Here is a 72,089-nt window from a genome sequence, read left to right as displayed (position 1 = left end):
GCCAACAAAATTGCTCGTGTTATGATTTGACTTTGGAAATTTTTATCCTCACTGCTTACTCGTTGAAACTGTTTGTGGTTCTTTTATTTTCATAGATAATGTGCTCAAGGTTTTCATCCTTGGCGGGTTGAGCATTTCAGGCGATTCTGATAAGGGTTAACAAAATATTTTTAACCGCCTCAAAGACGGTATAAGGGTTTTTTTTTTTGCAGAAGATGTCATCAAAAGATAGTACTGACTATTACATGGCTCTTGGGCCAAATTCAAGGAAACCCTATTCCGCTAAGTTCTGGCGTGAGCTCTGACCAGCTTCGATTTGTAAATCGCCCAAGACCCAATTGCATCTGGACAAAGAGGCAAAATCGTCTTCATCGGTCAAGATTGATGCCAGGTCTGTTTCCCAGTCAAAGGGATTCTTGGGTCGCCGAGGGATAAGGTTGGTCACCACGAAGGTTGGCGGGCTGATTTTCTTATTCTTGTCATCGTAAGCCGCCTGATATTTTGTCAAGTCAAGGCTGGCGGCGAGTTGAGTCGCGGCCAGTCGAGAATCCTTGACAACCTTCTGGTAGTCTTCTTCCACGAACTTCGAGCCGTCATCTTTAAGCTGAGGGAAGCCGGCAGCTACTTCTTCCAAATTAATTTCTGGAGCATACGCCAGGCAGCGACTCAGAGCCGTCAGGACACCCTTCCGGGCGGCTGATCGGGTTAACTCGCCGATCTGGGGAGGCAGTGTGGATAGATATCCAAGCACCTTCTTGATAGAAGGTATGGGCTCCTTTGCACCGATCACAGCTTTGACGGTCAGCACACTGCCTGTGTACAGTTGTTCCGTCAGTGTATAGACCGCCTTCAACATCAACACGCTGTCGTCTTGCAGATTGGCGACTCTCGAGCCTGTGATTAAATAACCGGTAAGTTAAACATTAAGGAATTCGCCCAAGGACGAGGATAAGATTGGCGAGTTAGGTAAAGCTTACCAAAGATGGCTTGTGTCATGTTGGAAATATGGCGCTTTAAGCCGGATAGCTCCTGCTGCACAGTTGCCAGCTTTGCTTCTGCTTTTTCGGCTCTCGTCAAAACCGCGGTGTGGTCAGCCTGAGTTCTTTCTAACTCGACTTTGAGCTTTTCCAGTTCAACCAGAGCCAGCTTATATTTGTCTTCCGATTGAGCTCGGGCATCTTGTTGGTCAGCCAAGTTTTTCCTTAAGTCACCCAGGACCAGTTCGGTCTGGGTAAGGCTTTCCTGTTCAAAATTTAAAAACAGAGACAAGTCTCAGAATTATTGCAAGGCAATACCCCTGACACTTGGGGGCTAATGTATAATTTCTCAAGGGAAATTATACAGAAATCAAGACCCGGCTCATCATTTTACTGATGACCCGGCCCTTGGGGGTTACTGGTCGCGAAGCTTTTAAAAGACCCGGCTCATCATTTTACTGATGACCCGGCCCTTGGGGGTTGCTGAGAATAATATAGAGTATAAAATTTTACCTCATGTTTGTTATTTAACATCTTCAGCAGATTCTTTTCCATCTCGTAACTCGCTTCCACGCGACTTGCGAAGCCAGAACAGAGTTCTTTAAATTCCAGACCTGCATAGTCAGAAAGTTTCGCCTTGGAAGGCCCAGACTCGAGAATTGATGGAGAAGGGGATGCTGTATGTTTGGAGAGGATTGTCTCTGCCGGCTTGGAGAAACCAAAACCAGTAATGACCACAGCATCTGGGTCATCAGTTGTCGCCATTACGACCGGTGATCTAGGGACATCCGTTGATCCTTTGGGCGACTCAGGAGGGTTTGCTTGAATTGTCGGCTCGTTTTGACTCGGATCATCTTGAGTCGGAGTAGCTTTCCTTGGAGGTTCAGGAGTGGCGTCAGGGTTTGATCCACTGGTCTTCCTCTTTTTGGCTTGCGCCCTAATGAACCAGAGATAGGCGTGTTAAAAAAAATATATTAAAAAGAGTATTATTCTCAAGGATCAGGACAAGGAACTTACTCCGGGACTCGGATCATTGGTGGAAGGGTCGACATCACTGAGTCGCCAAAAGTGGGGGGAGAATCCTGCAGAATTGGTACATCGATAATACTGGCGGGTTAGGACTGTGATCCAAAGCAGCACGAACAATGGTTGCTCAAATAAGAAAAGGAGGTACCTCGCTTGGTTTTCTTTTGTTCCTTGTTGGCAAGCCAGGTGTCAGGTCGCCAGAATGACTTCGCGTTTTCCGTCTTGAGGCGTGCTGCGTTTTCTTCAGTAAGAAATTTGGGTCCAAATGGGCATTTGGATGTGAGAGAGGTACTTTCCCACATATTCGCCGGGCCGGCTTAGGTGGAGAAGGAGATGAATCGGAAGAGACGGAAATTACCTCGACAGAGTCTTCCTGGCTCTCGTTATCTTCATTCTGTTATAAAAGGAGCGAGAGATAAGTAAAAGTTAAAAAGGTGATGAGTGGCGAGTGAAAATGAGGACGGATTGGTACCTCTGAGAGTGCGTCGCCAGCTTGAGATTCGTCGACTTCAGATGGCTCGGCCGCAGCCGATTTGCCTTTGCCTTTGTTTTTCTTGGAAGGCGGCTTAGCACTTTTCATGGCTTGTTTCTTAGGTCTCCTAGACCAGAACTTGTCGCCTTTCTGGAAGGGGATATGGCATGAAGTCATGATGACAGTAAACCAGATGAAATAAAAGTTGAGGGCGAGTTAGCTTTGGTTACCTTGGGTGCCGGGTTAATCTTGCAGAAGGGCTTAAGGCCGATTTGGCCGCATTTCGCTGCAGGTTCGCCGGTCAGCTTCCTGATGATGGTGACTATGTCTTTTTCCGTTAATGCTGTGTGGAAGTAGCATTGGGGATGATCCAGAGTACCGTCAAAATCGCACATCAGGCCGTCTCGGCGGCTCAGAGGAAGGATCCGCCATTCGACCCAGCAGCGAATCAAGTCAACCCCGGTGAGACCGTTGTTCGTCAAGGATCTCAGTTCGGACAGAATTGGGACGAATTCCGACTCTTCTTCCTCGGTGAGCTTGTCAGGGAGCTTGAAGTTGACTAGGAGGCGGCTTGGCCTGTAACCCTGAAGTTTGTTTTCGCCGGCAGGGGATGTTTCCTTGCAGTAGAACCAAGATTCACCCCAGCCTTCGGGATGGCTAGGCATAGTGAGTGCAGGGAACGGACTATCCCTGCGACGCTGGACGTTGACCCCGCCGAGTTCCAAACTGGGGCCATTGTGGAATTCCGTCTGGCGATTCAAGTGGAAGAAGTACCAAAACAGAGGGACGGAAGGCTCGATCCGCAAATAAGCTTCGCAAAGGACTTGGAATTGACTCAGGTTGCTTATGGAATTGGGTCCCAAATCCTGGAGTCGGACGTTCATAAAATTCAGGGCGTCTCTAAGGAATTTAGATCCGGGCGGTTTAAAACACCGTTCTAAGTGTTCCACAAAAACTACTATCTCTCCTTCCTTAGGGTTGGGTAGGTCTTCTCCTAACCCGGTGCGCCATCCAATGACGTCTTGAGGATCCAAGCAGCCCGCTTTCACGTAATTCGCCAAAACAGCATCGTCAACTTTGGTGGGGAGCCAATCGCTCTTGAAAACGACGCCCATGCTACAAATAGGCAAGAAAATGGTATTACGTGTCTCGAGCATTTATTATGTGAGTCGGGACTAGCTTCTGCTTAACCCGCCGGATTGGGAGGCCGGGTTGGACTGATGTGGCGACCTATCGGAGCAGGGCTATTCTCAGGAGCGATGCTACTGTGGGTGGTAAAATTTATTCTTTCTGAAACACTAAGGGAAGGACGAGGTTTCCAAACAGCTTTTTGCAAACAGTGAAAGAGGAATGGATCTATCCAATAGATATAAAAGTTTACGGACGTGGCTAAAACATGAACGGTGTGTGATCAGGATGGTGCCTCATGTTTAAAAAGACTAGTCTGTTGCGAAAATTCGCAAGGGCACAGATGGATAGCATTGTCCGAAACACTAGGTGCCCTAAAGGCGCTCGGACTAATCAGTTCAACAGTTAAGATGGTGGCGAACATAGAGCTTCGGAGCTATGGCAATGGCGGCGGCAAGAACAAGAACTAAATCTACCCTTAAAGAAGGAAGCAGTGGCCTAACCTGAAGATCTTGGTCGAAGAAGATTGGTGACGATGGAGCCTGGCGACGGCGACGACGTGCGGGCGGCGCTGGAGTTCTTCGGACGGAGGTGGAGCTCTTCGAACGGCAGCGGCTTGCGGGTGGCGCCGGAGCTCCTCGAACGGCGACGGTTTGCGGGCGGCGCCGGAGCTTCTCGGACGGCAACAGCCTGCGGGCAGCCCTGGAGTTTTTCGGACGGAGGTGGAGTTTGCGGCCGGCGGCGAAGCCTTCGGGATGCGGAGCGTTTTCTTCTCGTTGAGATGATGGTGGAGATATTGACGGGACTGGTAGGTGGCCGGTGTCAGCCCTGTCCTTTCCGCCTATTTATCAGGACGGGCGCAGGGATCAAGGCGCTATGAGCGGGAACCGTCGAGGAAGGAAAGATTCGCCATGATGGCGCCCGAAAATTTCGGGATAATGACGCACCAAAAGATCCGTTGGGATTGCGTTGGAGTTCCCGAGAATCAAGGGCTAAGGAAAGTACTGATGGGAAATGCGTTGGCGACTCAGAGACTTTGTCCGGTACCAGCTGGCGAGTTAAGATTTCTGGTGTACGGAGGAACACAGAGGAGTGAATTTCCTTCGACTAAAATGGAAGCATTGGCATGAAGATTCAAGTCAATTTGGGGCCTAATGTTGGGGATATTGCCTGTTAAGTGACCCGCCGAATATGGGCCGGGTTACTGTTAAGGCGATTCATCCTTTATGGCTAGTTGGGCCTCAACCTGGGCGGTTCCAAGTCGCAGGTTGGTTATGATTTATGGAAGGACTCTGAGTTTTGCAAGACGGCGACTTAGAGACCGCGATGGTCACGATTTGTAAAGAGGAAGGGACTCTTGTAAACCCTAAGGCTTCGACCTATATATAAAGGCGAGTCTGGAGGGGGAGAGGTGAAGTTGGAAATCATCGAGTACTAGGTTTAGGCGAGTTACGCTTTCCTTGTAATCGAATCCACATCAATACACACAAAGCAGGACGTAGGCTATTACCTCTCCTCGAGGGGCCGAACCTGGGTAAATCGCCGTGTCTCTCCCGCTTAACCCCTTTGAGTCGCCACCAAGGTGCGATGGCTCCAGTACTAAGTCCTTTCACGAGGACATCTGCCGTGACAAAACCATGACAGTCGTTGTGTGGAGTAATAGTAGTAGATGCAGAAAGTATTGGTCTACTTGTCTCGGACGTGATGCCTATATGTATCATCATTGCCTTATATATCGTCATGACTTTGCGCGGTTCTATCAATTGCTTGACATTAATTTGTTCACCCACCGTAGTACTAGCTATTTTGAGAGAAGCCTGTAGTGAACACTATGGCCCCCGGGTCTACTACACACCATATTTTCAGCCTTACACTTTTTACTTCGTTGCACTTTCCGCCTTCAGAGCTCACTTTGCAATCAATCTTGAAGGGATTGACAACCCCTTTATAGCGTTGGGTGCAAGCTCTTTTGTGTTTGCGCACGTACTCTGGACTTGACGAGATTCTCCTACTGGATTGATACCTTGGTTCTCAAACTGAGGGAAATACTTACTGCTCCTATGCTGCATCACCCTTTCCTCTTCAAGGGAAAAACCAACGCAAGCTCAAGAGATGACAAAAGTATCTCTAGCACCATTGCCAAGGAAGGACTTTTGTTGCCGTAGCAGAAAGATTTCTGGCGCCGTTGCCGGGGAGGATCAAGTCAAGAACTCATCCAAGTAGGTGTCGCAAACTCATCTCTTGCATTTACTTTGTTTGCCAATTGCCTCTCGTGTTCCTCTCCCCCATTTCACCAATTTTCCTTTTTCGTTTGCCTTTTTCATTCGCCTTTTCGTTCGTCCTTTCTCTCACTTTCTTTCTATACGTCTGTCTGGGATAGTCTACCTGTCCTCATGGCTAGATCCACCACTTCGAATGATACTCCCGAGAGCGAATTCCTCAATTTCAAACAAATTGAGGAAGAAAACTCAAAGGACGCTTGGTATAGGATTTTCAATGCTCAGAGTAGATATACTCATAAGAATTCCACTACCGTCCTGCTTCGCAGTTTTTATGTGGGTGTTTCTCCTTGGAATAGGTATATTCTTGACACCATCGCAGGTGGAAATTTCTTGGGTAGCCATACCGTTCATTCTTACGGAGCTGTGATAAATTTGGTAGGCTCACCCCCACTCATGGTCAATGGAACTACCTTAACTCTAGAACATGTGATGCGTAGGCTGGACGTCATTGAAAATAAAGTTGCTATGATCGAACTCATTGAGAATTTGGATAAAAAGATCCACAATCAAATCACTCAGTACGGATCCAAGATGGGAATGATTTTGAAAAATTTAAAGAAGAAGGAACCCATAGTTAACGAAAAACTAGGTCATGATTCCGCTAGGATTGGCAAACTAGAGGATGTTATAACCAACTTGGGTTCCGCTTTTGCCGCTGTGCAGAATACACCAAATTTTTCCCACAAAAAAATCACCAAGTCTATTTTTGTTCCTAAAAGTAGTGGTGAATCATCCAGCAAGAAAGATGAAAACCTTAAGATGATAAGTGATCACGCTACTTATGATTTGAACACCAAAGACGACGATACGTGATTCTATCGCTTTTATGCCTAGCTAAGGGCGTTAAACAATAGCGCTTGTTGGGAGGCAACCCAATGAATTTATATTTTTCTTTGTGTTTTGTTGCATCCACACCATCATTATTCTGTTGTGATTGTGTTTTGTTGTGCTTCTTCTTGTGTTTGAGCCAAGCAAAACCTTTATGATTAGTCTTGGTAATGGTTGTTTGATCCTGCTGGAAAAAGACAGAAAATTTTCGCTCACGAGATGATTTTTCATTTTTATTCGGAAAGAGTTTTTGAGTTGATTATTTTTGCTGATGGTTGATAGGCCTGTTTCCCAGGCAGTTGTAATTTATAAGAATTTTTGAGGTACCAGAAGTATACGAAGTATACAGATTGCTACAGACTGGTCTGTTTTTGACAGATTCTGTTTTTTGTTGAGTTGGTTGCTTGTTTTGATGAAACTATGGTTAGTACCGGGGGTACTAGCCATGGAAAAGTGAGAATACAGTAGCCCAACACCAATATAGATAGAATTCAAGTTTGCTACAGTACCAAAAGAGGTGGTAGTTTGTTTTCTTGTGCTAATGTTATCACGAGTTTCTGTTTAAGTTTTGTGTTGTGAAGTTTTCATGTTTTGGGTGATGTTCTCATGGACAAAGAGATAAGGAGTGGAAAGTGCTCAAGCTTGGGGATTCCCAAGGCATCCAAGACAAATTCAAGGACACCAAAAAGCCTAAGCTTGGGGATGCCCCAGGAAGTCATCCCCTCTTTCGTCTTCAATCCATCGGTAACATTACTTGGAGCTATATTTTTATTCACCACATGATATGTGTTTTGCTTGGAGCGTCTTGTATCATAGGAGTCTTTTATTTTTGTTGTGTCACAATCATCCTTGCTGCACACTTTTTTGAGAGAGAGAGACATGCACTCATCGTGATTTTGCTAGAATGCTCATAGTGATTCACTTATATCTTTTGAGCTAGATAATTTTGCTCTATGTTCTTCACTTATATCTTTTAGAGCACGGCAGTGCGTGACTTGGTAGTTGGCTTATGCTATGAAAGTAGTCCCAAAGGTGATAGGTACCCAAAGAGGATACAAAAACCTCCATTTTCATGTGCATTGAATAGAACGAGAAGTCTTGATTCCTATCAATTAGTTTTGAGACGTGGATTTGGTAATATTAAGAGTTATGTTAGTAGGGTGTTGTGAATCTAGAAATACTTGTGTTGAAGTTAGTGATTCCCGTAGCATGCACGTATGGTGAACCGCTATGTTAGGAAGTCAGAGCATAATTGATCTATTGATTGTCATCCATTGTGTTGAGGTCGGGATCGCGCGATGGTTAACACCTACCAACCCTTCCCCTAGGAATATGCGTTTAGCACTTTGTTTCGATTACTAATAAAAACTTTCGCAACAAGTATGTGAGTTCTTCATGACTAATGTGAGTCCATGGTATAGATGCACTTTCACCTTCCACTTTTGCTAGCCTCTCTAGTGCCGCGCAACTTTCGCCGGTACATAAACCCACCATATGCCTTCCTCAAAACAGCCACTATACCTACCTACTATGGCATTTTCATAGCCATTTCGAGATATATTGCCATGCAACTCCCACCGTTCCGTCTCATGAATTGTTCCGTCACTCTCATATTGCCATTGCATGATCGTAAGATAGCTAGTGAGATGTTTCGACATCATACGCCAAGCTAGATCGTTGCACATCCCGGTACACTGTCGGAGGCATTTCCTATAGAGTCATTTCTAAGCTTTGAGCTGTGAGTAAATAAAAGTGTGATGGTCATCATTATTAGAGCATTGTCCCATGTGAGGAAATTAAAAAAGAGGCCAAAGAGCCCAAAAAAAAGAGAAAAGAGAAAGAGAAAAGAAAAGAGGCCTAAGAGCCCAAATAAAAAAAGGAAGAGGGAAAAAGAGAGGAGGGACAATGCTACTATCTTTTTCCACACTTGTGCTTCATAATAGCACCATGTTCTTCATGATTGAGAGCTTCTTTCTTTGTCACTACCATATGCTAGTGGGAATCTTCATTATATAACTTGGCTTGTATATTCCAGTGATGGGCTTCCTCAAAATTGCCCTAGGTCTTCGTGAGCAAGCAAGTTGGATGCACACCCACTAGTTCTCCTTTTGAGCTTTCACATACTTATAGCTCTAGTGAATCCCTTGTATGGCCATCCCTACTCATTCACATTGATATCTATTAATGGGCATCTCCATAGCCCTTTGATACGCCGAGCCAATGTGACCATCTCCTCCTTTTTGTCTCACAACCACCACCACACTCTATTCCACCTATAGTGCTATATCCATGGCTCGCGCTCTGCTACTGCAACAAAAGACCTTCCAACAGCGCCAAAAACACGTGCTGACGGGAGACTATTCTTGTCTTGATACTCCTCAGCAACGGCACCAGGAATCCTTCTGCTACGGCTATGCCTTTAGGGACTTCCTAGGCAAATATGCAAAGGATTTCCCCCGTGGCCTTGGAGCCTTACGTTGGTGTTCCCTCGAAGCGGAAAGGGTGATGTAGCACAGCGGCGGTAAGTATTTCCCTCAGTTTTGAGAACCAAGGTATCGATCCAGTGAAGGAGTATCACAAGTACCTACACGAACACAAAAAGCTTGCTCCCAACGCTGTGAATGGGTTGTCAATCCCTTATAGATTGTTTGCCCAGTGAGAACTGAAAGCAACAAAGTAACAAAGCAAAGTAAAAGCGAAAGTGGAAATGATAGGTGTGAATAGACCCGGGGGCCGTAGTGTTCACTAGTGTCTTCTCTCATGAAAGCAAGTAGACGGTGGGTGAACAATTTACTGTCGAGCAATTAATAGAGCCGTGCAATGTCGTGACGTCATCTATGGCAATGATTATATCTATAGGCATCATGTCCAAAACAAGTAGACCGATACTTTCTGCATCTACTACTATTACTCCACACGTCGACCACTATCCAGCATGCATCTAGTGTATTAAGTCCAAAAGAATAGAGTAACACCTTAAGCAAGATGACATGATGTAGATGGACAATCTCATCTCTACGACAAAGCCCATCTCGTTACCCTTGATGGCGACAACATGATGCGTGCCTTGCTGCCCCCCCCTATCACTGGGAAAGGTCACCACATGGTATGAACCCAAAACCAAGCACTTTTCCCATTGCAAGAATCATAGATCTAGTTGGCCAAACAAAACCCAAGACTCGGAGAGACTTACAAGGATATCAAATGATGCATATAAGAAATCAGCAAAGACTCAAATATAAATCATAGATAATCTGATCACAAATCCACAATTCATCGGATCTCGACAAACACACCGCCAAAGAGGATTACATCGGATAGATCTCCATGAAGATCATGGAGAACTTTGTATTGGAGATCCAAGAGAGAGAAGAAGCCATCTAGCTACTAACTATGGACCCGTAGGTGTGAAGTGAACTACTCACGAGTCATTGGAGAGGCGATGATGTTGATGTAGAAGCCCTCCAACTCCAAAGTCCCCTCCGGCAGGGCACCGAGAAGGGTCTCCAGATGAGATCTCGCGGAAACGGAAGCTTGCGGCGGCGGAAAAGTGTTTACGTGGATTCCCCTATTTTTTCTGTATTTTAGGGAATATATAGGCGAAGGAGCTAGGTCAGGGGGCGCCAGGGAGGCCACAAGCTTGCTAGCCCCCCCCGTGGCGGCTACAGGGCTTGTGGGCCCCCTGTAGCTCTCCTGCCTTGGCCCTCAAGCCTGATGATCTTCTTCCGTTCGGGAAAATTTATTTTGTGGATTTTATTCCGTTTGGACTCCGTTCCAAAATCAGATCTGAAAAGAGCCAAAAACACAGAAAAAACAAGAACTGCCACTTGACACTGAATTAATAAGTTAGTCCCAAAAAAGATATAAAAGGTACACAAAACATCCAAAGATGCCAAGATAGCAGCGTGAAACCATCAAAAATTATAGATACGTTTGAGACGTATCAAGCATACCCAAGCTTAACTCATGCTCGTCCTCGAGTAGGGAAGTGATAAAGAATGAATTTTGGATGCTTTCATGCTACCTAGCATAGATGTCCTTTCTAACTCCTCTTATGTGACGTGAATGTTCAAATCAATTAGATTCAAAACAATAGTTTGCTATTGACATGGAAACAATAATAATTCAAGCAAACTAGCAAGGTAATCATGAACTTTCAAAATAACAAGGCCAAAAGAAAGTTATCCCTACAAAAGCATATAGTCTGGCTATGCTCTATCATCATTGCACAATGAATTTAAATCATGCACAACCCCGGTATTGGCCAAGTAATTTTTTCACACCTTTACTTTCTCAAACCTTTTCAACTCTCACGCAATACATGAGCGTGAGCCATGGTTTTAGCACTATAAGTGGTGTGGAGTGTGGTGGAGGTTGCAAGACAAACAAGGAGAAGATGATCACATTAACTAGGCATATCAATAAGCTGTGGAGATGCTCATCAATAGATATCAATGTGAATGAGTAGGGATTGCCATACAAATGACGCACTAGAGCTAAGAGTATGTGAAAGCTCTTAAAGAAAACTAGTGGGTGTGCATCCAACTTGCTTGCTCACGAAGACCTAAGGCAAATTTGAGGAAGCCTATCATTGGAATATACAAGCCAAGTTATGTAATGAATATTTCCCACTAGCTATATGGTGGTGACAAAACGAGAGACTCTCAATCATGAAGATCATGGTGCTTAATAAGCACAAGTGTGGAAGGATAGTAGCATTGTCCCTTCTCTCTTTTTCTCTCATCATTTTATTTTTTTATTTATTTTTGGTGAGCTCTTTGGCCTCTTTTTTTATTTCATTTTTTTTATTTTGGTGGGCATCTTTGGCCTCTTTTATTTCCTCACATGGGACAATGCTCCATCAATGATGATCATCACACTTTCAACTCAAAACTTAGAGCAACGATGACTCTATATGGAATGCCTTCGGTAGTGTACCGTGACAATGATCTAGCATGGCATAGACATTAATGGAAACATCATGCTAGCTATCTTACGATCATACAATGGCAATGTAGACGTGGTGGCACATGTCATGGTGGTAGTTGCATGGCAATATATCTCGGAATGACTTTGAAAAAGCCATAGCAGCTAGGTATGGTGGCTGTTTTGAGGGAGGCTAATGGTGGGTTTTGTGCACCAGCGAAAGTTGCACGGCACTAAGAAGATAGTGATGGTGGAAGGTGAAAGTGCATCTGAACCATGGACTCAACATTAGTCATGAAGAACTCATATACTTGTTGTAAAAGTTTTATTAGTAATCAAAACAAAGAATTCAATGCATACTCCTAGGGGAAGGGTTGGTAGGTATAAACGATCGTGCGATCCCAACCGCCACGCAAAGGATGACAATCAATAGACTAATCATGCTCATATTTCATCACATAGCGGTTCACCATACGTGCATGCTACGGGAATCACTAACTTCAACACAAGTATTTCTAGATCCACAACACCTTACTAGCATAACTTCAATATTACCACAACCACAACTCAAAACTAATTGAGATGAATCAAACTTCTCTAACTATTCAATGCACATGAAGGTGGAAGTTTTCGTATCCCTTTAGATAACTACCCCTTTTGAGACTACTTTCATAACATAGATAAACTACCAAGCCACGCACCGTCGTGCTCTAAAATATATAAGTGAAGCACAGAGAGCAAAATCAACTAGCTCAAAAGATATAAGTGAAGCACATGTGAGCTGAATTGTCTACCGAAGGATATAAGTGAAGCTCGACAAAATCACGGTGAGTGCATGTCTCTCTCTCTAGGTGTGCAGCAAGGATGATTGTGACACAACAAAAATAAAAGACTCCTACGATACAAGACGCTCCAAGCAAAACACATAACATGTGGTGAATAAAAATATAGCCCCAAGTAAAGTTACCGATGGATTGAAGACGAAAAGAAGGGATGCCTTCCCGGGGCATCCCCAAGCTTAGGCTTTTACGGTGATGGGGTTATAGTCCTAGGGTAGGGTCAAAGAGCTTCCCTATAGGTCCTACCCAAGGACTGCCCTTCATAAAGGATAAGGCCCTTAGTCAGTTCCGACTGAATTAAGGACTTCCCATCATCCAGTAGGCGATGATTCCTCCATCATCCAGTCGGAGATGAGCATTCGGAGCATATCAAACTTACCGACTGAATTCCACTCTGTACATCTTAAGCCCCTGGAGGGCAACGGCCATACGTTTCCATGTACCTTTATTATCATTTAAGACATACGTTACCTGTAACATAGGCATTTATTCGCCACTACTCCACCCCTGTGCACCGAACCGTTGTGAAGGGCAGCGCACTCTATATAAGCCGCCCTTCCCCACTGGTGCAGGGGTTAGCAATTCACTGTAATCCATATTCCACTCGACAACAAGCTCCCAAGAGCACTGAGATGTAGGGCTTTTACCTCCACCGTAGAGGGGCCTGAACTCATACAACCTTGCCATAGCTAAGGCTCTGCCCATCCTTTCGTACCCTACACATCTACTGTCAGACTTATACCCACGACAGTTGGCGCCCACCGTGGGGCGGGCGTCTAAGCGACTTCCGGCGAGTTTGCGACTACATCTTTTCATCATGTCATCCGGTGGAGATTTGAGCATGGGTCACGAGATCCTCTTCGGCGCTCTCTCCTTCATCGTCGATGATTCGGCATGGCTTCGGGATGCCCCTCTCGACGTCGAGGCGCTCCCCAGTCGCGGGGCTACGCACTTCTGTGTCGACACCCGCGGTATTCTTCTTCTCCAGCAGTCGGCTCCGGTGTCGACCTACGCCGCCGTCGCGCGCCGCAACAAGCGGTCCTGCCGTCCACGGCTCCAGCGTTGGGTGCAACACGCCCAGGCGCGCCAGAACGCGTCCTCACAAGTGGCGGTCCTAGAGTCGGTTGTGGTTGCGCCGCCATCCCAGCACTCGGACTCAGTTCCGACTGAGTTTCCTTCCGAGTACTTGGGTCGCGGGCCTGCAGCTGAAATGCACATGGCCAACTCCCATGAAAGTCCCCGCCAAACTGGCCGGAACGAGCACGAGGTCGGCGAAACATCCGGCGCTCGCTGTCAGCCCCGCCGTTCTGCCAGTCGGCACACTCGGCGGAGCAACGTGGAGGTGTTCCGCACACCCGTCCTCAACCTGGCTGCCGCCGCCAAAATAGCCGATTCCCTCCAGCCGACTGATTCAGAGGCTGGCAGAGGGATCGAGCAGATCCGTGCCCTGCTGCACACGGTGCAGCAGCAAAATTCAGCGGTCTCCCAGTCGCACAACAGGATCCACAATAGTTCTGTTCACGCGAACACGCATCGGTCAGTTCACAGCCCCAGTTCTCATCAGCGACACACGGGAGGCAGCCGTTCCATGAATCCCGAAGATCATCGCCGTTCACGCACCCCTCCGCGGGGTGGGCCCTACGGGCCCCGACATCATGATGATCAGCGTTCATTCGGTGACACTTATGATCCAAGGCCCGACGCAAGAGGGCATATCGCTCAGAGGAGGGTCGACAGGGGTCGGGCCCACCGCGATGGTCACGATATGGACCGTCCGAGTGGAAGCAGGACCATCGTCTCTGGTCCCGAGTGTTTCAGTCGAGCCGTCCGTTCGGCTGACATCCCTCCCAACTTCTGATTGGCGACGGGGATCAGCAAGTTTACAGGAGAATCCAAGCGAGAAACGTGGTTGGACGACTACCTAGTGGCAGTCCAGATCGGAGGAGGGGACGACCACGTCGCCATGAAACACCTCCCGCTGATGCTCGACAGCTCGGCACGAGCGTGGCTGAACCAGTTGGCTCCCTCAAGCATCTACAGCTGGGCAGATCTGGCCCGAGTCTTCATCAGGACCTTCGAAGGGACGTCCAAACGCCCTGCTGGTCTCGTGGAGCTCCAGCACTGTGTCCAGAAGCAGAATGAGCCCCTGCGCGATTTCATTCAGCGTTGGACGACCCTCTACCACACGGTGGAGAACGTCACAGAGCACCAAGTAGTCTACGCCTTCAAGGCAGGCGTGCGGTACAGAGATCTGTACCTCAAGTTTGGTCGAACAGGCGACATCTCCATGAGTAAGATGATGGAGATAGCGGCATGCTATGCAAATGGCGAAGAAGAGGACCGCATTCGTAGCGGCAAGCACAAAGGAGTCGCCCATGGAGATGGGAACAGCACTCGGAAGCAGAAGCAGAAAGCTTCGTCCACTCCGCAGGCAGAGGCCGCAGCCGTTACCAATGCCAAGTTCAAGGGCAAGGGGAAGGCTCAGTTCACCCCCAAGAAGAAGCAGTTCGGAAACCCCATCTTGGACCAGCCATGTCCAATTCACACGAAGATGGATGAAGAGGGCAACGCCATATATCCAAAGCATACCACTCGGCAATGTCGCCTCCTGATCCAGGGGTTCGGCGAAGGGCAACCGAGTGAAAAGGACAATGAACAGGATGAGGAGGACAAGGAGGGTCCGTTCCCCCAATTCCATGCAACACTGATGATTTTTGCTGACGTTGAGAGCAAGAGTCGACTGAAGCTGGTGAACAGGGAGGTGAACATGGCCACGCCGACCAACCCCACGTTCCTCAAATGGTCTCAGACTGCGATCACCTTTGACCAGTCGGATCATCCAGCACACATACCCACCCCAGGGAGGCAGGCTCTGGTCGTCGGCTCGGTGGTGGAAGGAGTCCGACTGCGCAAAGTCCTCATGGACGGCGGCAGTGGCTTGAACATCATGTACGCTGACACTCTCAAGGGGATGGGCATTCTGATGTCCAAACTTAGCGAGAGCAGCATGCAGTTCCATGGAGTCGTCCCTGGACGAAAGGCCAAGTCACTCGGCCAGATCGCGTTGGACATCGTCATCGGCTCCGACAAGAACATCCGCAAGGAAAAGCTGACGTTCGAGGTGGTGGACTTCCAGAGTGCGTACCACGCAATTCTGGGCCACCCGGCGTATGCACGTTTCATGGCCCGTCCATGTTACGTGTACCTGAAGCTGAAGATGCCAGGCCCAAAAGGTGTGATCACTATCACAGGCAATCGGCAGCGGGCCGAGGAGTGTCTGCAGCAGGGATCAAGGATCGCCGATCAGCAGATGGCTATCCTCGAGCTTGACGAGTACAAGAAAACAGCCGACCCCGCTGACTTGATGCGTTTGAAGAAGCCAGTTTCGGAGTCCGCATTCCAGTCGGCGGGAGTGACGAAGAAGGTCACCATCCACCCGACGGACGACACCGCTGCCCCGACGAACATCTCCACCACCCTCGATCCTAAATAGGAAGCCGAGCTCATCCAATTCCTCCGTGAGAACTAGGACATCTTCGCATGGAAGCCCGCTAACATGCTAGGTGTACCCAGGGAGTTGGCTGAGCACCGACTGCATGTGGATCCCGCCGCTCGGCCTGTCCGAGAATGCCTGCGTCGGTCCGCCGTGCACAGGAGGAAGGCAATCGGAGAAGAGGTGGCCAACCTCTTGGCAGCTAACTTCATTCGCGAGGTACACCACTCCGAGTGGCTCGCCAATGTTGTCATGGTGCCCAAGAAGGACAAGTCGCTCTGAATGTGCATTGACTTCAAGCATCTCAATAAGGTGTGCCCGAAAGACCATTTTCCGCTCCCCCGCATCGATCAAATTGTCGATTCGACTGCGGGTTGCGAGCGTTTGTCATTTCTTGATGCCTACTCGGGCTATCATCAGATCCGTCTGTATGGCCCCGATGAATTAAAAACAGCCTTCATCACCCCTTTCGGGTGCTTCTGCTACATCACTATGCCATTTGGTTTGAAGAATGCAGGAGCAACCTTTATGCGCATGATCCAAAAATGCCTCCTCGACCAGATCGGTCAGAATGTGGAGGCGTATATGGATGATATCGTAGTCAAGTCACGCAAAGGTTCCGACCTGCTGACTGACTTGGCAGAAACATTCGCCAACCTTCGTAGGTAGGATATCAAGCTTAACCCAGCCAAGAGTTTATTCGGCGTTCCTAGCGGAAAGTTACTCGGTTTCTTCGTTTCCGAACGAGGGATCGATGTCAACCCCGAAAAGATTGGGACCATCGTCCGAATGGAGCGGCCGGTCAGAATACACGATGTTCAAAGGCTCACAGGTTGCCTAGCGGCTTTGAGCAGGTTTATCAGTCGACTCGGCGAGAAGGCGCTTCCTCTGTACCGACTCATGAAGAAATCAGATACTTTCGAGTGGACAGACGAAGCCCAAATCGCATTCAACGACCTCAAAGTCCTACTTTCCACCCAGCCGGTTCTTACTGCTCCGCTCAGTAAAGAACCCCTTCTTCTGTACATCGTGGATACAAATCAAGTCGTCAGCACTGTTGTCACAGTCGAACGGGAAGAAGAAGGCAAAGCATACAAGGTTCAGCGGCCAGTGTATTATGTCTCCGGAGTCCTGACTCCTTCCAAGCTGAGGTATCCCCATTATCAAAAACTTATCTACGGGATTTACATGACTGCGAAGAAGGTGGCTTATTATTTTCAAGACCACTCGGTGTCTGTCGTTTCTGATGCTCCGTTGTCGGAAATCCTTCACAATCGGGACGCATCGGGCCGAGTGGCGAAGTGGGCAATGGAGATGTTATACTGCGACATCAAGTTCGAGGCCAAGAAAGCTATAAAGTCTCAAGCTCTGGCTGACTTCATAGCAAAATGGGTAGAACAAGAGCAACCGACCCACATCTACTCGGCTCATTGGACAATGTTCTTCGATGGGTCCAAGATGTTGAATGGCTCCGGCGCTGGTGTTGTGATCATATCGCCAAAAGGTGAGAAACTCAAGTATGTGTTGCAGATACACTTTGATTCCTCCAACAACGAGGCGGAGTATGAAGCTCTCCTTTATGGACTGTGCATGGCCATCGCACTCGGCGTCCGTCGCCTGATGGTCTATGGCGATTCGGATTTGGTAGTTAATCAAGTGATGAAGGAGTGGGACGTCAGGAACCCCACCATGACCACATACTGCAATGTGGTGAGGAAGCTCGAGAAAAAGTTTGAAGGTCTGGAACTCCACCATGTTCCGTGACTGAAAAACCAAGCAGCTGATGAATTGGCGAAACTCGGATCCACTCGGAGACCAGTCCCGAGTGACGTCTGCCTCGAGCACCTTCACCTTCCCTCAGTTAAAGAAGATCCTTTCACAGAGTAACCAGTACAACCAAAGAGCTCGACAGATCCGACTGAAGTCGAAGTACCTGCTGTGGTCGATTTGATCATGGAGATTCTTGCCGTCATCCCCGATTGGACTGTGCTGATCATTGCATACATCCTGAGGCAAGAATTACCAGAAGACGAAGTCCAAGCCAGACAGATCGTCCGCAGGTCAAAGTCGTTCACTGTCATTGATGGCCAGTTGTACAAGGAAAGCGTTTCAGGCGTCCTTCAACGATGCATCTCTCCTAAGGAGGGATAGTTAATCCTGGAAGAAATTCACTCAGGAACCTGCGGTCATCACGCCTCCTCAAGAGCAATCGTCGCCAAAGCATTCAGAGCTGGCTTCTTCTGGCTGCAGGCGAATGAAATGGCGAAGGATATGGTCGACCGATGCGAAGGCTGTCAGTTCTACTCTAACAAGTCCCACAAGCCAACATCTGCGTTGAAGACAATCCCTCTTGTTTGGCCGTTTGCAGTGTGGGGATTACATACAGTCGGTCCATTCAGGACAGGCCAAGGGGGATTCACACATCTCTTAGTGGTAGTCGACAAGTTCACAAAGTGGATTGAAGCCAAGCCCATCAAGAAGCTCGACGCCCTTACGGCCATCAAGTTTGTCAGGGACATCATCTCCAGATTCGGGGTACCTCATAGCATAATCACTGAAAATGGAACAAACTTTGACTCGGACAGATTCAAAGGTTTGTGTACAGGCCAAGGTATCCGAGTGGATTTTGCATCTCTGGCGCATCCCCAAACAAACGGGCAAGCAGAGCGGGCAAATTGACTTATTCTGCATGGTTTGAAGCCTCGTCTCCTGCGAGAAGTGGGACATGCAGCCGGCGCATGGGTCACCGAGCTGCCTTCGGTGCTTTGGGGTCTCCGCACAACCCCAAATAGATCTACAGGGCGATCCCCGTTCTTCCTTGTTTACGGAGCAGAGGCAGTCCTTCCGAGTGACTTGCTTCACAACGCTCCACGAGTTGAACTCTTCTCTGAAGCTGAAGCAGAGCAAGCAAGGCAAGATGGAGTGGATCTTCAAGAGGAGGAGCGCGAGATGGCACTGACTCGCTCAACCATTTATCAACAAGATCTGTGGCGCTTTCACGCGCGACACGTCAGGAGTCGTACATTGCAAGCAGGCGACCTGGTGCTCCGAGTGGATCAGCAGAGACCTCACAAGTTGGCTCCCGCCTGGGAAGGACCCTTCATCATCTCCAAGGTGCTGAACAACGGAGCATATCGACTCTACAACCTCGACACGGAAACGGATGAGCCACGAGCATGGAACGGAGATCTCCTGAAGCGCTTCTACACGTGACCGTTGACTGAAGCAATGTAAAGAACAACTATCGTTGAAGTAATACAAAGCAGATTGAGTTTTTGCAGATTCAAAATTCTTCCGCGTTCGCAGACTCCGGTCTTCAAAAAAAACTCCGAGTGTGCACTAAACGTCGCACTCGGGGACTTAGCTGTGATCAAGAATCTCCTAAGTACTAACTTTCTCCAGGTGTGCACTAAACGTCGCACTCGGGGGCTTAGCTACGATCAAGAATCGCCTAAGTACAAATTTTCTCCGACTGTGCACTAAACGTCGCACTCGGGGACTTAGCTGCGATCAAGAATCGCCTAAGTACAAACTTTCTCCGAGTGTGCACTAAACGTCGCACTCGGGGACTTAGCTGCGATCAAGAATCGCCTAAGTACAAACTTTCTTCGAGTGTGCACTAAACGTCGCACTCGGGGACTTAGGTGCGATCAAGAATCGCCTAAGTACAAATTTTCTCCGAGTGTGCACTAAACGTCGCACTCGGGGACTTAGCTGCGATCAAGAATCGCCTAAGTACAAACTTTCTCCGAGTGTGCACTAAATGTCGCACTCGGGGACTTAGCTGCGATCAAGAATCGCCTAAGTACAAACTTTCTCCGAGTGTGCACTAAACGTCGCACTCGGGGACTTAGCTGCGATCCAGAATCGCCTAAGTACTAACTTTCTCCGAGTGTGCACTAAACGTCGCACTCGGGGACTTAGCTGCGATCAAGAATCGCCTAAGTACAAATTTTCTCCGAGTGTGCACTAAACGTCGCACTCGGGGACTTAGCTGCGATCAAGAATCGCCTAATTACAAACTTTCTCCGAGTGTGCACTAAACATCGCACTCGGGGACTTAGTTGCAATCAAGAATCGCCTAAGTACAAACTTTCTCCGAGTGTGCACTAAACGTCGCACTCGGGGACTTAGACGCGATCCAGAATTGCCTAAGTACTAACTTTCTCCGAATGTGCACTAAACGTCGCACTCGGGGACTTGTCTGCGATCAAGAACCGCCTAAATAGAAAGCTTCCTTCGAGCGTATCTTACAGATCCACTCGGAGGCTTAGCAGACCCTCATTGAGGCTCGTGTAGATGTCAAGACAACTGACAATTACATGAGTAGAAGAACCTCATTGAGGCTCATGTAGATGTCAAGACAACTGACAATTACGTGAGTAATAACTCACTCTGAGTACGACCTTACAGTCGCATTCGAAGACTTAGTCGCAATCACGAATCGCCTAAGTACACAATTGCCTTCGAGTGTATCCTACAGATCCACTCGGAGACTCAGCAGACCCTCAGTGAGGCTCATGCAGATGTCAAGACAACTGATAATTACATGCTCCGCATGTTTGCCATTGGCTTCACCAAGAAACGCCAAACAAAAACCACGAGCCAAAATCGTGTCAACAACTCTTTGGCAAAGGAAGAGCAAAAGATTCGATTCAAATTCAATGTTCGTCTAAAGATAGGTTGTTCGGTGTAGATCAAGCTTATCCACACCGAACCACGAATGTGACGGCCAACAGCAGTGGCCAAAGTTTCATACAACTAACACTCGGCATACCGAGGTAAAAGTTTTCTCAAGCGTCGTCAGGACTGGCACTGGGACTGGCAGGCTCCACGGAAGTGTTGAGGTCGATCCCGTCTGCGATGCGAGTGGCGCTCTCAAGGAAGGTCTCCATGAAATCTTCGAATCGAAGCTTTTTGGTGTTGGCGACTTGCAACGCCTTCAGCTTCTCTTCACGAGCCTCCTTGCAGTGCACTCGGACCAGCGATAGCGCCACGTCCGCACCATAGCGAGCCGCAGACTTCTTCCACGCCTGCACTCGGTTCGGGACCTCCTCCAGCCAAGTCATCAACCCTTCCATCTCTTGCCGAGACTCGTCTTCGGGCCACAGCTCCTTGTCGATTCGGCCGACGACCTCTCTCAGTCGACCGGTGAAAGGTCCCACTTTGCCCAGGCGAATGTGCGCTCGGAGCATGTCTCTATTGGCGTCCTCGCCGAGTGGAACGTTCGGACGAATTGACCGCTCAACGTCAGCTGCTTCAGCCTCAGCGTCCATGCAAAAATATGCAAAGACAAGACGAGCAAAAAGTAAGCGCAGAATGAAATACACAGTCAAGAAGCACTCGGAAAAACAGAACTTACCACCGAGAAGCGCAATCATCTTCCTTGCCTAGTCACTGACGTACTTCTTCTGTGCTATGCACCGCGTGTTCATCACCTGCATCTGTCCCATCAGCTCGGTTCTTTGTTTCCCCATTTTCTCCATTTCAGCCACCAATGCCTTCTTTGCCTCACGGGACTCCTCCAAGGACTTCTCTCGTTCAGCCAGAACACCCTTCAGACCAGCCAAGGCAAGCATTGCTGCATCCAGTTCCGCAGCAAACTGAATCTTTTCAGCCTTCAGAGTGTTGTACGCTGATCCCATCTCGCAAGTCTTCTGCAAGTCAGTGCCAAGAGACGATCAGACAAATTCAACAAGTACAACAATAAAAACTCGAAGTTCTTCAGACCCCTGCCGATGCAAGCAGTCGACGGCGGTCTCGGGGACTACACCCAGTGGGTTCACTGAGAGTGACCCCACTGGCATGAACCTCAAACAGGTCCGCCCTATTGAGATACATAACAAAAAACAAGCCTATGAGGCTACTACTACCCGACCTGAGTAAAATTACTCTCGGGGACTAATCCAGTAGGTGCACTCGGAATGCCCCCACCGGTAACATTCGAACATATTAGTTTTGACCTGATCAAGTTAAAGAAAATTTATACAAAGACAACTGCCGGTGCAAGCACTCGACAGAAGTCTCGGGGACTACACCCACTGGGTTCACTAAGACTGAACCAACTGCAAACTAATCATTCTGTATCCGAGTATCTTGCTTAAACACCCAGTGGGTTACAAGGGGAAAGCAAATACTTACTAGCCCACTTACTCGGATATCGTCTCGGAGTTCCAAGCTTCGCTTGTACACAGACGCGATGGAGTCGTACGCTCTCTTGGCATCGCCCGCCATCAACTCCGCCTGCACCATGGCCCCCTTGGCAGCTCCCACCTGATCTTCCGGGAGGCGCTGGGCGTCGTACTGGACAGTCGACGGACCTGGCACCACAAGAGACTCCTTGGGCATCCCAAGTCCTGCTCCAGTCGGTTCAGCAGCGATAAGCGTCGTTTCAGTCGACAGCATCGTCTCGGTTGGCGGCGCGTCCATGGCGGGAGTAGTAACAGACGGAACAGCCTCAAGGACAGGCGCCGCAGCTTGCTCGGACCTCTTCTGGTTGTCATCCTCCACATGAATCACCTCTGAAGGAAGCCCGACCAAACAACGTGAGACCACAGAAAAAAAGGGCAAGACCAAAGACAGAATTCGTGGAACAATAATGTAAGCTCTTGAAGTCGCCACGACGTACCTTGCTGGGACGTGACAACACTGTCTGTATCCATGGGATCGTCTTCCTGGCGCGACAAAGAAGTGGCGGAGGTGGCATCTCTGTCGAGTAAAATTCACTCGACCAATAAGCATGAGTTCCATCAAATACCGGAAGAAGATAGAAGAACAATGCACTTACGCTGAGGTGACGGGAACGGTGACCCTCATCCGCGGCAAAGCCTTCCGAGGCTTAGATCCACTCGGTTTGGCCACCTTAGAGGGCTCTCCCGCGGGCTCAGCAGCAGAGTCCCTGGTCCTCTTTGTGCTCCGAGCACTCGGAACCACGGGAGTGGCTGGCAAGGCACTCGGAACCACAGGAGCAGCTGGCGAGGCACTCGAGGCCGCTGGAGGAGCCGACAGAGCCACGGGTTCGTGACGGCATTTAGTTCGAGGCTCTGGTGGTGGGGGCGGCGAGTTCTGTTCCTGATCTTCCTCCTCTTCTTCTTCGGACTCCTCCTCCGTCTCCCCACTGTCGGAGACGTACTCGACGCTCTCCACGCTGCCCTCCTGGCTACCTTCCTCTTCCTCGGCCGGATTCCCGTTCGAGACAAGAGAAAACCAGTTGGTCCACGCCTGCATGAGATACAGTCGACAACATCAGACGTCAGACAGTGATACAAGAAAAAGCGATAAATCTAAGACAATTGTGTGCACTCGACAAGTTATACTCACCTCATTCGGAGGAGGGTTGTCCGCGCGGAAGGGCTTCACTCGTCGGGCTCCTCTGGGGTTATCGCAGGCGCCTGTGATGTTGAGGACCCACGACGCAACAAGCTCCCTGGTCACGCACTCAGGGTTAGTCAGAGTGGAGTCCTCAGGCCCCGTATAGTGCCACATGGCGTGGTGTCGAGCTTGCAAAGGCTGGATACGCCGACCCAGAAAAATCTCCAGCAAATCTATGCCAGTGACCCCCTTTCGGACGACCTCTACCAGCACATCAACCAGAGGCTGGATCTGGATCTTCTCCATCTTCGTGAGCGTAAGCTGCCTAGGCGGAGCCGGTCGGTCTAGGCTAAAAGGTGGTAGTCCAGTGGCGGCATTCGGGCAAGCAACGTCCTGGCAGTAGAACCAAGTCGACTACCAGTTCCTGACGGATTCAGACAACTGAAGAGCGGGATAGCTACTTTTACTTTTCTTTTGGAAGCCTAAGCCTCCGCAGAGCTGGAGGAGGTGAGTTTTGTCCTCCGACTGGCTAAGCCTTTTGATGGTTTGAGATCTAGCAGAGAAGATGTGCTTAAAGAGCCCCCAATGGGGAGGACAGCCGATAAAACACTCGCACAGCACGACGAAGGCAGAGAGATGAGCAATTGCGTTGGGAGGAAAATGGTGGAGCTGCACCCCGAAGTGGTTCATTATACCTCTGAAGAAGGGACGAGGAGGCAGAGAGAAGCCTCAGTACACGTGACTGAGCAGCAAGACGCGCTCTCCCTCCTGGGGCGCCGGCTCCGTCTCTCCCTCCGCCAGCAGCCTCCATGTCTTGTGCTCGATCATGCCTTGCTCCACCAGCTCCAGCATGTCCGCCACCGTCACCGTGGAAGGGGGGAAATCCCCCTGAATCCAACCCGCCGGCAGTGCTCGCTGCCGCCGCTGAGCAGGAGCCGCCGCCTTCTTCTTCTTCCGCGCCTCGATCTTGCTTGTCTGTCCCTTCGTCATGGCGGAGGCTGCAGATCCGCGGAGGAGGAAGGGAAGGAAGGAGCTCAGGATGCGCAGGAGGTCACGAGAGAAGCGGGGCAAGTGCGAGATGGCAGGCGAGTGCAACGAAAAACCCTCGCTGTAGAGGTTTAAATAAGGTTCCGACTGGGTCACTAGCAGGTGGCCCCGAAATCTTATCCCCCGACCGGTCGTTGCGATATTAGTGGAGGAGATGAAGGCGCGGAAATCGAGGCGGCAGATACTACTCGATTACGATGTCGTCATCCCCGCCGAGCGCGCGGCAACCGAAATTTGAGGATCCGAGAAAATCCGCCGCTGTCAGTTGACTGGTCACGTCAAAATATTCCACGGAAGCACTCGGTCCCTGACGGTTCGTTTCACAGATACATCCACTCGGATCACTGGCCAAGAGGATAAAATGGATCGAGGCAAACAACGCCAAAGTCGCATCCATACAAGTCGGATCCGTACTCCAAGCATCGCTTCGTCGTTCCAACCCCAATCCATTCGGGGACTAATGATGGGGTTATAGTCCTAGGGTAGGGTCATAGACCTGCCCTATAGGTCCTACCCAAGGACTACCCTTCATAAAGGATAAGGCCCTTAGTCAGTTCCGACTGAATTAAGGACTTCCCATCATCCAGTCGGAGATGAGCATTCGGAGCGTATCAAACTTACCTACTGGATTCCACTCTGTACATCGTAACTCCCCTGGAGGGCAACGGCCATACGTTTCCATGTACCTTTATTAGCATTTAAGACATACGTTACCTGTAACGTAGGCATTTATTCGCCACTACTCCACCCCTGTGCACCGAACCGTTGTGAAGGGCAGCGCACTCTATATAAGCCGCCCTTCCCCACTGGTGCAGGGGTTATAAATTCACTATAATCCATATTCCACTCGACAACAAGCTCCCAAGAGCACTGAGACGTAGGGCTTTTACCTCCACCATAGAGGGGCCTGAACTCATACAACCTCGTCGTAGCTAAGGCTCTGCCCATCCTTTCGTACCCTACACATCTACTGTCAGACTTATACCCACGACATACGGCATCCTTGAATCATCTTGGGGTGCCTTGGGCATCCCCAAGGTTGAGCTCTTGCCACTCTTTATCTTTTTGTCCATAAGAACTTCACCCAAACCTTGAAAACTTCACAACACGAAACTTAAACAGAAACTCGTGATAACATTAGTATATGAAAGCAAGCCACCACTTCCTTAGGTACTGTAGCAAACTTAAATTCTACTTATATTGATGTTGGGTTACTCTATTCTCAATCTTCCATGGCTAATACCCCCCGATACTATCCATAGTTTCATCAAAATAAGAAACCAACTAAACAAAAACAGAATCTGTTAGCAGCAGACCAGTCTGTAGCAATCTGTATACTTCGTATACTTCTGGTACTTCAAAAATTCTGAAAATTACGACAGTCTATAGAATTTGCGTAGCAATAGGCAGCAAAAAGAATCAACTCAAAAGCTCTGACAGAAAAAAAAAACTAAAAATTCTTTTCGTGAGCAGAAAGTTTCTGTCTTTTCCAGCATGACCAAACGATCATCCCCAAGACTAATCATAACGGTTTTGCTAGGCACAAACGCAAAAAGAAACACAAAAAACACGATCATAACAGAATTATGAAAGTGTGGAAAACACAAAACAGAAAGAAAAAGGATAGATTCGTTGGGTTGCCTCCCAACAAGCGCGATTGTTTAATGCCCTTAGCTAGGCAAAAGGTGATGAAATCACGTATAATCATCTTTGGTACTCAAACCATAAGTAGCCCTCATAATAGCTTCATAAGGCAATCTTATTTTCTTTCTAGGAAAGTTCTCCATGCCCTTATTTAAAGGAAATTGAAATCTAATATTCCCTTCCTTCATATCGATGATAGCACCAATAGTCCTTAGGAAAGGTCTACCAAGAATAATGGGACATGAAGGATTGCAATCTATGTCAAGTACAATGAAATCCACGGGTACATAATTCTTATTTTCAACAATAAGAACATCATCGATCCTTCCCATGGGTTTCTTGATAGTAGAATCCGCAAGATGGAAATTAAGAGAACACTCTTCAATCTCATGAAAACCAAGAATATCACATAAAGACTTTGGAATTGCGGAAACACTAGCACCCAAATCACACAAAGCATTGCACTCATAGTTTTTTATCTTGATTTTGATGGTAGGTTCCCACTCATCATGAAGTTTTCTAGGTATAGAGACTTCTAGTTCGAGCTTCTCTTCAAGAGATTTCATCATAGCATCTACGATATGCGCGGTAAAGGCTTTGCTTTGGCTATAAGCATGTGGAGAGTTTGCAATGGATTGCATCAAAGAAATGCATTCAAACAAGGAGCAATTATCATAATTGAATTCCTTGAAATCTAAAGTGGGAGTTTCATTACTACCCAAAATTTTGATTTCTTCTACTCCACTCTCCACACCTTTATGATCAAGATGGGTGGACTCCGAATCATTGGGGCGTTTTTCAACCAAAGTGGATTCATATCCAGCCCCTTTATCAATAGGTTTGACACACGAAAACAAAGATTCAAGAGGAGTCACACCAAGTACTTTAATATCTTCGTGATTTGCATCACTAGAACGCACCCTTTTAAACCATTCATGCCTAGCGCGAATTTGGGCGGTTCTTTCTTTGCTCTCATTCATGGAGACACGCATAGCTTTTAAAGTTTCATCCAAGTTGACCTTGGAGGAGCACATCTAACTTTTAAAGCATCAATATCACAAGACATCCTATCAACGCTCTTAGCCAAATCGTCAATTTTGAGTAGTTTTTCCTCTATGGACGCATTGAAAATCTTTTGAGAATTGATGAACTCTTTGATATTACTCTCTAAATCAGAGGGTAATTTGTTGTGATTTCCATAAATGTTGTTGTAGGAATTGCCATAATTGTTAGAGGAGTTACTAGGAAAAGGCCTAGGAACGTAGTTTCCTCTAAAAGCATTGTTGTTGCCAAAATTGTTACTACCAACAAAATTCACGTCCAAACTAGCGTTGCTACTCTCAATCAAGGAAGATAGTGGCATATCATTAGGATCTAAAGGAGCGTTTCTACTAGCAACTAAATTCATCAACTCGTCCATCTTAGCACTAAGCGACTTAATTTCTTCTATAGCGTGTACCTTTTTGCTAGCAGGCGACCTTTCGGAGTAGTTGGTCATGATATTGTCTAGGAGTTTTGTAGCGTATCCTAATGTGATTTACATGAATGTTCCAGCTGAGGCGGAGTCAAGATATTGCAAGAGGAAAAATTCAAGCCAGCGTAAAAGATTTGTATGATCATCCACAAACTCAAGCCATGAGCGGGACAATTTCTAATCATAAGCTTCATCCTCTCCCAAGATTGTGCAACGTGTTCATGATCAAGTTGCTTGAAATTCATGATATCGTTATGTAAGGAGATGATCTTAGCCGACGGAAAATACTTGGATATTTAAGCATCTTTGCACTTATCCCAAGAACCGATACTATTTTTGGGCAAAGAAGAAAACCAAGTTTTTGCCCGATCTCGCAACGAGAAAGGGAAAAGCTTCAACTTAATCACGTCATTATCCACATCTCTTTTCTTTTGCATATCGCCAAGCTCAATGAAGGTATTGAGATGGGATGCGGCATCTTCACTAGGAAGGCCAGAGAATTGCTCTTTCATAACAAGATTCAGCAAAGCTGCGTTGATTTCATACGATTCCGCACTAGTGGCGGGAGCAATCGGAGTACTAATAAAATCATTATTATTGGTACTCGAGCAGTCGCAAAATTTGGTGTTCTCAGCCATGATGACTTCAACAAACCAACAAGCACACAAGCAAGCAAGAGAACCAGCAAGGTAAAACGGCAAAAAGATAAAAGGCAAAAGAAAACGGCAAAGGAGAAAGGCAAAAGAAAACGGCAAATGTGAAGTGGGGGAGAGAAAAACGACAGGCAACTGGCAAAAAAGTAAATGCAAGAGATGAGTTTGTGAGACCTACTTGGATAGATCTCTCCTTCCCAGCAACGGCGCTAGAAATACTTCTGCTACTGCAACAAAAGACCTTCCAATGGCGCCAGAAACACGTGCTGACGGGAGACTATTCTTGTCTTGATACTCCTCAGTAACGGCACCAGGAATCCTTCTGCTACGGCTACGCCTTTAGGGACTTCCTAGGCAAATATGCAAAGGATTTCCCCCGTGGCCTTGGAGCCTTGCGTTGGTGTTCCCTCAAAGCAAAAAGAGTGATGTAGCATAGCGGCGGTAAGTATTTCCCAAAGTTTTGAGAACCAAGGTATCGATCCAGTGAAGGAGTATCACAAGTACCTGCACAAACACAAAAGGCTTTCTCCCAACGCTATGAAGGGGTTGTCAATCCCTTATAGATTGTTTGCCAAGTGAGAACTGAAAGCAACAAAGTAACAAAGAAAAGTAAAAGCAAAAGTGGAAACGATAGGTGTGAATAGACCCGGGGGCCATAGTGTTCACTAGTGGCATCTCCCATGAAAGCAAGTAGATGGTGGGTGAAAAAATTACTGTCGAGCAATTGATAGAACCGTGCAAAGTCGTGACGTCATCTATGGCAATGATTATATCTATAGGCATCACGTCCAAAACAAGTAGACCGATACTTTCTGCATCTACTACTATTACTCCACACGTCGACCGCTATCCAGCATGCATCTAGTGTATTAAGTCCAAAAGAACATAGTAACGCCTTAAGCAAGATGACATGATGTAGATGGACAATCTCATATCTACGACAAAGCCCATATTGTTACCCTTGATGGAAACAACACGATGCGTGCCTTGCTGCCCCTTCTGTCACTGGGAAAGGTCACCACATGGTATGAACCCAAAACCAAGCACTTCTCCCAGTGCAAGAATCATAGATCTAGTTGGCCAAACAAAGCCCAAGATTCGGAGAGACTTACAAGGATATCAAATCATGCATATAAGAAATCAGCAAAGACTCAAATATAAATCATAGATAATCTGATCACAAATCCACAATTCATCGGATCTCGACAAACACACCGCCAAAGAGGATTACATCGGATAGATCTCCATGAAGATCACGGAGAACTTTGTATTGGAGATCCAAGAGAGAGAAGAAGCCATCTAGCTACTAACTACGGACCCGTAGGTGTGAAGTGAACTACTCACGAGTCATTGGAGGGGCGATGATGTTGATGTAGAAGCCCTCCAACTCCAAATTCCCCTCCGGCAGGGCACCGGGAAGGGCCTCCAGATGAGATCTCGCGGAAACGGAAGCTTGCGGCGGTGGAAAAGTGTTTTTGTGGATTCCCCTATTTTTTCAGTATTTTAGGGAATATATAGGCGAAGGAGTTAGGTCAGGGGGGCTCTAGGGAGGCCACAAGCCTGCTAACCGCCGCCCCCTCTGGTGGCGGCTACAGGGCTTGTGGGCCCCCTGTAGCTCTCCTGCCTTGGCCCTCAAGCCTGCTGATCTTCTTCCGTTCAAGAAAAGTTTATTTTGGGGATTTTATTTCGTTTGGACTCTGTTCCAAAATCAGATCTGAAAAGAGCCAAAAACATAGAAAAAACAGGAACTGGCACTTGGCACTGAATTAATAAGTTTGTCCCAAAAAAGATATAAAAGGTACACAAAATATCCAAAGATGACAAGATAGCAGCGTGAAACCATCAAAAATTATAGATACGTTTGAGACTTATCACGCTCATGTATTGCTGATAGTTATAAAAAGTTTGAGAAAGTAAGAGTGCGAAAACAATTACTTGGCCAATACCGGGGTAGTGCATTATTTACATTAGTTGTGTGAGGATGATGGAGCATAGCCAGACTATATGATTTTGTAGGGATAACTTACCTTGGCCTTGTTATTTTGAAAGTTCATGATTACCTTCCTAGTTTGCTTGAAGTATTGTTGTTTTCGTATCAATAGAAAACTACTATTTTGAATCTTACGGATCTAAGCATTCATGTCACGTGAAAGAAGTTGCAAAGGACAACTTTGCTAGGTAGCATTCCACATCAAAAATTCATTCTTTATCACTTCGCTACTCGAGGACAAGCAGGAGTTAAGCTTGGGGATGCTTGATACGTCCCCAATGTATCTATAATTTTTGATGGTTTCATGCTATTATCTTGTCAAACTTTGGATGTTTTGTATGCCTTTTATATATTTTTTGGGACTAACTTATTAACTCAGTGCCAAGTGCTAGTTCCTGTTTTTTCCATGGTTTTGACCCCTTTCAGAGGAGTATTTTGAATGGAGTGCAAACGGAGTGAAATTGCCAAAAAGATTTTTTTCGAAACAGAAAAAGATTGGAAAGCCGGAGAATCAGGGCAGGGGGGACCAGGGACCCCACAAGCCCTCATTGCGCGGCCAGGGGGCCCGCGCCCCCCTGGCTTGTGGGCTCCCTGAGGCTCCTTTGCCCTTGGTTTTGCGCCTATATATTCCCTAAAATTCCATAAAAAATCAGGAGATCATCGAAAGTTTTTTTCCGCCGCCGCAAGCTTCTGTCTCCGCAAGATCCCATCTGAGGCACGTGCTGGTGCCCTGTCGGAGGGGGGATTCGGACACGGAGGGCTTCTTCATCAACACCATGACCTCTCCGATGATGCGTGAGTAGTTCACCATAGACCTACGGGTCCATAGCTAGTAGCTAGATGGCTTCTGCTCTCTCTTGGATCTTCAATACAAAGTTCTCCACGATCTTCATGGAGATCTATCCGATGTAATCTTCTTTTGCGGTGTAATTGTCGAGATCCGATGAATTGTGGATTTATGATCAGATTATCTATGAATCTTATTTGAGTTTCTTCTGATCTCTCTTATACATGATTTCATATCCTTGTAATTCTCTTCGAGTTGTGGGTTTTGTCTGGCCAACTAGATCTATGATTCTTGCAATGGGAGAAGTGCTTGGTTTTGGGTTCATACCGTGCGGTGACCTCACCCTGTGACAAGAGGGGTAGCGAGGCATGCATCGTGTTGTTGCCATCAAGGCTAAAAAGATGAGGTTTTCATCATTGGTTTGAGATTATCCCTCTACATCATGTCATCTTGCTTAAAGTGTTACTATGTTCGTCATGAACTCAATACACTAGATGCAAGTTGGATAGTGGTCGATGTGTGGAGTAATAGTAGTAGATGCAGAAAGTATCGGTCTACTTGTCTCGGATGTGATGCCTATATGTATGATCATTACCTTAGATATCGTCATGACTTTACACGGTTCTATCAATTGCTCGACAGTAATTTGTTCACCCTCCGTAATGCTTGCTATTTTGAGAGAAGCCTCTAGTGAACACTATGGCCCCGGGTCTACTCCACACCATATTTTTAGGCTTACACTTTTTACTCTGTTGCATTTTCCGCCTTCAGATCTCACTTTGCAATCAATCTTGGAGGGATTGACAACCCCTCTATAGCATTGGGTGCAAGCTCTTTTGTGTTTGCGCACATACTCTGGACTTGACGATATTATCCTACTCGATTGATACCTTGGTTCTCAAACTGAGGGAAATACTTACTGCTCCTGATATGCATCACCCTTTCCTCTTCAAGGGAAAAGCCAACGCAAGCTCAGGAGACGACAGAAGGATCTGTGGCACCATTGCCAGGGAAGGACTTTTGTTGCCGTAGCATGTAGCATGGAAGATGGTGAGAACTCTTAGTCATTGCTTTGACAATGAAAGCATGCCACCCAAAATTATTATCTCTGTTTTCAAAGCTTGAACTCTGGCACCTCTGCAAATCAATGCTTCCCTCTGCGAAGGGCATGTCTATTTATTTTCCTATTGAGGCATCCTCCTCTTGAAAAAGCACCAATTAGAGAGCACCTCTGTCATTTTTATGCTTTGCTTTTAACTGTGTTGAGTATGACTGTGACTGGATCTTCATTGCCATGAATTACAATGTTTAGTCAGCCCTTGGTCTTTGAAGGTGCTCTACATTTATGTTTTGCGGTCTCAAAAAGAGCTAGCGAGATACCATTTGTTTGTACTGCTTCATGATTGTTTTGATTGAAGTGTTGACGTTTGAGACTTATAATTATTTGCTCGCTAGTTGATTATGCCATTGGTATGAGTTTACCGTGAGACCTAAATGTCATTTGCTTTTGTGGTTTGCTTATGATCTTGCTGAAATTCTGGATATGAGTTAGACATAGTTGCAACAACAAGATCAAACAGAGTTCGTCAAAGTTCTTATTTCGTCTCTTTCAGTTTGTCAACTGAATTGCTTGAGAACAAGCAAGGCTTTAAGCTTGGGGGAGTTGACACGTCTCCGTCGTATCTACTTTTTCAAACTCTTTTGCCCTTGTTTTGGACTCTAACTTGCATGATTTGAATGGAACTAACCCGGACTGACGTTGTTCTCAGCAGAATTGCCATGGTGTTGTTTTTGCGCAGAAATAAAAGTTCTCGGAATGACCTGGAAATCTACGGGGAATTTTTGTGGAATATATAAAAAATACTGGCTCAAGAATCAACTGGAGGGGCGGAGCCAGGAGCTCAGAAGCCCACCAGGCCTGCCCCCCCCCCTGGTCGGGGCTGGCAGGCTTGTGAGCCCCTCGGGACTCCGCCGCCCCCAATTCCAGCTCTATATAACCTCTTTTGTCCAAAAAAAATCAGGGAGAAGAGTTCATCGCATTTTACGATACGGAGGCGCCGCCACCTCCTGTTCTTCCTCTGGAGGGCAGATCTGGAGTCCGTTTTGGGCTCCGGAGAGGGGAGATCGTCGCCATCGTCATCATCAACCTTCCTTCATCGCCAGTTCCATGATGCTCTTCACCGTTCGTGAGTAATCTCATCATAGGCTTGCTGGACGGTGATGGGTTGGATGAGATCTATCATGCAATCCAGTTAGTTTTGATGGGGATTGATCCCTAGTATCCACTATGTTCTGAGATTGATGTTGCTACTACTTTGCCATGCTTAATGCTTGTCACTAGGGCCCGAGTGCCATGATTTCATATCTGAACCTATTATGTTGTCGCTAATATATGTGTGTTTTAGATCCTATCTTGCAAGTTGTAGTCACCTAATATGTGTTATGACCCGGCAACCCCGGAGTGACAATAGCCGGAACCACTCTCAAAGATGACCATAGTATGAGGAGTTCATGTATTCACCAAGTGTTATTGCGTTGGTCCGGTTCTTTATTAAAAGGAGAACCTTAATATCCCGTACTTTCCATTAGGACCCCGCTGCCACGGGAGGGATGGACAATAGATGTCATGCAAGTTCTTTTCCCTAAGCACGTATGACTACATACGGAATACATGCCTACATTAGATTGACGAACGGGATCTAGTTACATATCTCCTTGTGTTATAGTTGTTACATGATGGATCACATCTCGCATAATCATCCATCACCGATCCAATGCCTACGAGTTTTTCCTACTGGTCCTTGCAACGTCACTTTGCCGCTACTGCTGTCACTGCTGCTGCTGTTACTCTGTTGCTACTATTGTTACTTTGCCGCTACTAGTTACTATTATATTTATTTACTTTGCTGCTACTAGAACTTTTTCTATGCCATATTTATTATCCCCTTTATATTGGACGAGAATCCAGACAAGGCCTTCATACTGAGAAGGCATTCAAAAAAGATTTCCTTCTCCTCTTTGGTAAGAGCGTAGCTGGCAGGACCTTCATACTACTTTGAATGCATGCCGTCTTTTTCGTGCTCACATTGTTGGTCCTCCCGTGTCGTCGGTGTATCTTTTGTTTTCCCATACACGCCCTATAAACCTAGAAGGTTCATGCAAACATTCTTCCTCATGTGCATCATGTAGATTGCAGAGCGGACCTCTAGGTCTTCCCAATAGGGTATGTCCCAAAATATAGATTTCTTCTTCCACATGGGTGCGCGTCCCTCAGCATCATTCGGAACAGATTTTATGCAAGGACCCTTTCCAAAGATTACTTGTAAATCATTTACCATATCAAGTATGTGATCACCAGTACGGAGGGCGGGCTTCTTTAGGTGATCTGCCTCACCTTTGAAATGTTTGTCTTTCTTTCGACATTAATGGTTGGTTGGAAGAAATCGAAGATGTCCCAGGTACAAATTCTTCCTGCATTTGTCCAAATATATACTTTCAGTGTCATCTAAACAGTAAATGCATGCGTGGTATCCCTTGTTTGTCTATCCTAAAAGGTTACTGAGAGCGGGACAACCACTGATGGTTACAAACAGCAACACATGTAGGTGCAATTCCTGTTGTTTGTGCTCATCCCGCACACGTACACCTTTTCCATTCCACAGTTATAAAAGTTCTTCAACTAATGGCCTTAGGTACACATCAATGTCGTTGTCGGGTAGCTTAGGGCCTTGGATGAGCACTGGCATCGTAATAAACTTCCGCTTCATGCACAACCAAGGAGGAAGGTTATAAGTACATAGAGTCATGGGCCAGGTGCTATGATTGCTGCTCTGCTCCCAAAAGGATTAATGTCATGTGCACTTAAACCGAACCATACGTTCCTTACGCCACATGCAAAGTCCACCCACCATCTCTCAATTTTTCTCCACTCCGACCCATCAGCGGGTGCTCTCAGCTTTCCGTCTTTCTTATGGTCTTCCTTGTGTCGTTGCATCAACTTTGCATGCTCTTTGTTTCTGAACAAACGTTTCAACCATGGAATTATAGGATCATACCACATCACCTTTGCAAGAACCCTCTTCCTGGGGCGCTCGCCGTCGACATCACCAGGGTCATCTAGACTGATCTTATACCACAATGCGCCGCATACCGGGCATGCGTTCAAATCCTCGTACTCATAGCGGTAGAGGATGCAATTATTAGGCATGCATGTATCTTCTGCACATCCAATCCTAGAGGGCAGAGAACCTTCTTTGCTTCGTACATACTGTCAGGCAATTCGTTATCTTTTGGAAGCTTCATCTTCATTATTTTCAGTAGCTTCCCAAATCCCTTTTCAGATAAACCATTCTCTGCCTTCCATTGCAGCAATTCTAGTGTGGTACCGAGCTTTGTGTTGTCATTTTCGCAATTTGGCTACAACCCTTTTTCATGATCCTCTAACATGCGCTCGAACTTGAACTTCTCCCTTTCACTTTCGCACTCTTTCTGTGCATCGACAATGACCCGGCTAAGATCATCATCGGGCACATCGTCTGGTGCCTCTTGATCTTCAGCTTCCCCCGTTGCAGTATCACCGTATTCAGGGAACATAGGATCCGGATAGTTGGCATCATCCTCTTCTTCTTCGTTGTCTTCCATCATAACCCCTCTTTCTCCGTTCTTGGTCCAAACATAATAGTGGGGCACGAAACCCTTCTCACGCTGATGGATGTGAAGGGTTTTCACGGAAGAGTGATCCTTCGTATTCTCACAGTTAACACATGGACAGTACATAAACCCATTCTGCTTGGGTGCCTTGGCCACATCGATAAAATTATGCAGGCCCGTAATGTACTCCTAAGTGCGTCGGTCATCGTACATCCATTGGCGGTTCATCTATATTATGAAATTAAGTATATAAAAAAACCATTGCAAAACATCATGAATGGAGAAATGACCATATTAATACAAGTTCATCATCGCATTAAAACCAAAGTACAGTAGTGATCAAATTTTATTATTGCAAAATAAATACATAAAGTTCATATATAGTTCTCATAAAACAACATACAACTATGTAAAACATTTAAATGCAACAACAGATGTGATCAAAATCACAACTAAGGTAACAATTGACCCAACAGCATAATGATACCAAGCATCTTTATCAATGGCATATTTTCTAATATTCCTAATCTTCTAGCACACTGCATCCATCTTCAAGCGCATTGCATCCATCTTGAACCGCATTGCATCCATCTTGATCTTGCGATCATCGACGACATCGGCAACATGCAACTCCAATTCCATATTCATCTCCTCAATTATTTTCAATTTTTTCTTCAAGTAATTGTTTTCTTTTTCAACTAAATTTAACCTCTCGACAAGAGGGTCGGTTGGAATTTTTGGTTCACATACCTTCTAGATAAAAACATCCATGTCATGTTGGTCGGCATAATTGTCATAAACACTAAATGAAACAAATAGTTATAAAATAAAATATACCATGTCCGAATCATAGGCCGGATGAGGGCCAATGTGAGCGGATACCAAAACCATCGCACTATATAATAACAAACAATAATAAAAGTAAGAAATTTATACAAGTATCTATCTAAATCATACAAGTAAGAATATTTTTCTTTTAAAAAGAAGATAAGAACAAGAGGCTCACCACGGTGGTGCCGGCGACGAGATCGGCGCAAGCGATCGACGATATTGAGGACGGGGACGGGATGACACCCTACACATGTGCAGACTCAAAGAAGTTAATTTGAGCTTAGATTGTGCATCTAAATCGAAAGAACTCCCACATAAACTCCTACACTAAAACCCACAAATCACTCTACTTCTAGAGCATTTGAAATGACGTAAACTAGCAGTGAGAGATGAAAGGATGAAGTAGCTAACCTTTTAGAATACTTGTGTGGTTGGTGCACCACCAAACCTAAACAAATGTTGAGGAAAATAGAGCTTGGAGGTCGAGCTTGGAGAGAAAATAGCTTAAGTGTGGCACGGGCACTTCATCGAACACCTCATGTGCATAGGAAGGCAGAACAGAACAGCACACACACCTCCCACTTTGTACGGTAAAAGACAGAGGAAAGGGTGGGTGGGGCGAGTATATATAGGCATCTCTTTGGTCCCGGTTGGTGGCCAGAACCGAGATAGAATACTGACCTTTAGTCCCGGTTCCAGCCACCAACCGGGACTAAAGGTGTTGCACTAGGAGCGAGGACAATTGGTCATGGTTCGTGTCTTAAACCTGGACCAAAGGGGTCAGACGAATCGGGACCCTGGCCTCACGAACCGGGACTAATGCACCCATTGGTCCTGGTTCGTAACCGAACCGGGATTAAATCTCTTTCATCGCCTGGACCAAAGCCCTGTTTTCTACTAGTGAGCACTCACCGCATACATATGAGCAAAAGGTTTCAATCGAACACAAAGAAGGGTAGGGGCTTAAAGTGTCGCCTCCCAACATATTCACCTCAAGGGTGATGTAAACAATAATAACTCATGACCACCCACATTCAACTGGATATATATGGTTAGATATTTCCCCACCACATGGTGCTTGCACAGGAGAAAATAAAAAGGAGTAGAGAAGAATACTTTGACTCTTGCATAAAAGTATATACATAAAATAAAAAGATAGGCCCTTTGTGGAGGGAAGCAGAGGTTTTCATGCACCTTTTGGTTGTATGCGAAATCCCTTAGTGCAAAGAAATGTTATTTTATATTGCCACTTATGATGGCAGCCTTTATTATGAATTTTATCGCTTTTATCATCGCCATCACAAGCTAGTACAACACTTAATTTCCCTGACACTAACTGATCGAACACATTTAGAAGCAATTTTTATTTCCTTGTGCACCGATCACAACTTACTTTAAGGATCTTACTCAATCCATAGGTAGGTATGGTGGACTCTTAAAACATGGATTTGGGTTTAAGGTTTTGGATGCATAATTAGTATCTCTATTTAGTGCGGAGTTTTGTCTAGCAAAGATATTGGGCAAGCACGACATGTTAGAGGATCTGTAACAATATAACTTCTATGTGAGTGTGAACAAACATAAATCATTACGTTGTCTTCCTTGTCCAATGTCAATAGTTTTGGCACACTATAATTAATGGGACTGACAATCACAAAACATTACAAGGATAATGTATTTGCATGTAAATCTCCTATTCTCTTATTAATTCTTTCATGTGTTGCATCACTGGCCAATGCTATGTTTGTCAACCATCAACAAATTTTAGCACTTATACTTTTCCGTATGTGATGTCACTACTTACTATAAAATTAACATATGATATTTTCATTATTTTCCTTTATTTTGATTGCAACAAGAAAGTAAAGAAGCAAAACACTCAAACTATACTTTATTATATAACTCTCACTCGATTACATAGATAGACAGATCACAAAACTAGCACTCAAAAAGATGGATCGGACTAAACTTTTATTTGACTAAATAACAAAATAACTAAAGATCGAACTAAGATGGATAAAGACAGTAAGAGTGATGGCGACACGACACCGGGGCACCTCCCCCAAGCTTGGCACAAGCCAAGGGGAGTGCCCATACCCGTGTACTCAAGTCTCCTTCTTTGGTGATGAAGATGAAGGTGGTGGTGGTGTAGATGATGAAGTAGAAGCAAACTTGTCCTCCGGTTTCCATGGCAGTAGCTCACCATCATAAGAGGAGGCACGAGTCTCCAGAGCAACTGGCAGCTAAACTCATACATTTAATCCTTGCTTCATACTCAAAGATTTGGCCTTGCAGAAAATTGATTTTCTCATTGAGGCAGGATACAATATCCTTCAAGGACCTGCCATCCACCTTTTGATCATGGGTGAAGTCCGTGATCATGAGGTGATTGGCACCGAGTCTATGCTCCACCATGCATTGGCGCCTGAAGATCTCCTTCTCCACCGCCTCGAGCCTAGCCTCCACGGTTCCCGTCTTTCTAGGCCCATGAACATCCCAGATGTGGAGCACCCCCTCACGCATCTCAATGGTTTGAGGGTGCTTCATCACCTTCGGCAAGTAGGGGTTGATGACCCTCTCGAAGAACTTCTCCTTGGAGGAGCTTGATGATGCCATGGTGATCTAGATCTGTTAAAAAACAGCATCAAATAAGAATAGAGGATTTCTCCGTGATACTCGGGTCAAATAATCGGGAGATATATATAAAGAATTTTTTTTTACAGGAAAATACTTGTCCTACAAGAAAACGAAGTCAAGAAGGTGCCCGAGGGGCCCACTACCCACCAGGGCGCGCGTGGTGGGGCTGGCGCGCCCTGGTGCCTAGTGGGCACTTGGGTTTCCTTCCCGTGATTTTATCAATTTCCTATTTTTTTAATATTCCAAAACTAATAGAAAATATTTTTGCGGATTTTTTGGAGTCCGTTTACTTACCGTATCACATACCTCTTCCTTTTTAAGGGTTCTCGAGTGTTCTGAAAGGTCTCGTTTATGTGTTCCTCTGATGTCATGGTTTGAATAATATTTGTTTCAACATTAATAGGTGTACCTGAAATATAGTGCTTTATTTTTTGTCCACTCACCACCTTCGGGTTAGTGCCTTCGATATTATTGACCTTAATAGCTTTAGACCGATAAAATTCTTCGATGATATATGGTCCTTCCAATTTGGAGAGAAGTTTTCCCGCAAAAAACCTAAGACGAGAATTGTACAATAGAACATATTCACCAACTTTGAATTCTCACTTTTGGATTCTTTTTTCATGCCATCTTTTAACTTTTTCATTGAATAATTTTGCATTTTCGTAAGATTGGGTTCTCCATTCATCTAGTGAGTTAATATCAAATAACCTCTTTTCACCAGCAAGTTTGAAATCATAATCGAGTTCTTTAGTTGCCCAATAAGCTTTCTGTTCTAACTCAAGAGGTAAATGGCATGCTTTTCCATAAACCATTTTATAAGGAGACATACCCATAGGATTTTTGTAAGTTGTTTTGTAGGCCCATAATGCATCATTTAATTTCATAGACCAATCCTTTTAGGACATTGATAGTGTTTTGCAATATTAATTTTATTTCCTATTGGTTAATTCTACTTGACCACTTGATTGAGGATGATAGGGAGATCAAATTCTATGGTTAACATCATATCTAGCAAACAACTTACGAAAAACACCATGAATAAAATGTGAACCAGCATCAGCCATTAAGTATCTAGGGACTCCAAAACATGGGAAAAATAACTTCCTTAAGCATTTTAATAGAGCTTCTATGATCAACACTACTGGTTGGAATAGCTTCTACCCACTTAGTGACATAATCAACAAGAACCAAAATATGTGTATACCCATTAGAGGAAGGAAAAGGTCCCATATAGTCAAATCCCTAAACATCAAATGGTTAAATAACAAGTGAATAATTCATAGGCATTTCTTGACGTCTACTAATATTGCCAATTCTTTGACATTCATAACAATAGAGAACAAACATACAAGCATATTTGAAAAGAGTGGGCCAATAAAATCCAGACTCTAATACCTTGTGTGTAGTCCTATCTCCCGCATGGTGTCCTCCATAAGCCTCAGAGTAACACTTCTGAAGTATTTGTTCCCGTTCAGGCTCAGGTATACAACATCTAATAATACCATCTACTCCCTCTTTATAAAGATGTGGGTCATCCCAAAAGTAATGTCTTAAATGAAAGAAGAATATTTTTTTTATTTTGCTGATAGGTGAAACTAGGGGGTATGTATTTAGCAACAATGTAATTAGCATAATCAACAAACCACATTGTGTTATGAGAAACATTGACCACATCTAGTTGCTCATCACGGAAGCTATCATCAATAGGTAGTGGGTCATCAAGAACATTTTCTAACCTAGACAAGTTATTAGCAACGGGGTTCTTAGCTCCTTTCCTATCAATGATATGCAAATCAAATTTTTGTAGCAAAAGAACCCACCTAATAAGTCTAGGCTTAGCATCTTTATTTTCCATAAGATATTTTATAGCAGCACGATTAGTGTGAACAATGTCACATCCCTGATCCCCATTAGGGTTTAGCAAGTTTGAGCTCATATTTTCTTCCATTGCATCTTAAGAATTTGAATTGCACTCAAGGAAGGAAATGAAATCAAAGCAAAACCCCAACAAACTCTATATTCAAAAGAAAACCAAAGTAGTGACAATTCAATGAATCCAAAATGGCCTTCATAAAAGTTCAATATTTTAGATACATGTTGAAAACAAGATAACAGGGGTAAAATATATTTTTAAAATGCTTTTGGCATTTTAAATTTCAGTTAAAAGCTACTAAAATCAATTACATATTTGATTTCAAATATTTCAAAGTTTCCAAAAATGTTGAAAACTTTATATGTGGTTGGAAATATTCCAACTAACACTCTAGTATTTTACAAACTATTTTAGAATTAGTTTGGAGCCAAAAATAAAATGAAACAAATGTCAGAAAGAATAAAACAGAAACACAAAAGAAAAGAAATAAGAAAACCTTACCTATCGCTCACCTAAGGCCCAACCCACCTCGGCGCCTGTCGTCTTCCTTGTGCCAGTCGGCACCAGGAGGTGGCCGTCGCTCCCTCCGGCGCGACCACGCACCTGTGTGCCTGCCTGGCCACCGCATCACACTGGCGCGAAGGGGATAAGCTCCCCGAAGACCTCCCCGTGCTCATCCCCTCGCCATTCGCCCCCAGCTCATTTCTCCTCTGGCCGCCATTAGAGCCCGAGCTGAGCTCAAGCTCGCCGTCACTCCAGCCCTTCTCTCTCTCACCTGAGTTGCGCGTTAGCTTCGCCTTGATCCCCAGAAGCTCTCCAACCAGTCGCACGACACCAAGAACCCCTGAGACGCCGTGATGCCATCGTCTTCTTCCTCGGATCGCCGACGTTCGTTGTCATCGTTCTTCCTGCTCAGACCATCCCCGAGCCTGCTCTCGTCGCCTCTGCACTCCCCGTGAGCTCAGGGTTCTTTCCCCCTCATTTCCCCCTTCGATTCCGAGCTCTAGGCCCCAATTCCACATGAGCCCGACGAGATCCGCCGCGGTACCTCATCGCGGTAGCCCTCCGGTGATCGGCTGGTCATTCTAAGGCCACCAATGGCTTCAGTGTGTTGCGTAGGTGATGTAGGAGCCTAACCCCGCGCGTGTTGAGCCCCGTAGCAGTGCTCCCGATGATGCCCGAGCTTCGGTCGTCGCCGAGCTCATCACCGGCGTCATCTCCGGCCATTTCACCCCCTGCTGCATGCAAAAATGGAACCGCGGGTGAAGTGTCTTTCGTCTGGTGCCCTCCGCGTGAAGTTTGGTCGCCGGAATGGAAATCCCGAGCCCCTCCGCCGTCTCTGTGGCCGCCGAAGGCTCATCGCCGGTGAGATCCACCTCGCCGTGGGTGGATTTGACTCCCCTGAGTCACTGGCAAATGGGGCCAGCCCCCAGCCTAATTAAGATTAGCAAAATAAAAAAAAGATTATTTTAAAACCTAATCAGACACTGACATGTGGGTCCAACCCTGATAATTAGTTAATTAAGTTAAATTTAAACTAAAAACTGGCCAGTGGGTCCCACTCGTCAGGTTTGACTTTCAACGGCCAGATTGACCTGCTGATGTCATGCTGATGCAATAAAACCTTTTATGTTTAACAATAATTCCAGAATAAGTTCAAAACTTTGGAAATTCATAGGAAATTGAATATAACTCCAAATTTGACAAATAATATGTGTAAAAGGATCAGAAAAATTCAAGGAATCCAATGGTGCTATTTTCATGCATGAAAAACAAAATTATGAAATAGCATCACATCAAATCAATTAAAAGAATTTGCTAAATTATAACTCAAATGATATTTGAATTATGTTTTCAAATCAAGATCACCCAAAAGGTTCTATTAGTCATCTCAAACCATGCTACATTGCATTTCATGCATCATTTTCTTGCATATGTTTGATATTGATTGATTGTTGTTATTCCGGTAGGCTCCGTCCCTCCGGATATGACTGGTTATCCGACTAACGGATATCACCCCTCTGCTGAGCAACAAGGCAAGCAACCATTTTGATCATCCCGATAAATCCCATGTTCTCGCTCCTGCTCTTACTTATTGCATTATGTCAAAATGCTTTCAATGCTTTTACCACGTTAGTTGAACCCACTTCCTTTGCATGACCTGTCCTTGTCACAGTAAATAGCAAAACCTTGCAACCTAGCATATCTGGTAGATGCTTGAGCCATGATGTGCCTTATCCTGCTATGCATGCTATGCTTAGAGTTGTGTATGGTCTGTCATCTGGGTGATGAACAGGATCGTGAGAATGTGTTCAGTTAGTAAAGGTTGTGTGTTGAACCTGATTTGGTAAAGGTACCGGTGAAAGGCTATGTAGGAGTACATGGCGGGTTGTTTCATTAGAACCATCCTTAGGAACTGAGTTCCATGTATGTAATCCAAGACAAGATACTACCACATGTTGGGCCCTGAAATATGACCCCCCTCGACTTATTAACCGCTTAGTATTCGGTCCAGGAGTTGCAAGTAGTTTCTGGTGTTTATAGTCATGCTCGAGGCCGTGCATGGTGCTGACCTTAGAGGTGGGCTATGATGCGGTAGGCAGTGGCACGGTGTACCAAGTGGCACCCGTATGGTGGGCTTGGGAACCCTGCGCACATCGTTTGGGGTCGTGGCGGAAACCTCGGCCGGACTTCCGTGCGGGTTACCCTCAGATAGGCGATAGACCTGGACTAAGTATTAGCGTGGTTAACAGTCATGGCCGACTCCCTCGTTGGGCTTCCGCTTGAAGGTTGCCGAGGTGCATAACGTGCACATAGTGATAAGTGGTGAGAGCATGTGTGAAGAAGTACACCCCTACAGGGTTATGATCTATTCGAATAGTCGCGTCCGCGGATATGGACTACTTGGGAACATATGTTGTTCATAGACAACAATAATGGCTACTCATAAAATTGTCAAGATAAGTGTGAGTGTCGTGGATGGCATGATTCCACGATGGAGTATTGTTGTGGTGTTAATGGACTCGTGTGCAAGAAAACAAAGTTGTCAAAGCTATTTGAAAATGCAAGTTTGTCTAGCCAAGAGTCAAATGTTGGCTTTCTGCATGAAACCCCGCAACTCCTTGTTGATACATTGCATGAGTAGATAGATTATCCTAAAGACTTGTTGAGTACCTTTGTACTAATGGAGGGTTCTACCTAGACGTTGACGACGACGAGTAGCTGGTGTCCCAGCTACGATCTGGCCCTAGGTTGGGTTTGTAGATAGTCAGGCCATGTGCCTTTTACCTTTCCATCTGTCTATACTCAGACAGTTTTTTATCTTCCACTGGCTTGTAAGACTTGTTTTAATGACTTGTGATGATGGGTCGTGAGACCCCTACCTGTGTAATATTATGTGTGAGGCTCTTCCGAGCCTTCTAAATAAAGTTTGTATGTTTATGGTTATGTTGTGATGCCATCGATGTATCTATGCATATCGGGTATGCCATGCGTACGTGTGTTGTACTTGATATGTATAGGGTTCGAACACCTAGTCGTATGCCTTAGTAGCACTCCTTACGGGGAAATGCCCCTTTGTGTTTCCACCGAGCCATGGTAGTTCGCTACTGCTCCGGACACATTGGTTGATCGGCATGTGTCCTTCTTAGCTGTTGTGTCTGTCCCTCTGGGGAAATGTCACGCGGTGTAATGGAGTCCTTGTAGCTTGCTACGACTCGTCTACACTCGCTGATGACCGACACCTGCTTTGCTGGGTCATGTATGCCTGTCCTTGTATGAAACTGCCGCTTGAGTTTATGAATAGACATGTCAATCTGGGTTCTTTGACATTGGAATGCTAGCGACACAACTGTATACGCGAGTCAAAAGGCGCAAACGGTCCCGGCTAAGTTAAGGCTGCAGCCGTGGGGATAACCGTGCGTGAGACCGCAAAGAGATGTGATGTGTTACATGCTAGATTCCTATGGCTTAGGATTGGGGTCCCGACAAACAATTACTTCAGAATCAACAAATCTGAATTTATCACAAGCAAATACAACTACTAAGAATTATTTTTCAGTAGTAACATATTTTTTGTGGGCACTATCTAGAATTTTACTAGCATAATGGATAACATTTAATTTCTTACCAACTCTTTGTCCTAGAACAACAACAACGGCATGATCACTAGCATCACACATAATTTAAAAAGGCAAGTTCCAATTAGGTGGTTGAACAATAGGTGCAGAACTTAAGGCTTTCTTAAGTGTTTCAAAGGCTTCTACACAATCATCATAAAAACGAAAGGAACATCCTTCTGTAATAAATTGGTAAGAGGTCTAGAAATTTTAGAGAAGTCTTTCATAAACCTCCTATAGAAACCAGCATGACCAAGGAAACTACAGATACCTTTAATATCTTTAGGACATGGCATCTTCTCAATTGCATCAACTTTAGCATTCTCCACCTCAATACCTCATTCAGAAATTTTATGACCCAAGACAATACCTTCATTTACCATCAAGTGGCAATTCTGCCAATTCAAGACAAGGTAAGTTTGCTCGCATCTCTACAAAACTCGAACAAGGTTGCTCAAGCAATCATCAAAACAAGTTCCATAAACGGAAAAATCATCCATGAAAACCTCAACAATATTTCCACAAAAACAAGAGAATATAGCAGTCATACATCCTTGAAAAGTAGCAGGTGCATTGCGTAATCCAAAAGGCATACGTCTATAAGCATAGGTTCCAAAAGGAAAAGTAAAGATGGTTTATTCTTGATCAGGTTGTGACACAAGTATTTGAGAAAAACAAGAATAACCATCTAGAAAGAAAAAATATGTGTTATAGCATTTGGTCTATAAAAGGTAAAGGATAATGATCTTTTCTAGTAGCTTTGTTTAATTTTCTAAAATCAATTACCATTCTATAGCGAGTCACAATTATTTGTGAAATGAGTTCATTTTTATCGTTAGGAAGAATAGTAATACCTCCTTTCTTAGGAACACAATGAATGGGACTTGCCCATCTACTATAAGTTATGGGATAAATTGTACCTTCTTCTAGAAGCTTTAATATTTCATTTCTTACCACTTCTTTCATTTTGGGATTCAGTCTTCGTTGGTGGTTAACAATGGGTTTAGCATCTGGTTCCATATTAATCGTTTGCTGACATAGAGTGGGTCTAGTGCCCTTAATATTATCAAGAGTATACCCAATAGCAGCCTAGTGCTTCCTTAAAGTTTTTCACAATCTTTCTTTTTCATGCTCTGTAAGGTTAGCACTGATAATAACATGTTATATCTTCTTTTCATCAAGATGAGCATATTTCAAAGTGTCAGCTAATTGATTTAATTCAAACACGGGATCACCCTTGGGTGGAGGACCTCGTAGAGTTTCAACATGCAAGTTGTGTTTAAGGATGGGTTGTTGTTCAAATATCATTTTATCTATTTCATTTATTTCACGCATATGCATATCAATTTCATGGTCTAGCAAATATTGTTCTAATGGATAAGTAGGAGGAATGGCAATAGAAGCAAGACCAATTACTTCATCTTTACTAGGCAATTATTTATCATGGGATTGCCTACTGAACTTAGAGAAATTAAACCCATGAGACATACCACCAAAATTAACACTAACAGTTTCCTTTTTGCAATATATTTGAGCATTGATGGTGTTCAAGAAGGGTCTACCAAATATTATGGGACAAAAATCATCTTGTGGTGAGCTAAGTACTAGAAAATCGGTAGGGTATTTTACTTTTCCACACAAGACTTCAACATCTCTAACAATCCCAAGTGGTGTGATGGTGTCTCTATTAGCAAGTTCAATAGTAACATATATGTCTTCTATTTCAGCGGGTGTTATCTCATGCATAATTTCTTGATATAAGGTAAAAGGAATAGTGCTAACACTAGCATCCATATCACATAAACCATGATAACAATGATCTCCTATTTTGACTGAGACGACAGGCATGCCAACAACGGGTATATTTTTTTTATTCTTAGGTTTGTTAATTCTAGGAGCTTCACCATAGAAATAAATAACATGCCAATCAATATTATCGACAAAGAGATCTTTAACCATAGCAATACTACGTTCTACCTTGATTTGCTCGCAGGGTTTGGTTGCTCTAACATAAAAAAATTAAGCACGGTTGAAGCTTTAGCATGTTTCTTTATCCTAACAAGGAAAGGTGGTTTCTCAATATAAGCAGTAGGCACAACTGGATCAACATTGTTAATGATAGTTTTATCCTCAACTTTAATTGATTATTCAACTTTTTCTTTAATAGGTCGATGATATTTAAACCATCTTTCTTTAGGCAGATCGACATGAGTAGCAAAGGTTTCACAAAATGAGGCTACTATCTTAGAGTCAAGTCCATATTTAGTGCTAAAATCATTGAAACCGTCACTATTCATAAAAGATTCAACACAATCAAACTCAAGTTTTATACCTGACTCTTTACCTTCTCAAGTTCCCAATCTTCATAGTTGCGTTTAATTCTTTCCAAAAGATTCCACTTGATTTCAATAGTCTTCTTCGTAAAAGAACCAGAACAAGAAGTAACGAGCATGGTTTGAGCATTACGAGAAAGTCAAGCATAAAAATTCTGAATTATATTTTTTTCGGGAGCTCATGATTGGGGCATTAATATAAAATTGACTTCAGCCTCCCCGAAGCTAGAGAGATAATTTCTCCTTCACGAGGCCAAAAATTATAGATAAAATTCCGATCACGATGAACAAGATGCATAGGATAATATATTTTTTTGGTGAAACTCCAATTGCATTCGATTCCAGTTCCAAGATCTTGTATCATCACATAGCCTATACCATGTAAATGATTCCCCCCAAAAGATAAAGGTAATACCTTATTCTTAACTTCATCTCCGGATAAACCTACAAGCTTAAATAATCCACAAACTTCATCCACATAGATTAGGTGCATATCGGGATGTTTTGTTCCATCTCCTGTATAAGGATTAGCTAGCAGTTTCTCTATCATGCCTGGCGGAATTTCATAATAAAAAAATTCAGTAGGTTCAGTAGGTTGAGGGACAATGCTTGGTGTTTCCGGTTGAGGTGAAGATACCCCGAACAAACCCCACAAAGGATTACTTTCCATAGTGACAAGTGATAGTAAATTTCAGCACATAATATGAATTTACTTACCAAATTCCGCTTACCAAAGGCGCTTCACTCCCCGGCAACGGCGCCAGATAAGAGTATTGATGACCCACAAGTATAGGACATCAATTGTAGTCCTTTCGATAAGTAAGAGTGTCGAACCCAATGAGGAGCAGAAGGAAATGACAAGCGGTTTTCAGCAAGGTAATTTCTACAAGCACTGAAATAGAGGTAAAAAGTTGTTTGATAGCAAGATAATTGTAACAAGTGCGAGTAGCAATATTAACAATAAGTGCGGCAAGGTAGCCCAATCCTTTTGTGTCAAAGTACAGGCCAGAATGGTTTCTTATAATAGGCAAAGCGTTCCTGAGGGCACACGGGAATTTCATCTAGTCACTTTCGTCATGTCGGGTTAATTCGCGTTCGATACTTCGATAATTTGATATGTGGGTGGACCGGTGTATGGGTGTTGTTCTTACTTGAACAAGCCTCCCACTTATTATTAACACTCCCGCAAGCATCCGCAACTATGAGAAAAGTATTAAGAATAAATTCTAACCATAGCATTAAACATAGGGATCCAAATCAGCACCATAGGAATAGCGCATAAAGTAGGTTTAAGTTTTTGTCACTCTCGCAAACACCATCTAATAAATACTCGACAGTGCTCTCCCTTATGCCCAAAGATGGTGAAGTGTTATGTAGTCGACGTTCACATTGTTGGAAATATGCCCTAGAGGCAATAATAAAATGGTTATTATCATATTTCCTTGTTCATGATAATCGTCTATTGTTCATGCTATAATTGTATTAACAGGAAACAGTAATACATGTGTGAATAAATAGATCACAATGTGTCCCTAGAAAGCCCCTAGTTGGCTAGCTCGTTAATCAATAGATGATCATGGTTTCCTGATCATGGACATTAGATGTCATTGATAACGGGATCACATCATTGGGAGAATGATGTGATGGACAAGACCCAATCCTAAGCATAGCACTAGATCGTATTGTTTGTATGCTAAAGATTTCTAATTTCAAGTGTCTATTCCTTCGACCATGAGATTGTGCAACTTCCGGATACCGTAGGAGTGCTTTGGGTGTATCAAACGTCACAACGTAACTAGGTGACTATAAAGGTGCACTACGGGTACCTCTGGAAGTGTCTATTGGGTTGGTACGAATCGAGATCGGGATTTGTCACTCCATGTGAGGGAGAGGTATCTCTGGGCCCACTCGGTAGAACATCATCATGAGCTCAATGTGACTAAGGAGTTAGTCACACGATGACATGCTACGGAACGAGTAAAGAGACTTGCCGGTAACGAGATTGAACAAGGTATAGGTATACCGACGATCGAATCTTGGGCAAGTTCTATACCGAAAGACAAAGGGAATTGGATACAGGATTGATTGAATCCTTGACATTGTGGTTCATCCGATGAGATCATCGTGGAACGTGTGGGAGCCACCATGGGTATCCATATCCCGCTGATGGTTATTGGCCAGAGAACGTCTCGGTCGTGTATGCATGCTTCCCGAACCCGTAGGGTCTACACACTTAAGGTTCGATGACGCTAGGCTTCTAGGGAAATGTTATACGAGGTTACCAAAAGTTGTCCGGAGTCCCGGGTGAGATCCCGGACGTCACGAGGAGCTCCAGAATGGTCCGGAGGTAAAGATTGATATATAGGATGGATGGTTTTGGACGCCGGAAATATTTCGGGCGTCACCGGTAGCGTACCGGGACCACCGGAAATGGTCCCGGGGGTCCAATGGGAGGGGCCACCAGGCCCACGAGGTAGCATGGGCCAAAAGGGGGAGGGCAACCAGCCCAAAGTGGGCTGGTGCGCCTCCCACAAGAGGCCCAAGGCGCAGGAGGGAGAAAAGGGGGGGAAACCCTGGCGCTGGTGGGCCTAAGGCCCACCTAAGGGGTGTGCCACCCCCTCTTCCTGCCCTAGCCGCCACACCTCCCATCTGGGGGGCTACCGCACCAAGTAGGGGGGAAACCCTAGGGGTGGCACCCCCCTCCCCTCCTCCTATAAATAGAGAGGGGTTTGGGGCTGTTTTGGACACCGTTTCTTCTCCCCTCGGCGCAGCCCTGCTCCCCTCCTTCCTCCTCCTCCCACGGTGCTTGGCGAAGCCCTGCCGGGAGACCTCGTCTCTCCATCGACATCATGTCGTCATGCTGCCGGAGATCTTCCCCAACCTCTCCCTCCTCCTTGCTGGATCAAGGTGCGGGAAACGTCACCGGGCAGCACGTGTGTTGAATGCACAGGTGCCGTGGTTCGGCACTAGATCGGAATCACACTGCGATCTGAATCGCCGCGAGTACGACTCCATCAACCGAGTTCTAGCAACGCTTCCGCTTAGCGATCTTGAAAGGTATGAAGATGCACTCACCCCCTCTCTCATTGCTGGTCTCTCCATAGGAAGATCTGAATATGCGTAGCAAATTTTTGAATTTATGCTACGTTACCCATCAGTGGCATCAGAGCCAGGTTTTCTATGCATACATTCTATGCACGAGTAGAACACAAAAGTTTGGGGGCGACGATTTGTCAATTGTTTGCCACTACTAGTCTTATTCTTTTCCGACGGTATTGTGGGATGAAGCGACCCAGACCGACCTTACACGTACGCTTACAAGAGACTGGTTCCACCGACAGACATGCACACCGTGCATAAAGGTGGCTGGCGGGTGTCTGTCTCTCCTACTCTAGTCGGATTGGATTTGATGAAAAGGGTCCTTATGAAGGGTAAATAGCTTTGGCATATCATCGTTGTGGCTGTCACGTAGGTAATAAGGCGTTCTTGCTAGAAACCCAAATCAGCCACGTAAAACTTGCAACAACAATTAGAGGACGTCTAACTTGTTTTTGCAGGTTTTGACATGTGATGTGATATTTCCAAAGTTGTGATGTTGCATGTATGATGTATGAGATGATCATGTTACTGTAATAGGTTTCACGACTTGCATGTCGATGAGTATGACAACCGGCAGGAGCCATAGGAGTTGTCTTAATTTATTGTATGAGATGCAATGCCATGTGCTTACTACTTTTACTTCATTGCTAACGGTTAGCTATAGTAGTAGTGATAGTAGTAGTTGGCGTGATGACTTCACGGAGACACGATGATGGAGATCATGGTGTCATGCCGGTGATAATGATGATCATGCGATGCTTGAAGATGGAGATCGAAAGAGCAAAGATGATAATGGCCATATCACGTCACTATATGATTGCATTGTGATGTTTATCATGTTTTTCATATTATTGCTTAGAACGGCGGTAGCATAATAAGATGATCCCTCTTAAAATTTCGAGAACGTATTCCTCTAAGTGTGCACCGTTGCGAAGGATCGTTGTCTCGAAGCACCATGTGATGATCGGGTGTGATAGATTCTAACGTTTGCATACAACGGGTGTAAGCCAGATTTACACACGCGGAACATCTAGGTTGACTCGACGAGCTTAGCATGTACAGACATGACCTCGATTACAAGAGACCGAAAGGTCGAACATGAGTCGTATGGTTGAATACGATCAGCATGAAGTTGCTCACCATGGTGACTAGTTCGTCTCACGTGATGATCAGACACGGGTTAGTCAACATGGATCATGTATCACTTAGATGACTAGAGGGATGTCGATTTAAGTGGGAGTTCATACTTAATTTGATTAAATGAACTTAATTGTCATGGACTTAGTCTAATAGTTATCTTTATAAATATTGTAGATGGCCAACATCAACCTCAATTTCAACGCTTTCCTAGAGAAAAACAAGCTGAAAGATGATGGTAGCAACTATGCGGACTGGGTCCGCAACTTGAAGCACATCCTTGAAGCAGCTAAAAAGGCCTATGTCCTTGATGCGCCGCTAGGTGACCCTCCCGCTCCCGCAGCAGCCCAGGACATTCTGAACATCTAGCAAACGCGAAGTGATGACTACTCTCTGGTTAGGTGTGGCAAGTTATATAGTTTGGAAACGGGGCTCCAAAGGCGTTTTGAGCAACACGGTGCATATGAGATGTTCCAAGAGCTGAAACTGGTTTTTCAAGCTCATGCCCGTGTCGAGAGATATGTAGTCTCCGACAAGTTCTTCATCTGTAAGATGGAGGAGAAAAGTTATGTTAGTGAGCACATACTCAAAATGTCTGGGTTACACGGTCGTCTGACTTCACTTGGAGTCGAACTTCCGGATGACGCTATAATTGACAGAATCCTCCGGTCTCTCCCACCAAGCTACAAAGGTTTTGTGCTGAACTACAACATGCAAGGGATGGAGAAGACCATTCCCGAGTTGTACTCGATGCTCAAGTCTGCAGAAGTAGAAATCAAGAAAGAGCATCAAGTGTTGATGGTCAACAAGACCACCAGTTTCAAGAAGGGCAAGGGTAAGAAGAACTTCAAGAAAGACAGCAAATCCGTTGCCGCGCCCGGTAAGCCAGATGCCGGGAAGAAGAAAAAGAATGGAGCCAAGCCTGAGACTGAGTGCTTCTATTGCAAGGGAAAAGGTCACTAGAAGCGGAACTGCCCCAAGTACTTAGCGGACAAGAAGGCCGGCAACGTTAAAGGTATATGTGATATACATGTTATTGATGTGTACCTTACCAGCGCTCGTAGTAGCTCCTGGGTATATAATACCGGTGATGTTGCTCACATTTGCAACTCAAAGCAGGAACTGCGGAATAAGCGGAGACTGGACAAGGACGAGGTGACGATGCGCATCGGGAATGGCTCCAAGGTCGATGTGATCGCCGTCGGCACACTACCTCTACATCTACCGTCGGGATTAGTTTTAAACCTTAATAATTGTTATTTAGTACCAGCTTTGAGCATGAATATTGGATCAGGGTCTTGCTTAATGCGAGACGGCTATTCATTTAAGTCAGAGAATAATGGTTGTTCTATTTATATGAGTGATATGTTTTATGGTCATGCTCCTGGTGAATGGTTTATTCTTGATGAATCTTGATCGTGATACTACACATATTCATAGTGTGAGTACCGTCTAAATCCGTTGAGACGACACCGTCTAAATCCGTTGAGACGACACCGTATGAACTATGGTTTGGCAAGAAACCTAAGTTGTCGTTTCTTAAAGTTTGGGGCTGCGATGCTTATGTGAAGAAACTTCAACCAGAGAAGCTCGAACCCAAACCGGAGAAATGTGTATTCATAGGATACCCTAAGGAAACTATTGGGTATACCTTCTATCTTAGATCCGAAGGTAAAACCTTTGTTGCCAAGAATGGATCCTTTCTAGAGAAAGAGTTTCTCTCATAGAAGTAAGTGGGGAGAAACTAGAACTTGATGAGGTAATTACACCCCCTCTCGAACAGTAAAGTAGCGCAGCGCGGGAAGTTGTCTGTGACAGCCCGATGCCGACGCCCCAGAAGATTCCCCTTTATATCTATTTCCGTCGTGTGGTTATTTTTGTTTGTTGCATTCATCTTGCGCATCATGGCATCATGCATGGCATCTTGCATCATCTGTTGCGTGGTGTGATCTGAGTGTGTGTGCTTCAAGTGCTTTCGGAGTCTTTGGTGCAATAGGAACTCCCCTCCTCTCCTCTCTTATTTTATTTTGTGGCTGCTTTAAAGATTTCAGTTTTGACCCCAATAATAAAATGTTCGTCTTCTTTTAAAAATCCTTTTATTAAATGTGGAGCCAATCCCCTCTCATTATTCTTTCTTTATTCTTTTGTTTTATTTCAAACTAGAGTCTCATTTTATTTCTAAAAGGGGTTTTCTTTTATTCTTCAAAAAAAGGTTTTATTTTTATTCATAAAAAATGCCTAATCTAGTTTTATAGTTGGGTATATTTTTCAAGGAGCCCAAAAGCATTTTTTTAAACCTTTTTCTTTTGTGTGTGTTTTCTGTTTTAAAATAAAACAATTGCAGGGAGAGAGGAAGAGCTTGCCAAGGCCAAGGCCGAGCTAGCCCAAGACCCAAGGCCCATCGAGCCTCCCCCGGTAGCCGTAGCGAGAGGAGCGTCCTCACGATCCCCTCTCTTCCTCCCCTACGCGTCTCCCTCCTCCAGCCCGATCCCCTCTCGTCTCCCCTGCGCGTCCTCCCTCTCCTCCCCCTCGTCACGAGCCGCCTCCAACGCCCCTCCCGCGTCGCCCTGGCCTCCCTTCGCCGATCCCGCGCGCCCTGCCATGCTAGACTCATGCCTTGCCGTGCTCAGCCCCTTCCCTCGTCCGGCGCCCCTCCTGCTCCCATGCCCCAGGACCGAGCTGCCCCGCCCCCGACGCCGCAACTCCCAGCGCCCCGCGCGCCGCCTCGCCCCTCGCCCCTCGCGAGCTCGCCAACCCTGCCGCCAGCAGCCGGTGCGTCGCGCCCGCCTGCACCGCCTCCCCGCGTGCCCCGCCGTCGCCGCCTCCCTGCCCGAACCAGACGCCATCCCAACCTCGTCGTTGCCCGCGCCGGCCTCAGCCTCCTCCGTTCGCCGCCCTGGATCAGCAGGAGCCCCCTTGCCGCCTGCGGGTCGTTGTTCCCCATGGAGCCCGAGCTGGCCGCCGATCTCGCGTGCCCGCCGCCAGCAGCTCGAGGCCCTCGCCCAATCCCGTCTCCCGCGCGCCATCTGTCGGCGCTGCCTCATTGCTCGCCTCCCTACGCCAAGACCTCCACGACCCCGGCCTCCTCCTGCCGAGCTAGATGCTGCCGAGCTGATGTTTGTGTGTTGTTGTTGTTGCGCTGTTGTGTTGCTGCACTAGCCGCTGTCGTGCCATGCTGCTTGCCGCTGCCGGTAGCTGCTGCTGCTGCCGCGTGATGTTGATGTTGCCTGTTGTTGTTGCCGATGCATGCTAGTGCTAGTTGCTGCTAGGAAGCTTGCTGCGTTGCTAGTTGATGTAGTTGTTGGCTGTTGTTCCTGCTAAGCTTGCATGCTAGTAGATGTTGCTTGCTTGCTGTCGTCGCCGACGATTATTGCTAGCTGGTGTGGCTTGTAGCCACCAAAAGTCTGCTTAGTTGTTGCTTGTTGTTTCATGCCTCGCCATATCGCCTTTCGGGAACGTCGACGAGACCCGAGCACCACTACTCCCACGACGTCCTCGATGACCCCCGGACATCTACGGAACCGTGTTCAACTACCAACGCCAAGAGTACGACCACCGCCGACAAGATCGCCGTGCACGACTACTTCCCCTACGAGACGTGTACAACTACAACCACGACTTCCACTACTTCCACGACGACCACGAGGGTCTTTGTTCTCCTTCACCGAACCGATCCGCTCTGATATGCACGCTTCGAAGGTATACCGATGGGACGTTGTAGTGAACCGTGTGCATGTGATGTATGACATGTACCCGTATGTTTGCACCTATATTAGTTGCCCGTTGCACGTGTTCCTATTTTGTTGCGACCCGACACATGGGAACCCGGTAGCAGGATCGCCCCATCCTTATTTAGCGTTCGCACACGCTTCCAATTTGTTGGCACCGACAACTCGTTGAGTTATCGGGATAGGAACGTTGCCATGGCATCGTTTCCGTTTTTCCGCCATGGTTCCCTTTCGCTCGCCATGGCGACACATGCTTCTTTTTCTTCTCGCCTTTATTGTTGAAAGATTGCATGCATGATGCATTCATGGCATGATATCTTGTGTTGCATGTTTCTTGTGACGTAGCGCCGGTCTGTGCTCCACGTGTTACCGACTAGGATGACATGTAGGATCACCGCTTCACCCCTTGCCATGTTAACCACATTTAATATTGCGTGTAAATAAACGGGAGTGAATTAAATAATTAAACATGGAGTTTCGTTGATATGCAACTCGTTGCATATCGAGCTTCACTTAATGTGTAGTGTTTGCGTGAGGTGAATTGCCATGCCATCCCTTGCATTATTGATCTCATCATGCATCATAGTAGGTTGTGCATCATGTGGTGCATCGTGTGGTGAATATCTGTGTTGAGGTTTGTTTCCGGTTTGCTCCGTCTCGATAGAGTTCCGCAAGCGTGTCGGAATGTGAGGACCCATTCGACTACATCGGTTCGTCTGCTTCACGGAGTCATTCTTCTTCCAAGCGGGATCTCAGGCAAGATGACCATTTCCCAAGATACCATTACTATCATTGCCATGCTAGTTATTTTGATGCTATCGATTATATCTCGTTGCCTACCACATGTTATATATCAGCCTCTCAACAATGCCATGAAAACCTTCAACCTGCTCAACCTAGCAAACCACTGATTGGCTATGTTACCGCTTGCTTAACCCTGTGTTAGCGTTGCTAGTTGCAGGTGCATTGCTTCCATTTGAAAGCATGGGTTCCTTGTTATATCACCATATTAATGCTATTCATTTAATGGACCTATATACTTGGTAAAAGGTGGAAGGCTCGGCCTTTCTAGCCTGGTGTTTTGTTCCACCTTTGCCCCCTTAGTTTCGGCTACCGGTGTTATGTTCCATAATTGAGCGCTCCTAACACGATCGGGGTTGTTACGGGGACCCCCCTTGATAATTCGTTTTAGATTAAAGCTGGTCTGGCAAGGCCCAACTTTGGTACTACATTTGCCTAATAACCTAATAAAATTGCATAGGGACTTTTCGGACCCCGAGGATAATTTAATCAACCCCCGGGCCAGTGCTCCGCATGAGTGTTGGTCCACCCACCTAGCAGTCGGCGGTGCCACCTCGGGGCAACTCGAGGTTTGGCTACCGTCCACTATGCATAGACAATGTGTCCTGAGAACGAGATATGCGGCTCCTATCGGGTTCGTCGACACACCGGGTGGCCTTCCTGGCTTAGTTTTACCTTTGACGAGATATCTTGTGCATTGGGATTCCGGTGATGCTTTGGGTAATCTCAGAGTTGAGGTTTTCCACCAAGGAGTCCGACGAGATTGCGAGCTTCGTGATCGAGGATTTCTATGCGGCTTGTGGTAATTTGTGAAGGACTAGTGGGAGCACCCGTGCAGGGTTAAATCTTTTCGGAAAGTCGTGCCCGTGGTTATGTGGCAACGTGGAAAGTTTGTTTAACACTGGTTCTAGATAACTTGAAGATAACTTAATTAAAATATGCCAAATGTGTGTGTAACCATGACTGTCTCTTTCGTGAGTTCCTTCTCCGAACGAGGACACGGTGGGGTTAGGTCTAACGTAGGTAGTTGTTCAGGATCATTCTTTTGATCATCAGTAGTCACCTCCATTATACGTAGATCATCCCCCTCTTTATTCTTGTACTCGTAAGTTTAGCCACCAAATATATGCTTAGTCGCTGCTGCAACCTCACCACTTAACCATGCCTCACCTAATAAGCTTTGCTAGTCTTGATACCTTTGGAAATGAGATTGCTGAGTCCTCTGTGGCTCATAGATTACTGCAACACCAGTTGCAGGTATAGGTAAAGGTTACTTGATGCGAGCACGTCGATTGTACATTTGGAGTTGCTTCTTCTTCTTCTTCATCATCGATCTAGGATGGGTTCCAGGCCAACAGCCTGGGATAGCAAGGATGGACGTCGTTCCTCTTTTCTCGTTTGTTTCCGTCCGTAATCGGACCCTGCTCTTCTTCATGATGATTATGTATTGTACTGTTGTGACTCCGATGTAGCTTGTGGCGAGTGTAAGTCAATTCTATATATATATATATCTCTTCTTTTCAGTACATGTACTTGTAACGGTATCCATTCTTGCGACACGATGATATGCGCTTCTACCCCTGACGAGGCCGTCGAGCCAAATTGAGGATAGGGTCGCATCTTGGGCGTGACAAGTTGGTATCAAAGCAGTACCGACCTAGGAGCCCCCTTGATTGATCGAACTTGGCCGAGTCGAGTCTAGTGAAAACTACTGTGAGTCTAGTTATATATCGGAGAGTAGGATTCTTTTTTCTCCTCTTCTATGCTCTGGTGAGGAATCTTGACGTAATATTTTAATTCTACTCCTCTTCTCACTCAAAAAAATTTAGGATCACGCGGATATTTTTGGAATCTATATGATGCCGATGTGACGGAGTTCTGTCTTGGTGCCTCCTGTCTGACTTGATTTCTTCTAGGGAGTTGAGCTCCAGGGAATTCTCGAGCACATCGTTATCATTCAGATTTCTGAGTATCTCAGAATGAAGGATGTTCTTAATTGCTTCAATACTAGTAGTGGCGAGATAACCCCGATGTCCCTAGTAGTGGTGCAGATTGTTCGGGAGTACTCCCATACTTTGTATCGTTGTGATCACGAGGGTCTGTAGTAGATGAAGGTCCGAGATTCTGGTTGTGTGTTGACGGATGTGATACAGGTGACGAGTTAGTATAGGAGTTGTGTGAATATTACTCCTTGTATCCGTGTACCAGATTGCATGACCAGATATTTCGGGAATTCTTAGGTGGGAATTCAAGTAGTTACTTATAGGACAATATTCCAACAAATGCATGATGTTAGGTTGGGGTTCAACATCTAGTGGATTCGTTTGTTGACGGTCGTCTTACAGCGGTTCACGTTGTGTCTTAAAGAGTTCTTGTAGCTTGCTACGACTCGGGGACGCTTCGTATGTCGGGTGCACTGCCTTGCACTTGATGGCTACTGTAAGCTTCGAGCCCGTGCGATCCTGTCCACGAAAATATCGAACGGAAATCTCTCTCATGAGTTTGTTCTGCCTTGTTTCATAAGCCTCTCCCTTTGTTTTGTTGATTATGGTAATTCGAGTTGCTTCGATGTCAAGTGGTGATTTCAGATCTTTCCTAACAGGTGTTCTCATATTTTTTTTGTGAATGCTAATTCTTTTGCTCAATCAGTTGTCTTATCAATTCTTCTCAACCGGAGTCGTCATGTTAATTCTTTTCCAACCGGTGTGTTTCTCTCCAAGTGAATTCAATCCTCTCTAATATTTGCAGATCATTCTCTCAATTCTTACCGGAGTTGTATCATATGTCTCAAGTTGTCTTTGTTTTTCCCCGCCCTCCCACCCTTTTCTTCAGTGATTCAATTTTCATCCAAGAGTTTTATTTTCATTGTGCTTCCGCTATTTGTTCTTTTCTCTCTTACCCGGTGATTCATTGTGGAGATTCTCAGGAGATTCGCGTCATATTTGTTCATTCTTGTCATCTGTACCAGTGAATTTAATTCAGTTGTCTGTGTTCATCATATCCTATTCATCCTTGTAATTCTTTCGTGTGTTGGAAATTCTTATTAGCCTATCTTGTTATTCACTTCTCTCTAGTCTATCCAGAGTGCTGAAGTTGTCTCAGAAGTTCTGGTTTTCAATCTTTCAATTACTTCGAGGTGCTCAACCTCATCTAGTTTTCATTTGTACCGGTGCCATATCCCTCTTCTAAGCAATCTTGTCAACGGTGATTTCTTTGAGTGGGCCCATAACCCACAGGTTTTTCCCAGGATCTTATATGTCTCTTCTAATCTTTTTGGAAATCTTTAATTCTTTTCAACTATGACGTAAGTATGAATTTCATCAGTCATATTCCTTCTTCAAGATCTATTTGATATAATTCTCTTATTTGTCTCAACCTTGCATTCTTCTTTGTTCCGGACTGTCTCGGTATTCTTGGTGTTGTTTCTCGTCATCATTCTCAGCTTGCAAATTCGAAGGAATGTTTCTCTCAGTCTTGCTCCATTCTTGTGAAGATTGTCATCTCAGCTTCGTGTTATCCTCTCATTTGTTGTCAATCAGGAGTAATCTATTTCTTGCTATCCGGTGCTTTTCTGAGTTGTTTTCATTCTCGATCCTCCGAAGGCCATCATTTCAGAATGTAGCGACCAGACCTCAATCAGTCCAATCTCTATGCATCTGTGTCATCCTTGGATCGGTATGCTGACACGCACAGTACTTAGATGGGTATTATAACAGAGTAGCAATCACACACATATTACATCGAATGTCTCAAAGAGAACTTATTACAATAATATGGTCTAAGGCCATCTAAATATGATAACAGCGGAAGGCTTGGAAGATAAAGTAGGTCCATCAACTCCAATGGCATAGATGAGTGCAAAACAACGACCTATGGCGCTTACTCGATATCTGAAAAGTCTGCAACATGAATGTTGCAGCCCGAAATGGGTCAGCACATGGAATATGCTGGCAAGGTAACACATAGAGAGTGAACAGAATAAAAGCTATCTCTACATGCATACTTGGCTGGTGGAAAGCTCTATGGTTAACAGTTTTGCATAAAGCCAAATTTCTTCCTATATTAGTAGAACAAAGTTTATTTAACTATGTTGTTAGTTATTAAACAATGAGAAGGTTCCTCCAACTCAAACCCAAAATAATCATCATTAACCCGCAAATTAATTTGGAGTGTTGAAATACACATGAAAATCCAAGAACCAGATACTCAAGATGTCCATAACCGGGGACACGGCTAATCATGATTAGTTTGTACACTCTGCAGAGGTTGTGCACTTTTCCCACAAGACTCGAAATACATCCATGGTCAGAGATTCGAGACACAGTCTTTCTCAAGCATTAACTCTCTACTTCTGGGTAGACCGTACCACCTATACCCTCTACATCTGCTAGTCTACCACTTCGAGAACTTCACACAACTTACTCAACTATGCTAGAGCCCATAATAACTTCTGGCTGCACACGTAAGTTTCAGGTATGAATAGTCTTATGATCCCTTTGAAGCTGGGTGGCGGACCTTAGGATGATCACACGGTTCCCCCGGGATATCCTAACAGCCACTGGGGATTCCAGGGTGCCTCAAGCAATCCACCCAGATGTGTATTTAAGTAGCCACCTTAAGTTAACCTTTAATTAACAATACTCACATCTGTCATGGAATCACTCACCCAATAACGTCTACGAGCATAGCATAGCAATAATAGCATAACGTAGAAGTAACTCCCAAAAGTTTGATAGTAAACAGGTAATAGGTTCTACCACTGTATCTACTTCCCAATACCCACATGTTAATTAGATCCTAACCATGCAATGTGTGAGGGTGGATCTAATGCAATAAAACTGGGTAATAAGGTATATGATCAAAGTGTTACTTGCCTTGCTGATGATCCGTAAAACCTAGGGACTCGTAGTAGCACGCTTCACAATCCGGGTATTCTATCGCAACAAACAATAGCACACATAAGCAACAATATAGATGCACGGGTAAAATTGAATAAGATCTAACCAGAAAGTTCAAGTAAAGAACTCCAGTTTGCAAAAAGAATCAAATCAAACGGATCAACGAAACTCAAACTACGAAAGAAACGAGATTCCTTTACTAATCTGGACTAAAGTCAAAATTTTATTTATAAAAATCTTGTGCAAGTGGGTTAAAAAAAGAGATTTTCATGACGAAAATCTGGGCGTTTGAATCACTTGATTCCGATAAACGAGCGAAAAGTTATACTAAAACGAAATTTGGATCAGGAATCGCGATCGAAATTAATCGCGGAAAAATCCCCGAAAATAAATCTAATGAACAGACGGACGAACGAACGTTCGTCGTCTGAAATTAATTAACGAACAGTGTTCGTTAAAACGAACGTACGGACGAACATCCATTAATAAAATAAACCAAAAAAATCTGAAAAAAATATTTTTTTTCTACCTCACGCGGCGAGTGGCGGCGACCGGCGGCGAGCGGCGGCGGCGGCACGGGCGGGGCGAGCGGCGGCTAGGGTTTGTGCGCGGGGGGGGCGGGCGGCTTATATAGGCCTGTGGGGTCGGTTCATTTTTTTTTAAATCTGACGAGATAGAAAATTAAAAAGGAAGTCCATACGAACTCCGATTTCGATGAAACAAATTTTGTCGGACTCCTAAAAATGAGCCCTACAACGTGGACATTTTTAAAAGGCCGAAATAATATTTTGAAAAACGCGTATTTTTGTAAATCCAATAAAATAGCAAATAAAATCCAAATAAAAATTATTATTTGGCTTTAATATTTCCTCTCAAATATTTCTAAATTTTGGGAAAGTCATTTTATCCCCTCTCTCATATTTTTATATATGAAATATTTGAAGAGAAAAATAATTAAAAACCAATGATCCTCTTTTCATTATTTAAGAAAATCCCAATATGAAAATAAATAAATTACCAACTCTCTCCAAGGGTCCTTGAGTTGCTTAGAATTTTTAGGATGAGCAATTATGCAAATAAAATATGATATGCAAGATTCTCTAATGCAATAACATTCCAAATTGGAAATTTGGGATGTTACACAGAAGATTCTTCGTTATCAGCTTTCAGCTTTCATCCTCAATTCTTCTCAATTGTTGTCTCTTCGTTCGTCTCTCGTTTATCCGGTGCCTTGTTCTAGTTTTATTTCAGGTGGATCATGATCTCTTCATTCTCATGTATCTCCATTAATTCTTGGTATCCCCATTCGATCCAGTTCTCATCGGTGCTTCCTTCAATTATGCTTCATGTGGTGCATATCTCCCTCTTTCTTCAAGTTCTTTCTACAAGAATAAGTTGTATGCTAAATCCGTTGTTTGTCATCAATTAAACTTGATGAAGGATAAGCATAACATAATTCTTATTCTTGTTCATAGTAATCTGAATTCTTCTTCCGGAGCGGCTCATGATGTCAATTCATTCTCAAAGTGTTCTTCAAGATTCCTGTTGGAGTACCTCAAGTATTCTTTCTCTTGCATTTCCAGTGCATTTGTTCTTCCTTTATCCTTTGAGGTGGTATTATAGCATTCTTGTTAGTGTAGGAGCCTCAAAGAGTTTTCCTTTCAAGAACGAGATAATTATATCCACCAATTCTTTGATCATGAGATATTTCAACCCATGATTTATTTATTGCGCCATCTTGGTTTAGGTTTCACCTAAAGCTTTTCCTTTGGATTGTTGCTATCATGGTACTTGTCATTTATCCAAGTTCTCATGGTATCCTCTTGGTGTAAGAAGTGGTCATATCTTGTTGCTCCCAATCTATCCTTGTTTCTTTTAGTGGTTGGTTGTCACCTCATATTTGTTGAGATGATTTTCATAAGCCCACTACTATCTTGTTATTTTCGTTGTTGGTTTTCCAACTACTACTTCAATTCTCTGTTTGGAGGCTCTTCAATTCTATTGTGATAATAGTTGTCATTCTTCTCTTCATTCTCTTCTTCCGTATGAGCTAGTTCCTATTCTCTTGTTCCGGAGGCATTGTGATGTTGCTCTTTTGGGTCTATTATGTTGTTCTATCAAGATCATGGTGCTCCCTTGTTCTATTTAGTTGTTTGTTATGAATATTGTCTATTTCTCCCATCTTATCAAAAAAATTGTCCCATTTTCCTACCAAAGTGCTGCCAAAATTTTCCGTGAATTCTTGCTTCTTTCTCATATCATTCCTCATCGCTTTGCAACCTTCAAGGATCATTGGTTTCTCTCATTTGTCAATGAAGCGACTAAGTTTTTACCTCTTGTTCTTTCTCACCCTCTCTCCCTTTCGTTCTTGGATCTCGGGGCGAGATCCTCTTGTAGTGTAGGAGAGTTGGGACAGCCCGATGCCGACGCTCTAGAAGATTCCCCTTTATTTCCGTTTCCGTCGTGTGGTTATTTTTGTTTGTTGCATTCATCTTGCGCATCATGGCATCATGCATGGCATCTTGCATCATCTGTTGTGTGGTGTGATCTGAGTGTGTGTGCTTCAAGTGCGTTTGGAGTCTTTGGTGCAATAGGAACTCCCCTCCTCTCCTCTCTTATTTTATTTTGTGGCTGCTTTAAAGATTTCAGTTTTGACCCCAATAAAAAAATGGTCGTCTTCTTTTAAAAATCCTTTTATTAAATGTGGAGGCAATCCCCTCTGGTTTTTCTTTATTTATTCTTTTGTTTTATTTCAAACTAGAGTCTCATTTTATTTATAAAAGGGGTTTTATTTTATTCTTCAAAAAAGGTTTTATTTTTATTCGTAAAAAAATGCCCAATCTATTTTTATAGTTGGGTATATTTTTCAAGGAGCCCAAAAGCATTTTTTTTATTTTGTTTAAACCTTTTTCTTTTGTGTGTGTTTTTGTTTTAAAATAAAACAATTGCACGGAGAGAGGAGGAGCCTGCCAAGGCCAAGGCTGAGCTGCCCCAAGGCCCAAGGCCCAGCCAGACTCCCCCTGGTAGCCCTAGCGAGAGGAGGGTCCTCCTGATCCCCTCTCTTCCTCCCCTGCGTGTCTCCCTCCTCCAGCCCAATCCCCTCTCGTCTCCCCTGCGCGTCCTCCCTCTCCTCCCCCTCGTCGCGAGCCGCCTCGAGCACCCCTCCCCGCGTCGCCCTGGCCTCCCTTCGCCGATCCCGCGTGCCCCGCCATGCTAGCCTCCTGCCCCGCCACGCTCAGCCCCTTCCCTCGTCCGACCGCCCTCCTGCTCCCATGCCCCAGGCCCGAGCTGCCCCGCCCCCGACGCCGCAACTCCCTGCGCCCCGCGCGCCGCCTCGCCCCTCGCCCCTCGCGAGCTCGCCAACCCCGCCGCGAGCAGCCGGTGCGCCGCGCCCGCCTGCACCGCCTCCCCGCATGCCCTGCCGTTGTCACCTCCCTGCCCAAATCGGACGCCACCCCGACCTCGCCGTTCCCCGCGCCGGCCTCAGCCTCCGCCGCCCGCCACCCTCGATCAGCAGCAGCCCCCCTGCCGCATGCAGGTCACCGTTCCCCATGGAGCCTGCTACTTCAACAAAAGACCTTCCAACGACACCAGAAACAAGCGTGTTGACGGGAGACTATTCTTGTCTTGGTACTCCTCAGCAACGGCGCCATGAATCCTTCTGCTACGGCTAGGCCTTTAGGGACTTCCTTAGCAAATATGCAAAGGATTCCCCCGTGGCCTTGGAGCCTTGCATTGGTGTTCCCTCGAAGCGGAAAGGGTGATGTAGCACAGCGGCGGCAAGTATTTCCCTCAGTTTTGAGAACCAAGGTATCGATCCAAAGAAAGGATTGCTTCAAGCCACAAGTACCTGCACAAACACAAAGAGCTTGCACCCAAGGGGTTATCAATCCCTTATAGATTGTTTGCAAAGTGAGAACTGAAAGCATCAAAGGAAACAAAGCAAAGTAAAAGTGAAAGTGGAAACGATAGTTGTGAATAGACCCGGGGGCCGTAGTGTTCACTAGTGGCTTCTCTCATGAAAGCAAGTAGACGGTGGGTGAACGAATTACTGTCGAGAAATTGATAGAACCGAGCAAAGTCGTGACGTTATCTAAGGCAATGATTATATCTATAGGCATCACGTCCAAAACAAGTAGACCGATACTTTCTGCATCTACTACTATTACTCCACACGTCGACCGCTATCCAGCATGTATCTAGTGTATTAACTCCAAAAGAACAGAGTAACGCCTTAAGCAAGATGACATGATGTAGATGGACAATCTCATATCTATGATAAAATCCCATCTTGTTACCCTTGATGGCAACAACATGATGTGTGCCTTGCTGCCCTTTCTGTCACTAGGAAAGGTCACCACACGGTATGAACCCAAAACCAAGCACTTCTCCCATTGCAAGAATCATAGATCTAGTTGGCCAAACAAAACCCAAGACTCGGAGAGACTTACAAGGATATCAAATCATGCATATAAGAAATCAGCAAAGACTCAAATATAATTCATAGATAATCTGATCACAAATCCACAATTCATCGGATCTCGAAAAACGCACCGCCAAAGAGGATTACCAAAGTCCCCTCCGGCAGGGCAGCGGGAAGGGTCTTCAGATGAGATCTCGCGGAAACAGAAGCTTGCGGCGGCGGAAAAGTGTTTTCGTGGATGCCCTGATTTTTCTGGACTTTTAGGGAACTTATAGGCCAAAGAGCTAGGGCAGGGGAGCGCCAGGAAGGCCACAAGCCTGGTTGCCCCCCCCCCCTGGCCGCGGCAACACGGCTTGTGGGCTCCCAGGGAGCCCCCTGCCTTGGCCCTCAAGCCTCCCGATCTTCTTCCGTTCTGGAAAAATTTATTTCGGGGATTTTATTCCATTTGGACTCCGTTCCAAAATCAGATCTGAAAAGAGTCAAAAACAGAGAAAAAACAGGAACTGGCACTTCGCACTGAATTAATCTGTTAGTCCCAGAAAAGATATAAAAGGTAAACAAAACATCCAAAGTTGACAAGATAACAGCGTGAAACCGTCAAAAATTATAGATACGTTTGAGACGTATCAAGCATCCCCAAGCTTAACTCCTGCTCGTCCTCGAGTAGGGAAGTGATAAAGAATGAATTTTTGATGCTTTCATGCTACCTAACATAGATGTCCTTTGTAACTCCTCTTATGTGACGTGAATGTTCAGATCCATTAGATTCAAAACAATAGTTAGCGATTTACGTGGAGACAATAATAATTCAAGCAAACTAGCAAGGTAATCATGAACTTTCGAAACAACAAGGCCGAAAGAAAGTTATCCCTACAAAATCATATAGTCTGGCTATGCTCTATCATCCTTGCACAACGAATTTAAATCATGCACAATCCCGGTATTGGCCAAGTAATTGTTTTCACACCTTTACTTTCTCAAACCTTTTCAACTCTCACGCAATACATGAGTGTGAGCCATGGTTTTAGCACTATAAGGGGTGTGGAGTGTGGTGGAGGTTGCAAGACAAACAAGGAGAAGATAGTCACATTGACTAGGCATATCAATGAGCTATGGAGATGCTCATCAATAGATATCAACGTGAATGATTAGGGATTGCCATACAAATGATGCACTAGAGCTAAGAGTATGTAAAAGCTCTTAAAGAAAACTAGTGGGTGTGCATCCAACTTGCTTGCTCACGAAGACCTAAGGCAAATTTGAGGAAGCCTATCATTGGAATATACAAGCCAAGTTATATAATGAAAATTTCCCACTAGCTATATGGTGGTGAAAAAACGAGACTCTCAATCATGAAGATCATGGTGCTTAACATGAACCACAAGTGTGGAAAGGAGATAGTAGCATTGTCCCTTCTCTCTTTTTCTCTCATTTTTTGGTGGGCTCTTTGGCCTCTTCTTTTTTTGGTGGGCATCTTTGGCCTCTTTTTGTAAATGGGCTTCGCTGGCCTCTTTTATTTCCTCACATGGGAAAATGCTCCATCAATGATGATCATCACACTTACAACTCAAAACTTAGAGCAATGATGACTCTATATAGAATGACTTCGGTAGTGTACCGTGACAATGATCTAGCATGGCATAGACATCAATGGGAACATCATGCTAGCTATCTTATGATCATGCAATGGCAATGTAGAAGTGGTGGCACATGTCATGGTGGTAGTTGCATGGCAATATATCTCGGAATGGCTTTGAAAAAGCCATAGTAGGTAGGTATGGTGGCTGTTTTGAGGGAGGCTAATGGTGGGTGTTGTGCACCGGCGAAAATTGCACAGCACTAAAGAAGATAGTGATGGTGGAATGTGAAAGTGCATCTAAACCATGGACTCAACATTAGTCGTGAAGAACTCATATACTTGTTGCAAAAGTTTTAGTAGTAAACGAAACAAAGCATTCAATGCATACTCCTAGGGGAAGGGTTGGTAGGTATAAAACATCGTGCGATCCCGACCGCCACACAAAGGATGACAATCAATAGACTAATCATGCTCAGACTTCATCACATAGCGGCTCACCATACGTGCATGCTACGGGAATCACTAACTTCAACACAAGTATTTCTAGATCCACAACACCTTACTAGTGTAACTTCAATATTACCATAACCACAACTCAAAACTAATTGAGATGAATCAAACTTCTCTAACTATTCAATGCACATGAAGGTGGAAGTTTTCATATCCCTTTGGATAACTACCCTTTTTGGGACTAATTTCATAGCATAATCCAACTACCATGCCACGTGCCTCCGTGCTCTAAAAGATATAAGTGAAGCACAAAGAGCAAAATCAACTAGCTCAAAAGATATAAGTGAAGCACATGTGAGCTGAATTGTCTAACCAAAGGATATAAGTGAAGCTCGACAAAATCACGGTGAGTGCATGTCTCTCTCTCTAGGTGTGCAGAAAGGAAGATTGTGACACAACAAAAATAAAAGACTCCTACGATACAAGACGCTCCAAGCAAAACACATAACAAGTGGTGAATAAAAATATAGCCCCAAGTAACGTTACCGATGGATTGAAGGCGAAAGAGGGGATACCTTCCCGGGGCATCCCCAAGCTTAGGCTTTTAGGACAACCTTGAATCAACTTGGGGTGCCTTGGTCATCCCCAATCTTGAGCTCTTGCCACTCTTTATCTTTTTGTCCATAAGAACTTCACCCAAAACTTGAAAACTTCACAACACGAAACTTAAACAGAAACTCGTGATAATATTAGTATAAGAAAGCAAACCACCACTTCCTTAGGTACTGTAGCAAACTTAAATTCTACTTATGTTGATGTTGGGTTACTGTATTTTCAATCTTCCATGGCTAATACCCCACGATACTATCCATAGTTTCATTAAAATAAGCAACCAACTCAACAGAAACAGAATCTGTTAACAGCAGACCACTCTCTAGCAATCTGTATACTCCGTATACTTCTGGTACCTCAAAAATTCTGAAAAATTACAACAATCTGAATAATTTGCATAGAAATCAGAAGCAAAAAAGAATCAACTCAAAATCTCTTACATAAGAAAAATGAAAATTATTTTCGTGAGCAGAAAGTTTCTATCTTTTCCAGCATGACCAAGCGATCATCCCCAAGACTAATCATAACGGTTTTGCTTGGCACAAACGCAAAAAGAAACACAAAAAACACAATCATAACAGAATTAGGAAAGTGTGGAAAACACAAAACAGAAAGAAAAAGGATAGATTCGTTGGGTTGCCTCCCAACAAGCGCTATTGTTTAACGCCCTTAGCTAGGCAAAAGGTGATGGAATCACGTATAGTCATCTTTTGTGCTCAAACCATAAGTAGCCCTCATCATAGATTCATAAGGAAATCTTATTTTTTTCTAGGAAAATGCTCCATGCCCTTCTTTAGCGGAAATTGAAATCTAATATTCCCTTCCTTCATATCGATGATAGCACCAATAGTCCTTAGGAAAGGTCTATCAAGAATAATGGGACATGAAGGATTGCAATCTATGTCAAGTACAATGAAATCCACGGGTACATAGTTCTTATTTGCAACAATAAGAACATCATCGATCCTTCCCATGGGTTTCTTGACAGTAGAATCCGCAAGATGCAAATTAAGAGAACACTCTTCAATCTCATGAAAACCAAGAATATCACATAAAGACTTTGGAATTGCGGAAACACTAGCACCCAAATCACACAAAGCATTGCATTCATAGTTTTTGATCTTGATTTTGATGGTAGGTTCCCACTCAGCATGAAGTTTTCTAGGTATAGAGACTTCTAATTCGAGCTTCTCTTCAAGAGATTTCATCATAGCATCTACGATATGTGCGGTAAAGGCTTTGCTTTGGCTATAAGCATGTGGAGAGTTTGCAATGGATTGCATAAAGGAAATGCATTCAAACAAGGAGCAATTATCATAATTGAATTCCTTGGAATCCAAAGTGGGAGTTTCATTACTACCCAAAATTTTGATTTCTTCTACTACACTCTCCACACCTTTATCATCAAGATAGGTGGACTCCGAATCATTGGGGCATTTTTCAACCAAAGTGGATTCATATCCAGCCCCTTCATCAATAGGGTTGACACGAGAAAACAAAGATTCAAGAGGAGTCACACCAAGCACTTTAAGATCTTCATGATTTGCATCACTAGAACGCACCCTTTTAAACCATTCATGCCTAGCGCGAATTTGGGCGGTTCTTTCTTTGCTCTCATTCATGGAGACACGCATTGCTTTTAAAGTTTCATCCAAGTTGACCTTGGGAGGAGCACATCTAACTTTCAAAGCATCAATATGACAAGACATCCTATCAACGCTCTTAGCCAAATCGTCTATTTTGAGTAGTTTTCCTCTATGGACGCATTGAAAATCTTTTGAGAGTTGATGAACTCTTTGATATTACTCTCTAAATCAGAGGGTAATTTGTTATGATTTCCATAAGTGTTGTTGTAGGAATTCCCATAATTGTTAGAGGAGTTACTAGGAAAAGGCCTACGAACATAGTTTCCTCTAAAAGCATTGTTGTTGCCAAAATTGTTCCTACTAACAAAATTAACGTCCAAGCTAGCATTGCTACTCTCAATCAAGGAAGATAGTGGCATGTCATTAGGATCTAAAGAGGCATTCCTACTAGCAACCAAATTCATCAACTCGTCCATCTTAGCACTAAGCGAGTTAATCTCTTCTATAGCGTGTACCTTTTTGCTAGCAGGTGACCTTTCAGTGTGCCACTGAGAGTAGTTGGTCATGATATTGTCTAGGAGTTTTGTAGCGTCTCCTAACGTGATTTCCATGAACGTTCCACCTGAGGCGGAGTCCAAGATATTGCGAGAAGCAAAATTCAAACCAGCGTAAAAGATTTGTATAATCATCCACAAACTCAAGCCATGAGCGGGACAATTTCTAATCATTAACTTCATCCTCTCCCAAGATTGTGCAACGTGTCCGTGATCAAGTTGCTTGAAATTCATGATATCGTTACGTAGGGAGATAATCTTAGCCAGCGGAAAATACTTGGATATGTAAGCATCTTTGCACTTATCCCAAGAATCGATACTATTTTTAGGCAAAGAAGAAAACAAAGTTTTTGCGCGATCTCGCAACGAGGAAGGAAAAGGCTTCAACTTAATCACGTCATTATCCACATCTCTTTTATTTTGCATATCGCAAAGCTCAATGAAGGTATTGAGATGGGATGAGGCTTCACTAGGAAGGCCAAATAATTGCTCTTTCATAACAAGATTCAGCAAGGCCGCGTTGATTTCATACGATTCCGCACTAGTGGCGGGAGCAATCGGAGTACTAATAAAATCATTATTATTAGTGCTCGAGAAGTCGCAAGGTTTGGTGTTTTCAGCCATGATGACTTCAACAAACAAACAAGCACACAAGCAAGCAAGAAAACCGGCAAAGTAAAACGGAAAAAAGGCAAAAGAAAACGGCAAAGGAAAAAAGGCAAATGAAAACGGTAAATGTGAAGTGGGGGAGAGGAAAACGAGAGGCAACTGGAAAAAAAGTAAATGCAAGAGATGAGTTTGTGACACCTACTTGGATAGGTCTTGATCTCTCCTTCCCCGGCAACGGCGCCAGAAATACTTCTGCTACTGCAACAAAAGACCTTCCAACGGCGCCAGAAACAAGCGTGTTGACGGGAGACTATTCTTGTCTTGATACTTCTCACCAACGGCGCCACGGATCCTTCTGCTACGGCTACGCCTTTAGGGACTTCCTTGGCAAATATGCAAAGGATTCCCCCGTAGCCTTGGAGCCTTGCGTTGGTGTTCCCTCGAAGCGGAAAGGGTGATGTAGCACAGCGACGGCAAGTATTTCCCTCAGTTTTCAGAACCAAGGTATCGATCGAGAGAAAGGATTGCGTCAAGCCACAAGTACCTGCACAAACACAAAGAGCTTGCACCCAATGCTATGAAGGGGTTGTCAATCCCTTATAGATTGTTTGCAAAGTGAGAACTGAAAGCAACAAAGGAAACAAAGCAAAGTAAAAGTGAAAGTGGAAACGATAGTTGTGAATAGACCCGGGGCTGTAGTGTTCACTAGTGGCTTCTATCATGAAAACAAGTAGACGGTGGGTGAACGAATTAATGTCGAGCAATTGATAGAACCTCGCAAAGTCATGACGTTATCTAAGGCAATGCTTATATCTATAGGCATCACGTCCAAAACAAGTAGACCGATACTTTCTGCATCTACTACTATTGCTCCACACGTCGACCGCTATCCAGCATGCATCTAGTGTATTAAGTCCAAAATAAAAGAGTAACGCCTTAAGCAAGATGACATGATGTAGATGGACAATCTCATATCTATGATAAAAGTCCATCTTGTTACCCTTGATGGCAACAACACGATGTGTGCCTTGCTGTCCCTTCTGTCACTGGGAAAGGTCACCACACGGTATGAACCCAAAACCAAGCACTTCTCCCATTGCAAGAATCATAGATCTAGTTGGCCAAACAAAACCCAAGACTCGAAGAGACTTACAAGGATATAAAATCATGCATATAAGAAATCAGAAAAGACTCAAATATAATTCATAGATAATCTGATCACAAATCCACAATTCATCGGATCTCGACAAACGCACCGCCAAAGAGGATTACATCGAATAGATCTCCATGA

Source organism: Hordeum vulgare, chromosome 1H (genome assembly GCF_904849725.1).
Source record: "Hordeum vulgare subsp. vulgare chromosome 1H, MorexV3_pseudomolecules_assembly, whole genome shotgun sequence".
NCBI classification, from domain to species: domain Eukaryota; kingdom Viridiplantae; phylum Streptophyta; class Magnoliopsida; order Poales; family Poaceae; genus Hordeum; species Hordeum vulgare.
This window is presented reverse-complemented; position numbering follows the sequence as displayed.